The sequence below is a fragment of the Apium graveolens genome, chromosome 10 (genome assembly GCF_009905375.1).
Source record: "Apium graveolens cultivar Ventura chromosome 10, ASM990537v1, whole genome shotgun sequence".
In the NCBI taxonomy this organism is placed as follows: domain Eukaryota; kingdom Viridiplantae; phylum Streptophyta; class Magnoliopsida; order Apiales; family Apiaceae; genus Apium; species Apium graveolens.
The window spans coordinates 202,903,687-202,975,775 of record NC_133656.1 but is presented as its reverse complement, the minus strand read 5'-3'; the positions used below and the strand labels follow the sequence as shown (position 1 = coordinate 202,975,775).

Sequence of the window (72,089 nt, the reverse complement as noted above, 5' to 3'; positions counted from 1 at the left end):
AGTTATTTTATCTTGTGTTGTTAAATCCTGCTTGATATTCTGATGACCATTTAAATTTTGTCTTTATTTAAGTTCTGATTCTCTGTTAGCACTTATTCATCGAAATTATCTCGGTCATTTTTAACATGATTCATTTCAGAATATTAATGTTGCAGTGAAAAATAATTCAATCAGTGCTAACGGTTTAAATTTTGAATTAAAACTGTGTCTCTTGATAAATGGAACGGTTTTTTCTTGAAACAAGGCAACTGGGTAAGTAATCATTCCTGTTTTCTCGAGCCCAGTAACTATCCGTTATTACTGCATGTCTGACAGGTGTCCAACGGTAACATTTTTTTTCAGAGTATAAGAACAACAGAGAGAAGATTTCTTTAATCTTTTATTTTCTTTATACTTTATCTCTCTTCTTACTCTTACTCTATTTCTCATTCTTTCTCACGTTGGTTTTTCATACAGACATTATCTCAAACACCTCACAGGCATACTTGAATCTCAATATTTTTTCACATGGCACCAAAGGATTTAATCATTGATGGAGCAAAGTTTGTTCCAAACAACTATGCTGCAATTCTTGATCATGCTGAAGCTCCATCTGAATTACACTTTGTGCAAGATCTTCTTGCACATAGTGAGGTTGGGTACGCCTTAACTCAGCCTGAATTATTTTCAAGTCAACAAGTTCTGCGGTTCTGGAGGACTGGAGTTTTTGATGATGGTGGTAAACGAGGAACTCCCAGTATTATCTTCCAAGTGGGTGATTCATCCTATGTAGTCACTCCTGGTACAGTACGAAGAGCATTACATCTTCCAGAAGATTGTACCTTCTCTATACCGGAGGAATCAGAACTTCGGGGGTTAATGACTGATTTGGGATATGAAAAGAGTCTGACGAAACTTGGACAGTTGAAACGGGCTAATATCAGAAGAGAATGGAGTTTCTTCTTCGATTGCATCACCAAGGCTTTTGGCAACAAGTGTTCAAATTTTGATGCCATCCCAATTCTGAGTCAGCACATCGGGTATGCTATTATCCATCAAACTCATTTTGATTTTGCAACTGGAATAATTGGTTTTATTGGGGATAGGATGACAGAGGATCGAGATGTTGTTTATTTTGCTAGATTCTGTCAACTTATTTATACGTATTGTACTGCTGAACCCCAGTTAGTCAGCACTCAAACCCCACCTTTTAAGGTTGCAAAAAGGTACTTTAACGACCTGATAAATGCTGACACAAAGAAATCAATGGTGAGACAATTACAGATTCCTCAGTCTGTGAAACAGATTCTGGTAAATGCTGATCCTGCTACTTACAAATCTGTTTACTCAAATGTTCAACCAACTCACCATAACCAAAATCCATCAACCTCAGTACCTACCTCTCATTCTACTCAACCTACCCTCAAAACTTATCTCAAATCCTATCTCTCCACTTCACAGACTGCTCAACCTTCTTCTTCAGCACCTACTGTGAAGCCTACATCCTCTAAGCCAAAGAGAACAAAGACTGTTCCTCAAACACCTCAAAAGAGGAGAAGCATTACTTTGAGAGATGAATCAGATTCTGAGGATCAGATTCCCTCTTCAGAACCTGTGGTAAATGAAGCTGAGAAGGCAACTTCTCAGAAGGATTCTGCAATTGGGGGTTCTAGGCTTCTCAAGAGGCTTAGACGTATGACGGTTCCTGAAACTCCCAAGGAATCCAAATCAACAAGGAAGTACAAGAAACAGAGGGCACAAAGGCCAGTTTCAGATGATGAGGAGGAAGCAGCTAAGGAAGGGGATCAGGAATCTCTGATCTCACAAGACAAGGAATTTGCTCCAGTCACTTCTTCTCCATCAACTCCATCTCAGGAACCTGTATCTGACTAGGCTAATTCACCTTCTGTGTCTCTTGTTGATCCAGGCACAAGTGCTGAAATTGCTATTCAGAACCTGGTTGTGCCTGAAATACTTTTTTTAGAAGCTCCAACAGCAAATAATCCTTCCACAACACCTGTTACTGATGCTGTTCAAACTCCTGAGTTATCACTAACACCTTCTCTGCATCAAGATGCTGATGATCAGATTTTAGGTGAGCATCAGGATATGGCTGTTGATCAGAGCTTAGTATCAGATCAGCAATTAGAGGATGCTGAAGCCTCCATTACTACTCACACTGTTGTCTTATCAGAAGATACTGATTCTCTAAGTTCTGATGCTGCAAATGTTGGAGATACTGGTGAGGCTGCTACAACTGTAGATGCTGATGAAGCAGGTCCTTCAGGACATACTCCTCCACTGACTCTTCCTAAGTCTGAACTGGTAAAGGAGTTTGTTATCAGGGATGCACCAGTACCTTGGAGTGAAACTCCTGCAGGTCAGGAGTGGACTAAGGAATGGAACTCAGTTTCATGTGTTCCAAATGCTTTACATCTTGCTGAGCACTTGACTAAAGCTGATGAAATGTTACATTCTGATGATTTTAAAACCCAGCTTAGAGTCACTGCATTGAGTACTAAACATCTACAAGGTCTTCATTCCAACACTCATGCAGAGCTACACAAGATTCAGGAGAACTTTATCAAACAGGAACAAGTTTGGAAAATTGATAAGAAAAAGTTCTTCCAACCTACCATTGACATGGTTGCTTATATTGAGAAAACTCAAGAGAAGCAACAAGCTCAGATTGATCAAATTCTGACAAATCAAGCTTCTCAGCAATCGCAACTTACTGAAATCCAGACCTCAGTGGAACTACTTATCTCTCTTTTATTACCTGCTGATGCCAAAAAGGGGGAGAAGGTAATTAAGTCCAAATGCAAAACCAACAAGACACTGCAAGGAAAGGATGATGGAAAAGATGACCAAGGAAACTCTGGAATGGGTAGTGGTCATAGTCAAGGTAGAAGGTTTACATCAAGACAAGCTAGTCACAGAACAAGTTCTGATACTGGGAAAAGAATAAGTTCTGCTGCTGGTAAAAGGATAAGTTCTGATGAACTTCTAGATCTTGATGAGGAAATGTCAAGACAGTTATTTCTTCAAGAAAATCCAGGGATGGACTTGGAAAGTTTAAAGGAAGAAGAAGCCAGACTTAAATCAGAGAAAGTCACATCTAAATCTGAAGCTTCTGGTAAAAAGTTACTTCCAAAACCTAAAGGCATTGTGATCAAAGAAAGGATACATACTGAAGAAACTTTGGCTAGATCACAACCACAGATAGATCCAAGATCCAAGGGTAAAGAAAAGGTTGGTGAACCTATCAAGCCTTATGTACATCCTGAGGAAGAAGAAATTACTGATGGAAAAGATGATCTTGCTCTGACTTCAAGAAAAGTTCTTAAAACAACCTCTGACATGGCTCTAGTTGTTCAGAGTCAAGAAATTGTAGGTTCTGATATTCAGAAGAAGCAAGTAACCTCTGACAGTGCTCAAGTTAACTTGATATCAGAAAATAGATCTAAAACACTCCTACCAGGATTCATTAAAGCAAAACAGACTCAATCTTTGAAGACTACTCCAAGTGGTTTTGAAGCAAGAGTAGTTACTGGAAAGGAAGCTAGAGATAAAACTGGATTGGGAAGTGCTGATGAAAGAAGAGTACACAACACTACCGATGATCCAACTTCCTTGAGTAAACCAGGTATTGGAGCAACTCCTGAGAGATTGAATCAACTAGAATCTGTACAGATGGTTTACCATACCTACTTGAAAGAATACATCATGTTGTATTTCATGACAGATGGTAGGGTTTATCATATAAGACAAAATGCCATTCCTTTGAAGTATTTTGAAGAATTGGAGCATGTACTTTTCTTACTTCAAGTGGATGACAAAATAACAGAGATTCAGAGACAGAAAAGGCTTTATTCTGTTAAGTCTGACAGCAGATATGTTCCAAAGTACAGAGATCATAATGGGGATATTGTTGATATGAAGCCTAATACTGCACAGATCAGAACGTATCTTGGTATTAAGGGACTTGAATTCAATCTTGAATCTGACAAAGCTTATGTCATAAGACTAGACCAGGAGTTAAGGAAAGCAAAGATTAATGATCTCAGAGTTGCAATCTTTCAAACTGGTGAAGATACTGCAGAGCTTAAAGGTGTTAAAAGGAGAATGATTGATGAACTAAGATATGCTGAGAAATGTTTGTTGAAGAACTATCTCAGAACAACTCCTGACATCAGAGAGATCAGAAGATGATGAAGCCAAGTCGAAGATCTACAACTGCTTAAATTCTGATATTTATGCAGATTGAAGTTGTTATCAGAAGTTGAAATTGGTAAAACTTTAAGGAATGTAAGTTGTAGTTATCTAGTCTATTTCTCATGCATTTGTACTTAATGTTTTTGACATCATCAAATATCTGTTAAACTTGTATATTTTGTTAATTTACAAGTTGGGGGAGATTGTTAGATATATTTGATAATGTCATGGCTAATATGTTTTATGTTTAGCTTTCAGATCTTGTGTGAACAGGATAGATCAGTACTTAATTGTTGATCAGTACTTATACTGGAAGTCAGGACTTAAGGATATCAGTACTTATATTATCAGGAGATAATCATCAGAAGATAGATATCAGAACTTAAGTGCTGAAGGACAATCAGATAAGGACAGTAGCTGATTAAAGGAAAGAAGATAGAGATAAAACATAAGAAGAGATATGCATGAAGAAGGAATTCCGTGAAGAATGGAATACTTGGAATAGAAGATATCTGATTGATATATTTTAGGAAGTAGAATTATATTCCATATCAATTAGCGATTATCTTGTAACTGTGTAGTATATAAACACAGACATAGGGTTTACACTAGAAGGGTTATCATTATCGAAGTTATTATTCTTTATAACCCTAGCAGCTCTCGTGATATTTGTTCATCACTGAGAGGTAACAGTTCTATATTGTAACATAGTTTATTGTTTCAATAAAGTTTGTTTTCTGTTACTCAAGTTCTTTAAGTTCGATTTGAGTGTACTATACACTGTATTCACCCCCTCTACAGTGTGTGTGTGACCTAACAATAATATATTGCTGCAGGAAGTTGTTGTGCACAGATTCTTTGGATGAAGAATCGGTTACTGGAATGTGGGTTAGAATTTTCTAAAATACCTATTTACTGTGATAATCAAAGTGCTATTGCTATGACAGGTAATCCAGTTCAACACTCAATGACAAAGCACATCAGTATTAGGTACCATTTCATAAGGGAACATGTGATGGAAGGTACAGTGGAATTGCATTTTGTTCCAACAGATCAACAACTAACAGATATCTTCACAAATCCACTATGTGAAGCTACTTTTACAAACTGGTAAATGAACTTGGAATGGTTTCAGGTTCTTTCTCAAAATCTGCTTAGTTTTTGTTCTCATGCATCAGAATTTATGATCAGTGTTTACAGATTGTCTTATCTCTATGTAATATGTGCTTAAATTGTAATATATTAAATGCTGATTGTTATCAAATGTGATTCTACATACTCTGATAGTGTTTTGAATATTCTGTGACTATTCAATCCAATGAGGAATAGTGTGCTATATGCTGACCTAGTAGTCTTTAACATACTAAAAATCCCATGTTTGAATTAGTTGTTTATGTGGAAATTTATTAACACAAGCAAATTATGATGTTGAGCTTAGTCAAATTTACTTTGTGTATCTTATTACTAAATCACAAACTAGATTCTTGCTTCTTATCTGTCAAATTATGATGTCAGTAAATCTTAAGGATGAACCACATGCTTGATAAACCTCACTTATCCGAAGAAAAGAAAAGAAAAGAAAATTGAAGTCAGGTACTCCTTTGAGATATAGAGTAAATATGTGGAAGGGAAGACCCAAGCGCATTGATGGTATTAAGTTATATGCATTAGAAAAGCAAATAAATTTTTCTTGGTGACTTTTCACATTCTCTGATTACTGGAGAAATACTCTGACAATAGCATAAATTCTGATAGTAGTTGTGACTCACTTACACTGAGAAACCACTGTAAATAGAATGTTAAAAGATGCATAAAATGAGCACAAACAGTTGAGGTGGACTCTTGCATAAATTTGTTCTATAGTAGACTTCATAATTAAAGACATATTTTAAGCACTTTTCTCAGTTATGACTTATTTCTAAGATATACTGAAGTTTATCAGACTTTAATCATTATCTGATCATTTGCAAATGCACACACTCTCACTCCATGTAAATGATGAAAATTACTGTGGTGATTAAGTTATTTTTGACAAACAGTTTAGTATTATTTACATAAATTCTGAGGACAAGTTCTGATGGAAGTTCTGATGATTAAACTCTGAAGAAACCAGTCAGTATTTGTATGAAGAATCACAGAAACATACATTCACTTTTTGAGTACAGAAGCCATATTCTGATGACTGTTAAGTTCTAATAATAGTCAAGTTCTGATGTACATCCTGATGCTTACGTGGCATTATCTAATTACATGACTTATTTGTGGTCTTACTGTAACGGTCATATTTATCAGAATATATTTAAGTGAGATAAAAACAGTCATAATCATTTGTTTAGTGGGAAACATGTTTGTCTTGAAAAACTGCATGTGCACAATAATTACTGCTTATTTCTCGTACCCACTAACTACTGCTTTAACTATTTACTGACTATTCACATGTTGCCAGATGTAAATTGTCTGCCATGCTTCACAAGTATAGTTGTTGTCACGTGGGCTGTATAAATAAGAAAGTTAAAAGATTTTACAATCTTTTACCTACTTTTCTCATTCTATCATCTCTCTTATTTTCTCTCACCCACTAATATTCTCCGAAGCTCTATTTTCTGACAGGCATTTTATCAAACACTTTGTGTACACACTATTCTCGCTTGATTTTTCACAGAAATGACACTAAAAGACATCATTTTCAATGGAGCTAAGTTTGTTCCTAACAACTACTTAGCTATTCTTAGCAAGGACGAAGCCCCATCAGATCTTCACTTCGTTCAGGACTTCCTTGCTAACAGTGAGATTGGGTATGCATTGACCCAACCTCAATCAATCTTAGGAACTCAAGTGCTGAAGTTCTGGAGGAGTGGTATGTATGATGATGGTGGTGCAAATGGGTCCCCTAGTATTATTTTCACAACAGGGGAGGATGAACATGCGGTGACTGTGTTTATAGTTCGCCAAGCTCTACATCTGCCAGAAGACTGCACTTTTTCAACAGCTGAAGAGCCAGCTCTTCAACAGATGATGGCTAATATGGGTTATGAAAAATCATTGTCCAAGCTGGGACAATTAAAGAGACCCCACATCAAGAGGGAGTGGAGTTTCTTCTTTGACTGCATCACCAAGGCTTTTACAAATAAGTGATCCAATTTTGATGCAATCCCTATCTTAAGTCAGCAAATTGGGTATGCTCTAATTACTCAATCTCATTTTGATTATGCTAGTGCTGTACTAGGCTTCATAGGTGATAGAATGACAGAAGATAGAAATACAGTTTATTTTGCTAGCATCTGTCAGCTTTTATATAGTTTTTGTTGCTCTGATGCACCCCAACTAGCAAGTGAGTTGATTGAACCTTTTAACTTGCTAAAAGAGCTTTTACTGAATTATTATCTACTGATAATAAGAAGACTGTACTAAGACCCCTCCAAATTCCCATATTTGTCAAACAAGTCTTAGTAAATTCTGATCCAGCCACCTATGATGCTCAATATCCTGATGTACAACCAACTCAACCTCCATCAGCACCTACACAACCTACCACTTCTCAACCTCACCCAACTCTACCTACTATCAAAACATACTTCCAACCAGCACAATCCTCACAACAACAACCATCAACACCTACCATCAGACCTTCATCCTCTAGGCCTAAAAGAGCAAAGTATGTTCCTAAGTCTCCATCAAGGAGAAGAAGGATGATTCTAAGGGATGAATCAGATGATGAAGAAGCACAGGGTCATGCATCAGAACCTGTGCATGTTGAAGCTGAAAATATGATTTTTCAGAAGACAGTAGAAGCTGCAGGGTCAACCCATCAGAAAAATACTGAAGCTGAGGGTTCTGATAATTTCAAGAGGAAAAGAACTGTAAATCTGATGCTACTCAGGGAATTCCTAAACCATCTAGGAGATCTAAGAAACAGAGGGCATGAAAGCACATGGCTCAACCTCCATCAGAGGATACTGAAGAAGCTAAGGAAGGGGATCATGAATCTCTGATCTCAAAAGAACCAATTATCATTGAAGCCCTTCCAGAACCAAAAGACACTGTTACAGATACAGTGATCACACCTCCTGTCTCTCCACTTAAAGCTACTGATAATGCTGAAGGACAAGACACAATTTCTGAAATAGATATTCACAATCTGAATATTCCTACTATTCTTTATCTGGAAGCTCCAATAGCAGCTCAGCCATCTGCAGTTAATTCTTCAATCTTACAGGCTGAGATACCACCTACACCTATTCTGGAGATAAATTCTGATGATCAGAATTTAGATGAAGTTGTTCCAGAATCTCCTATAGCCTCACACACACTTATGTTATCAGAGGATAATGAGTCTTCTTCAAGTTCTGGAGACAATGTTTCGGTAGATGCTCCGGCTCCTACTCTTGGCAAGGAGGCACTTATTGAAAAGTTTGTTGAATAAGCTGCTCATGTTACTTGGGAAGAAACTCATAGAGGTGTTGAGTGGACCAAGAAGTGGAATAAAACTGATTTCATTCCAAGCTCTAAAGTTCTGACAGAGCATATTGCTAAAGCTGATTAGCTGATGACAAATTATGATTTCAAGACACAACTTAAAGTCACAGCTCTAAGTGTCAAGTCTCTTCAAGGTCAACACTCTACAACTCATGAAAAGGTTGACAAACTTCTGGAAAAAGCTGAGAAGCTGGATATGGAGACCAAGCTTGATAAAAAAAGGTTTATCAGACCTATTTCTGAGAAAGTTGAAGCAATTGAGAAAGTTCAAGAACAGCAACAGGCTTAAATTAATGAGGTCCTGTAGAATCAAGCTTCCCAAAAAGCTCAACTGGATGAAATTCAATCTTCAGTAGAACTTCTTCTATCTCTCCTACTACTTGATGATGCCAAAAAGGGGGAGAAGGTAGTTAAGTCCAAATGCTCACCTACTCAAATACTGAAGAAGAAGGATGATAAAGGTGATGACCAGGGAAACTCTGATAAGAGTAGAGGTCAAGGAAAAGTTCAAGGAAAATCTTCACAGAAAGTAATTTCTGATGTTAGCAAATCTTCTACACAGAACAAGTCAAGTTCTGATGTTGTAAATGCTCAAAATCTGATAGCAAGTTCTGATTTTGATGTTCTAATTCAAGCTGAAAGTCAAGACTCTCAGAAGTTTCTGCAAACTCTGAAGCTAAGGGGAAAGCAGACTATTGTCTACTACAAGGATCCCAAGATTCAGACACTTGATGAAGAGATTGCTAGAAGATTATTTTTCAAACATAATCCTGGAATGGATTTGGAAACTCTTAAGGAGGAGGAAGCTAAATTTGCAGCTGAGAAGATAAATCTAAAGTCTAAAGCTTCTGATGCTAAGAAACCTCCAAGGCCTAAGGTAAAAGGCATTGTGATCAAGGAAAAGTCAATTTCTGAGGCTTCAAAGCCCATGACAAGATCACAGATTGATCCCAAAGATAAAGGGAAAGGAAAAGTTGATGAACCAGGAAAGCCACAAAAGATGAAAATTTATCAAATCCTGATGAAACCAGTGTGCAAAATGGTTCAAGTATTTGATGATAATGCTGTTGAAGATGAAGATGTTCAAACTCTGAAAAGAAGGAAGATAACTGAAGAATCCAAGACAACCTCTGACAAAGCTCAAGTTGTTCAGAGTGAGAAACATCAAGCTATAGAAGAAACAACAAATCCTGATCAAGTCATTAAGAAATCAACCTCTGACAGTGCTCAAGTTGATTTAGACAAGATGAAAGTTGCTGATAAAAAGAAACTCCTATGGAAGAATGTCAAACCATCAGATCCAAAGAAAAGCCAATTGTTATCTGATTTCATGATTGTTGGATTGAAAGCCAGAGAAGCAAGAGACAGGGACTAGGTTCTGATGAAGATAAGATCAAGACAGTAGTTAAAGTGCTTACAAGAGATCCATTTTTGTTGACTGACAAACCTCTTGAAGATGTTACACAGAAACACCTTAATAAGGTTATCTTTGTTCAAGTGGTATTGGATGCTCATGATAAGCATAATGTCAAAGAAAATCTGATTCTATTTCTTGAAGATGGAAGGACATATCAAATGTCATAATCAGATGTGCTGAACAAATCTCTGAAAGAACTTCAATTCTTTCATTATCTTTTGGAGATAAAGTCTGAGATAAAGTCTGATATTACCAGGAGATGGTCAAATTTCATTATGAAGACCATAAGAGATAAAGCAAGAATTTTTGGTTCAAGGGTTACAGAGTTCATTCCAAATATAGTTGAAGATGATGGAAGTGAAATTCCAATGAAGAAGGATTCTGCTAAACTTGAAGTCATTCTGAAAGATAAATGTCTATGCAACAATAAAGATTCTTCTCATTCAAGGGTGATCAGACTTGTTGATGGTTTGGAAAGAAACCATATCTCAGCATTAAGGACTGCAATCTACCAGATTGGAAGTCAGAATGAAGAATTGAAGCAAGTCAAAGCTACAATATCTCAAATCCTGGGGAATAAAGAAGAAAAGCTGATATCAAACTTTGTCAAGAATCATTTTGGATTCAGATTGACTTAGTGAGATTGGTAAAAGCTATAAGGACTGTAAGTTGTAGTTAACTGTCTATTTAAACTCTCATTGTATTTGTACTTAAAATGTTTTTGACATCATCAAATCTATTAACTTGTATATTTTTCATAATTTACAAGTTGGGGGAGATTGTTAGATATATTTGAGATTTCATGTTTAATATGATTTGTGTTTAGTTTTCAGAACTTAACAACAGGACATATCAGGACTTACTGAAATCAGGACTTACTGAAGTCAGAACTTAAGGTGTCAGAAGATACATATCAGTACTTAAGTACGGGAAGACTTTCAGATATGGAATGCGGCTGATTTACAGGAGAAGATCTGAACTAAATCAAAGAAGATATGCATGAAGAGTTAGAGGACTAGAAGACTTGTAGAAGATATCTGATTGATATATTTTAGGAGACATAATTATATTCCATATCAATTAGAAGATATCTTGTAAATGTGTAATATATAAACACAGACTTAGGGTTTACACTATATGTGTTATCATTATCGAGAAACATTATTCATTGTAACCTAGCAGCTCTTAGTGATATTTGTTCATCACTGAGAGAGAACAACAGTTCATATTGTAACAGAGTTTATTGAATATAATTGATCTTTGTTACATACTTGTGTTCAAATCGATTTGATTGTATAAACACTGTATTCAACCCCCTTCTACAGTGTTGTGTGACCTAACATTATAAGGATCTTTAACATGGTTATAGAAGAACGATAATAGAGATACAACGTGATTGGTGAGGTATGCTTCTGTGAAATACTATCGGGATAAGAACTAATGAATTGGGGAAGGACCAATCATGTACGAATTCGAGGAATAAGATTTTCAAAAAGTGAAGGTAAGATTAGTAATAACCTCTTGTTAGAAATACTCGGCGATAAAAATAAGATTTTGTATGAAATGTAATGATACATCTACGCAGCTTAAGGACCGTGACATAAGGCGTCCTAATAATGATCTAGAATAATTGCGATAAGGTTCGCACTGAAAGGGACAAGGAGTTTACTTATGAGGAAATTTTGGATTTTTTTTCTTACATTGAACACGAGATAGAGGCTATAGTCAAATTGATCAAGGGCTATGATTGAGAAATCTATTATCATCAAGGAAAGGCCAATGTGGTGGAAAAAATATATTGAGGATGACAACTCTCAGAATATCTGATGAGAAGGATCGCATGAAGAGAACCCTTTATTACTTAACAAGAAGACTTAAAGATGCCTAAAAATGTAAAAACATATTAGTCATGACCGAATATGAAATGGATGTCATTGATTAGGCACGTAAGTACTCGACATGGTTGAAAGTGAAAACGGAAAGGCGAGGATTAAAATTTTGACAATTACGGCTTGTAAATGACCCAAATGGGAGTAAGAGTTTATTATAAATTGTGGAGGAGGATTATCAAGAACCAAGTAAGCCGTCGTGCTATTTTAGGATTTTTAGTAATAGGTTAAATAAGACCGCTTATTTTATTATGAAAATAATAGATCTTCGCTCTATAAAATTGTTATGAACACGGAAGAGATAATTGGTGATAGAGAGACCCCGTGATATCGCGCCATGCAAGGACCCAAGATATTTCGCGAGAAGGGACGAATAGAGGCACGACTTAGAGTTCTCAAATCGATAAGTAGAATGGGAGCTTTATCCAGACCATTGAAGATACGTCTATCAGCTTGCCTTTTATTTGGAAGGGTTAGGAGAATCGCCCATCATTGATAGAAAATTCGTATAGATATATTTACCACGCGAGCATACGGAAAATAGACGCCGATATCCCTCATGAAGGACAATGTGGAAGAATGAAGAATATTATGGTTAGAGCTGACTGAAGGCAAGAAAGATCGTACACGCCCTATAAAGGCCACTGGTAGCAGGTACCAATAAACGTGAATACGTCTAAGGCCGAGAATAACAAGTACGACCTAGAAGGTATCGTAGTACTATAGATATTATACGAGAAACGATTAAAGAAGTCCGACCGATGACGGAAGCTGAACGTTCCACGATCCTAAAACGTGTCAATCAATTGCGTATGAAATGGTGCTTCCTTCAAGATGGCAACAGGATGATGATGTGCCTTACATTACTACATTGTTAGGTCCCAATATGTTTGTAGAAGGGGGGTTGAATACAAACTATACCGTATAATCGAATTTAGTGCGAAATAAAAAATTGAAACAATATTCAAGTTAAATAAAAATATTATTAAACTTGAAAGGTGTTACAACAACGGTATCGATTACAAGGGATTAATCTCAAATTAATTATCACAGATCTAGAATAAATTTGACATGAACTTTTTCTATATTTGCAATAAAAAAGAATCAAATGTTAAATGCAATTTGAGATTAAGTTCTAGGGATTTTTGATCCGCTAGATAGTTACACAAGAACAAGAGAATGATTTCTGGTGGTTTGGATTTAACTTTAATTACTAAAAATTGTTGATCTTGAATTCAGCAGAGAAATGTAATATTTTGGGCGGCTGCTTTTCTTTCTGTGTTCTTGGTTGGTTTGTTGTATTCTATTCTATGTCTTCTGCTGCTTCTGTCTTTTAAATAAATCAATCAACAGAATCCACTTGAACTGGAAAGACAATCGGCAAGACAATTGAATAAACTGGCAAGACTATCGGTAAGACAATTGATTGAATTGGCAAGACTATCGGCAAGACAATTGATTGAACTAGCAAGACAATCTGTTGAACTAGTAGAACTTTCGGTATGACAATCAGATTGAGCTAGTATGACTTTCGGTATGACAATCAGATTGTCATACCAGTTCAATTGATTGTCATGCTGAATTAATATTGAATATATAAATTCAATATCAATTCTGAAAATTCCTAATATTAATTTAGAATTAATTAATCAATTAATTCAATTAATAAATAAATTAATCTTTGTAGATATAATTTATTTTCTTAATTAAACTATATGACTTAATTAATTAATAGAGAATTAATACTACTCTTGAACTGCAACCATTCTTCTGAAAATCTTCTGGAAATTATGAATCAATTCCACCACTTCAATGTTGACACTCGATATACTGTCTGGTTCATGAGTGACTAACTTCCGTGACGTTACTTCATATCTTGACTTTGATACTTGATTTTCTTCAGATTAAATCCCTGTAATTATCTGATACCCTGACAAGATCTCTGTCACTTGATTAAATCCACAATCTTGATTTATATCACCGAGGCTTGATCAATTTCTTGAACTTCTTCCAGTGAATTAATTCCTCAAGTCTGTAGATGAACCTTGTTTCTGAATCCTTTGACAAATGTTACTTTGTGAGATCTCTTTGACGGTAGATCCACTATTTACTTGTTATATTCTTATTTGAGTTAAGTTAAATCCTCGAATAAATAAATAGGGTATGACATATGCCTTTCTATCTCCCCCTATTTGTTTGTTAGACAATAACAACAAATACCTAGATGATAACTCAACTAACAAATAAGAAAAAGATATAACAGTAATGCAAAATAAATAGCAGAAAAGTTCTGGATAACATTTAATATTTTCCAGATTCCAAATAGATGTTCCTCTAGACTGAACATATCTTCAAGTAGTTTCATCTTCTTTTGTACAACCACATTTCCTGTTGAGAAGCGCATATCTCTCTTGCTTCTCCCCCTATGAGAATCAACTCCTTTAAAGAAGATCACCTTCATTTACCACATCTCCCGTACAATAGGATCCGCAGATAAAAACCAATGGTACTCCCCGTTTGGAAAACAGCTTCTCCCCTTACTAGAAAATCACCTTGTGTTTACCACCTCTCCCGTATAATAGGATCCGTAGTTACAAACAACAATGGTGTGGTGTAGTGTACATATGTAGGATTTTTTCATCCTCCCTGCTATTTCTCCCCCTTAGTTGAGGAATCCTCCAAACTATTACTTAAGCTTTTATCTCCCCCTAGGAGAAGGAATGTATGCCATTGTCTGAAGGAGTTCTCATATTCCACTTGGTTGGAAAAGAAATAACAAGTAGTTTCTCTTTCTTCCTCACTGTGAGTGTATGATTCTGTTTAGTGTACCTCATATGTGTTTCACTCTTCTCTCCACTCGTGTTTACACTCATTCTCACAAGTGTATCACTCTTCTCATAGCTCCAAAATTCAGCTGTACCTGCAAGGAAAATCACCTTAGCCATCCTTAAGGAGGTCACAGGTGGTGCAATGGGAGTTCGCAAATCCCCATCCTTGTTAAACTCGTCAGATGAATCTGAGTCATAATCTACAAGTTGCTAGTTTCCCTTTTAGGGTTCCAGATTTGAATTCTGGGAAGGTAAAAAATGATCCAACGAATTTAGCATAAAGATCAAAGTTCCCTTCTAATGTCTGTGAAGACATTTCCTTGTGACTCATCAGGTAATATTTGAATCATTGTCAACAAGTTGCCGATCTGCACCTATGTCAGATCCACTATCCGCAGATGCATCCAGGGGATTTAAGCCTGGGGAGGTAGACACTGACCACTGACATATGGCTTTTGGATCAATATCCTCTCTTAACACCTGTAAAGGCAATTGGTCCATTAAAGAACCTTGAACAATCGAATATGACCTTAAAATGGTCGAAACTCTTGTTTCTGTCAACTCCTCCTTTGTGTGTGTAACCTTTCCTTGTGCATCAAAAATTTTATGTTTGAGGTGGTGACACTATATCAGATACCCTGGCCGACAGGCAAATTACAATAGACGCACCCAGTTGAGAGAATGAATCTAGTAACTGTTTTTGTGCCTTTTCAGCCATTACATCTTTTTGAGAAGATGTATGGGGGCTAGAAGTTGTCTCGGTTTAAATACTACTCATCTTTGTAGGAGACAGAGCTGCTGGGTTGACTTCAGAACCTTCCTTATGTGGTGCACTAAGGCACTATCTCCCTCACGCTCATTCATACTTCATTTTAGTGGTAAGAGAGTGCTGGTTGGTTCTGTTTCTGTGTTTGTCTTTACAGTCTGGGATAGATGTTGTGGGTTTTCAACCTCATGACTGTCAATGAAAGAAAGCCATTGGAGACTGAACATGTATCACAGAACATATGGCACTATAGAGATAAAATGTACTTAAGATCTATAATGAATGAAAATTATACATTTAATCTTTTGAGAGAGATGATGTACAATAGTGACTTCAAAATATTTTAAATGAAATAAGAAATCACTAATGTTGAAAGAAGTTTGAGTTCAATGATAATATTACCAGCTTGCAACCAGCCATATCCCTCAGTTAAACCTTTGATGTTATCTCCAAAGGTAACCAGTGGGCCAGCTTTCTCAACCACATTTGATAGCAGGGCTCTGACTCCGGTCATATGTCTTGACGATCCACTGTCAAGAATCCACACTGCTGGTTCCACCTATTTAATGCCCTGCAACACAAATGGATTAAACCTTCTTCGGAACCCAAACTTGGTTAGGCCCGACATACTTGTAGAATTGACCTTTGTCAGGCAAAACAACATTCTTAACTTTAATGTTATCAACTTTCTCAATGACTGGACATTTGACCTTGTAAACAGCCTTAACAAATTTATGTTTAGGCTTAGGCACAAATGTCTCCTTTCTAGCCTTAGAAGGACTAGCAGTCTTAGATCTATCATGCTTCCTATTATTCACATACTGACGAGGAGTAGTCTTATCACTAGAAATATGCTTACCATTAAAATAAGCATACATCAAATTAAAAGCACAAGACATACAATTAGGAACACCACATACTTTATGAGAGGGATTAACGATAGGCAAAATATGCATGGTAAACATGGCATTTTGTTATCCAACTCATGTGTGTCTGAGTTAGTCTCAGTTGCTTTCACAACTTTGACTGGAACTTTCGACACGCTTGATTTGGAAACAACCTTCTCATTAGCACGATCTTCAGCACGTATTTCTTCTTCAATAATAAAGGAGGTCTCATCAAATGGTTCAGCGATTGATCCTTTATAGAGGGGTTTATCAACACCCTTAAGCACATGTGGTACTTCCCTACCTTTAGCACAGACATGAGGAGGGGAGTTTATGCCTAATTCTCCAATAGAAGCATTGTAACCAAAACTTATTCCAGATGTTTGATTAACAGCTTGCTTACTGTAGAACTCTTTAGCCTTCGAACAAGAATTAAAGTAAGCTTTAACCTTAGTCTCAAGGCCGGTGATCTTGTCTTTGAGAATAGTTTCGAGTTTTCTATAACAGTTAGCTCTATTCTCTAGAAAAGATACTTGTTCTTTTAATTTGTCTTGATTAATGTGCACAAGTCTTAATTCATTGACCTCTTTCTCAAGGTCTTTGATCTGCTGACTTAACAGTTCATTATCACGATGAGCACAATCTAAGGAACCTCTTAGATGATAAACTAATTCAGTATCTGTAAATTTTACCTCTTTTCTTGACGATGAAGTGTTTCCATCAATAGCCATAAGAGCAAGATTCCCTTCTTCTTCATCTTCACTATCAGTATCATCCCAGCTTCTTCCCTTTGCCAGATAAGCCCTTTTAGAGTTACTCTTCTGATTTGAATCATAAGAGTTCTTCGTTACTTGCTTTGGCTTCCTTCATTCTGTGGCAAAGTGTCCCAACTCATTGCAGTTATAGCATCTAATGGTGCTCCGATCAACCATCCCTGTTTTGTATCCACCACTACTGGTGTTAGAGGATGAAGATCCACCTGTCTGGAATCTGTTGTAGTTGGACTTGTACTTGAACTTAGGATTTCTCTTGAATCTGACATTGGAGAATCTCTTGACAATTGGGCCATTGACTCATCTTCCAATTGCTCCAGCTCTTCCAAGGAGTAAAAATCATCACTGGATTGATTTGTAGTAGGAGGATCATATTCTGCTACTAATACATTTTCCTCAGCCTTGGAAGACTGTACCATTCTCTCTGACTATTAAGATTGTTGTTGACCTTCAGCTACTAGAGCAGTAGATATGCTGACCGCTCTATCTTTCCCGTAGACTTCCTTCTGCTGAATCTGCTCCAACTCATAGGTTTTTAACACACCATAGAGTCTATTCAAAGAAATCTCACTCAGATCTCTATCTTCTCTTATGGCAGTGATTCTATGTTCAAGATGAGTTGGCAGTATTAAAAGGAACTTTTTGTTGACCTCCCTGATTGAATAATATTTTCCATTTATGTTCAGGTTGTTGATCAATGCATTGTACCTCTCAAACACTTCAGTAGGGGTATACAGATGAACCGCTCAACCGCATCCAACCGCTCAACCGCTCGCAACCGAACCGCAAATGCGGATAATCACGAAACGCGGGTTGGTTGTGGATTTAAATTTTAAAAACCGCACATTCGCGGTTTGGATGCGGTTTTAAATTTTTGAAAATCGCAAAATTGCAACCGCAACCGCAACTCGCAACATATATTTATAATAAAATATATTTCCAAAAATGTAGTTGATATCATATAAATTAATAAGTATACACATATTTTAACTAATCTTAGGTTAATGTTAAGACTTCGTTCATAAGATTCACAATCATTATAAGATATATATATATATAACCAAACAAATGGAAAATGTAATCAACATGTAATTTTTTTATCCTTTTCTTTTTTCTTTTCTCTCGCCTCCGTATTTTTGTATGTTTTTAATATTCTTGCTTCACACGGAGCATTAGTTTGTATTTTATTTTTGAATGTAAATTTATCACGTAACTTAAACTTGAATTTATTAATATTCCGAATTCATTTTTTGTAAATTATTAATTATTTTAAAATAAGTGGTTGAACCGCAAACCGATCCACAATAACCGCAAATTCGCAACCGCAATTGACGCGGTTAACCGCAACCGCAAATGCGGTCACGGATGATAATTTTCTAAAACCGCTCTTCGCAGTTTGGTTCGACTTTTACCCCAAAACCGATCCGATCCGAACCGCGTACACCCCTACACTTCAGTAATTCCTTCTCCTGGATTGGATTTAAAATGTTCATACTCAAAGGTTAGGATCTCTAACTTGTTCTCCCTAACTTCCTCTGTGCCTTCATTAATCAACTCAATAGTTTCCCACATGTGTTTGGAATTTTTACAGTTCATCACATGTTTGTTCATCAAGGGATCAAGGGAATCATTTAAAATTAATTGAAGGCTGGCATCCAAGGAGGCTTCTTCCTTTTCAGCAGGAGTAAAATCTTCAGGCTCTTTTGCATAGGTTCTAGCTTTGGTAATCACAACATCATCTACTATAACCTCTGGTTCAATAACCATCGGAATTTTTGGACCCTTCTTTAACAAGTTCAGATATTTGGGATTTGCCACTTGTAAAGACAAGAGCATCTTCTTTTTCCACGTAATATAATTTTCCTTATCAAATAGTGTAATTTTAACGGTTCCAACTTTTTGTGAAGTCATTATGAATTTTTGAATAAATAAAAATTCAAGGAGTTGAAAAAACACAAAAGTCTAGAATCTTGACTTGTTCGTTTATCAGAAGGCTCTTATACCAATTGTTAGGTCCCAATATGTTTGTAGAAGGGGGGTTGAATACAAACTATACCGTATAATCGAATTTAGTGCGGAATAAAAAATTGAAACAAAATTCAAGTTAAATAAAAATATTATTAAACTTGAAAGGTGTTACAACAACGATATCGATTACAAGGGATTAATCTCAAATTAATTATCACAAATCTAGAATAAATTCGACATGAACTTTTTCTATTTTTGCAATAAAAAGAATCAAATGCTAAATGCAATTTGAGATTAAGTTCTGGGGATTTTGATCCGCTAGATAGTTACACAAGAACAAGAGAATGATTTCTAGTGGTTTGGATTTAACTTTAATTACTAGAAATTGTTGATCTTAAATTCAGCAGAGAGATGTAATATTTTGGGCGGCTGCTTTTCTTTCTGTGTTCTTGGTTGGTTTGTTGTATTCCATTCTATGTCTTCTTCTACTGCTATCTTTTAAATAAATCAATCAACAGAATCCACTTGAACTGGCAAGACAATCGGCAAGACAATTGAATGAACTGGCAAGACTATCGGCAAGACAATTGATTGAACTGGCAAGACTATCGGCAAGACAATTGATTGAACTAGCAAGACAATCTGTTGAACTAGTAGAACTTTCGGTATGACAATCAGATTGAGCTGGTATGACTTTCGGTATGACAACCAGATTGTCATACCAGTTCAATTGTTTGTCATGCTGAATTAATATTGAATATATAAATTCAAAATCAATTCTGAAAATTCCTAATATTAATCTAGAATTAATTAATCAATTAATTTAATTAATAAATAAATTAATCTTTGCAGATATAATTTATTTTCTTAGTAAACTATATGACTTAATTAATTAATAGAGAATTAATACTACTCTTGAACTGCAACCATTCTTCTGAAAATCTTCTGAAAATTATGAATCAATTCCACCACTTCAATGTTGACACTCGATGTACTGTCTGGTTCATGAGTGACTAACTTCCGTGACGTTTCTTCATATCTTGACTTTGATACTTGATTTTCTTCAGATTAAATCCCTGTAATTATCTGATACTCTGATAAGATCTATGTCACTTGATTAAATCCACAATCTTGATTTATATCACTGAGGCTTGATCAATTTCTTGAACTTCTTCCAGTGAATTAATTCCTCAAGTCTGTAGATGAACCTTGTTTCTGAATCCTTTGACAGATGTTACTTTGTGAGATCTCTTTGACGGTAGATCCACTATTTACTTGTTACATTCTTATTTGAGTTGAGTTAAATCCTCGAATAAACAAATAGGCTATGACATATGCCTTTCATACATGAAGATATGTTAAATCTGACGCTAAGCGTGTAACAGGAGACGAGCGTGTAGAAATGCGATGAGAACTTCTTACATAAAATAATCGATAGAGATGATGCGCCAAAATAGGAAAAGGTTAAGGAACGAAACTCTAGCACTAGTAGGAGCGATGGAGGGGGAAACAAATAAGTTGAAGGATGATTTTAAATACTAGAAGATGCACTAATCGTCCATATTATAGATTTTTAAGGGGAGTGAAATGACCAGTTGACGTTAATCGAATTACCGACAATAACGAGTTATCATGTAGGTATTGGAACGACTACAAAGCTTTGTACGGAAGAAAGAATCATTCTCTCTTAGGTTGGGAAGAAATTGGTAAGCGGAGGATACTGGACCATAGTTGAGTCAACAGACCAAAGGAATTCCTAGAACTTATCAAAACCCGGCTAGTGGCAGCCCAGGATGAACAATAGAGATATGCGGACCAGAACTATAAAGACAGAAAGTACGAAATAACAGAACAAGTATTGTTGAAAGTACCTCTCAGGAAGGGAGTGATGAGATTCGAAAGGGAAAGAAATGTTAAACCCAAGATTTATTGGACCGGTTGAAGAATTAAAGGACTAAGAAAGTTGACTTATAAATTAGCACCATCGTTGAATGGTCGCCAAGTTTATAACTAATACCACGAATCGAGGTTAGGAAATTTAACCGTCAACGCCAAACATATGATTGAAAATGAGCTAATAAACTTGCAGCCAGACTTAGAATTTGTGGAGTAATATGTAGAGGTCATAGGTCTACAAGGACGAGTATCCGGAAATATATTGGACGGACGGGTGGAAATTTTATGAAGAGATCTAATACTGTGAAGTCAACGTGAGAACTCGAGGTGGTCATGTGAGAAGTGTATCCCTGCCTATTTCTAAACTGATTCCGGGACGGAATCCTTTTAAGGGGGAAGACTGTAAGAACCCAAATTTTTGACATCGGTAAAAGACCTTTATGAATAGTAACCTTGCGGTTTATTAAAAACTTTTACGACCACGCCATATACGAGTTTTAAATTTAAGATTCCGAGTTGATATTGTGATTATACATACCAAATGAGTGTATATAAACACTATTAATTTTTGAAGAAAACGAACTTTGAAAAATGACCGTACCTACGAACCATCAAGAATTACGGGAATCACAATATAATTACAAATTTAAATCTCAAGGATTTATATCCAAGAACGATACTTTAAAACATAAAGAATGTATACGAAAAGATTTACACCGCGAACCATTTACGAGAAATTATTACGAAAACGAATAAGCGACCAAGCAAACGCGTAAACGAATAAATAAACGTATCGAACCAAGCTAACCAAACTAACTAACCATGGTTAAATTATTAATTATTAACCTAAACTAGATAGCATGATGACCTAAAGGCTAGAATAGTAAACCTAATATCTAAACTAGATATATTAGCTTGTAAACCTAGTAATCTAGCTAAGATATGCAAAGATATACTAGTACTAGCTTATATACTAAATCATATCTTCAAAATCTTCCAAGAGAAGCATTCAAGAAAGCACAAAACTCTCTCCTTCTCTCTTCAAAACATAATGTTGATTTCAAGAACACCATGAAAAGAAAAATTCATATCTCATGTTCTACTCATTCACAAATCACCAAATTTTTACCAAACCTCTTACATATCATGGGTAAGTCACGAAGCGAATTTCAAGCCCATCCATGAAGTTTTCAATTTTATAAAAATGTTTAAAGTTGAGGGTGAATAGTAACTCTGAAAATCAGTAACTTGTTTTCTTGATTTTTCATGGAAGTTTAAGGCTCCTAAAGCTAGACCAAGGATTCATCAAGGATATTAGGACTTTATTAAGTATTAAAAAGCTTTAATGAAGGTATAAACATTCATCTAAACTTTGTTTAAGTCTTAAGTTTCAAGAAAAGTAAGGATCTTGGATATAAGTATGGTTTTGATGATTGATTTGATATTATCTTGATGTTTAGTTAATTAGTTTTAAGGCTGATAATTTTTGCCTCAAGAACATGATGTTCTTGATAGGATTTAGTGTTGAAATGATAATTTGATGATTGTTAATGGTGGTATAATGATTTAAGACGTAAACGAAACTCGAATCGTAATCTTAACCTCGTTAAAATGAACAAAACTCAACTTAAGTTTCTGCAGAAGTTCCCGAATGTATAAACTATAGTTTCTTAAAAAGTAACAATTTATTATGATAGACAATGTTATAAGGATCGTTTAGGCGCTTGAATCGCTCGATTCTGATTTACGGATCAAAAGTTATGACCGTTTTAGTAAAAGGGATTTACATGAGAAAACTGCTACAAATTACAAAATTTGTAAATATAAATGATTGACTTAAAAATATTTGAAAATCATGAAATTTTTACATAAAGTAATAAATAGAGTTTATTAACTTCCATAAAAATTTCAAGTAAAAATGTTGATTTTTAATTTTATAAAAATATCGGAGCTGAGGTCGCGCGGAGTACGAAAGTCAAAAACAACCCCCTGTTAGGAAACTGCCACTTCGGGATTTTCACCCCTGTTATCATAAAACAATTTTCAAATTATGTGTTCTAAATTTTGTCTAAATCCCGCACGCGAAAACGGTGTATCAATTGAGTTAACGATTTGAGAGATATCAACGTTTTAGTGAAAGCGATTTGAATAGTAAAACTCCGTATTTGAACGAACTTTTGAAATGCTTTTCACCTAATTAAATTCATTTTATCAAAATGAAAATTTTAGGATAAATATTAAAAGCACTGAAGAAGCTCCTCGGGATAGTTTCGTATTAAAATATTAATTTTACGATTTATTAAGAATGATAGAGTACGAGCCACGTAATAGTAATATTCGGTAAAGACAAATCTAGAAGACCACTTTGACCGTCCGTTTCGACCAAGGAGTGATACTTATTTCGAGTCCATCGATTAATGAAAATTATGAAGTATTGAACTTATTAGAAATATAATTTGGTGATGAGAGTAGGAATAGTGATTAAGATTATGATGTTTGTTGATTAGAAAACCCGGAACGAGAGGAAGTCGGGAAACGTATCTTGGACTCCAGGCAAGTTTTTAAACCTTACCTTTTTGAAACTGTTGTGTTGTGTTTGTTTTCAAATAATGTCGATATATACATGATGCTATATTTACTATGTCTTATGGACCTTGATATATAATAGCATACGATATGTTAATGATTTCAGTATAATAATATTATCGGATTTTAATCGATAACATTAGAGAGTAGCGTTGTACATAAGAGGTGTATATTTTAGACCGAGGGTCGGTTAGTATAATTTGATGAAAATCCGGAAGTATTCTAGAGGGGTTTTATTTAAAACAATAACGCTATAGTACTGCGTGATGTATAAGTTGTAAGACCGGGAGTCGGTCAGTTTTTATAAAGTATAAACCCGGGAATCATCCTGGAGATGTTTTGGACGATCAAAAGTCCGTATTTATTTTAATCCCAGGGACTCGATGTCCACTTGCGAATGAATGAACATCTTGAATTTATTTAAACGATTTCCAAAGATCGTATTCCCTCAACTATATTTAATCCCTCGAACAATGAATATCATTTCGGATATTCATTTAAATAGGAGAATTATTCTCCAATAATTATTTATTTCAAATTCGATTAATTATATTATTAAAGATTACTTTAATTATTTAAACGTAAAATAGTTGAGGAATATTATTTCAAATGTTTCTTTAAAACATAATCATTCGAGGTCTAATTGTTTAATAATTATTATTTAATTATTCAATATTTATTAAATGATTTAATATGATTTAAAAATCATAAAACCTGATTTAAAATACTTTTTGATTTTCGAAAAATCATTCGAATAATTTTAGATCGTCGGAGAGTATTATCTCGACTTTTTTAAATATTTTGAATTTAGTTTCAAAGGAAACTCTCCCCATTATTTATTTATCTGATGACAACGGTCAACTCACATCCTTAGTACTTCCTCCGAAAACTTTCGGAAGTACATATATATATATAAGATGAGTTGTGCCTATCAACAAGCAAAACGCTTGGGGAACTTCGATATAGTTCGATGATTCCAAGTATATGATAGGATTCTTAAAAGGACAAAGGAGGGGTAGAGATCTAGTACTTCGTGGACTGGGGAGGCTGCCATATTAATTTTCTGTATGAGAAGGTACCATGTGTACTGGGGGACATATGAAGTATGCAAAATATACCCGGGTGGAATGGGGAAGCATATAAAGCCCGAATGCGGCTAGGGTGACAACTTGGAGTAAGGAAGTCGCCCATCTACATGTAGAAAAGGTTACTATTTCCGCAGTACGACTGATCATCGTATGCGGTGGCTCCAGTGAATGTCCTATTCTTTCAATTGGAATTGTGATGCAATACCGTAACCCAAGCCTAGGTGTTGGGTTTACCATTAAGGTATTCGCAGGATAACAAGTCCACAAAAGAATTATTTCCGAAAGAAGGTGTGTATGACCAAGGAAAACTATTTTTGAATAAACATATTTATCATATATGAAATTATACTTAAATTTCTCATACAGTCTTTTCATACTGTACATTATTATGGCTGAGCATTATTGCTCACTCTTGCTTTCTTTTAAATGTCAGAACACAACAAATAACCAGTATGCCCGTGTGGGACTTAGTCGCTTGCAGTCATGGGAAGAATCCCTGGCAGCTTTATCTCAGGTGGGCCAGAGTATCAGATAGGTATAAGATATCAGTCATAATTATTGTAACTTCATGTAGAGGTTATGAATAATTGTTTGAGATCCTGTAAAGTACATTTGAGTTTTAATAACAAATGATACTTGTTGTACGTTGTTTCTAAGGCTATAACTTGTGAGTGTGTGAGATTGGGGATCTGTGATATGGGATTATTGGATTATTGAGTTAATGCAGGTTACACATGATTGAAGGATTGCGTGACGACCCAGATTTCTGACCCCGGATTTGGGGGTGTTACAAAAAGTATATAGAGAACTGAGTTCTCGATAAGTATAGATGACTTCTCGACAAGTCATTTTCTGACTTCTCGAATAAGTTCTCGATAAGTCAATTTTGGACTTCTCGAATGGACTTCTCGAATAGTTGTTCTGACTTCTCGAATGAGTTCTCGATAAGTCTTTGGTAGACTTCTCGTGGACTTCTCGATAAGTTATTATGACTTCTCGAATGAGTTTTCGAATGAGTCATTAATATAATTCTCGAATGAACATCTCGATAAGTCACTTTATGACTTCTCTATAAGACATTCAAGAAATCTCGAATGAGTAATTTTAAGATCTTTACGAGTTTATTTAAGCTTATCTTTGACTCGGAATGAAATAATTTAACTAATAAATTATTCTCAGAATATTACTTTTGAAATAAATTCATTCTAAATGTATACTGAATTAATCAATAAAATTTTAGAATATTTCAGTCCAATTTGGACAAACTGAGTATTTATTTGACATCTCGATAAGTCAATTTTAGTTATCTAAAAGAGTAAATTAAAAATAACTTATCAATATGTAATTCACTTCTATAAATGACTTCTCGATAAGTAAATTCTAAACGTCTATTTTTGAGTTCTCGACAAGTCATTTACTTTTACTATAAATACTCAGACATCTATACATACAGTTCTTTACGCTTTCGAGAACTCTAACTGACCTAGAACTCTCAAATCCAAACCAATTTCTCTCTTGTTTAGAACTCTTTCTCTCTAATTTCTTTTACCTATTAAACTTCATACTCTTATCAATGGCCTCGAACACTGTTGTACCCTTTATCCCAAAAGAAACCAACTTTCTTGCATTTCTAGATGCAAATCAAGCTCCTGAAGCTTTCAAAAGCTTTGTGATGTTTCTTTATGAACCTTACTTTGTAGGGGCTCTTACTGCAAATCATGTGCTATACTTGGATGTTTTAAGGGATTTCTGGAATACATCTGTGACAAGGACAATTGTGAAACATGGCTTTGGGCATTCCTACTAACAAGCTGGTGAAGATTCCAACTCAGGAGGAGCTTTATGAATTCATGAACTTCATCAATTATTCTGAAAGGATTAATCTTGCAAGCCATAATAAAAAGAACCTAATGAGGGGATGGTCCTTTCTATTTGACTCAATAGTGAGGGCATTCACATGCAGGAAGTCTGGATTTGACAACATTTCAAGTGTTGTCCAGAAGCTGGTCTACTCAATGGCTCAAAACAAACAGATCAATGAAGGACACTACATCTTGGAGGGATTGAGCACCAGGCTAACAATTCCATTGACATCTAGAGGTAAAGAAATTTTTCTTTCTAGATTTATTATGTCTGCTTTAAACTATAAAGTAAATGACATACATATGCTAGATGGTGTAGATAAGTCACTAATAGGGAACTGTAAATAAGTATCCAAAATTCTATTTGGATCACTCATTACTAAGAATAAGGTACATGTAGGCCTTAAATTAACTTCATTCATGTTGGAGAGATTTAAGACTTATCCTTACCCCATGCCTGATATGAGGACAAATATTGAACAACCTAGTACAACAATGGTCCCTGGACATGTGGAAGTACACACACAGAAACACCAACATGAGCCTTCCAATGCTGAGACCACTTCTTCCTTACCACTAGAAGATAGGAAGCCAACCACTTCATCCTCTCAAAAGGGTGAAGTGAGTAAAAAGAAGAGAAAGCAGACAAACCTGACAATCATAAATGAGAGTGGTGAGGAACAACCAGAAACTGAGTCACCCTTGGTCAAAAAGAACCAAATAAGGCTAAAAACTTAGAGTTGACCACTCAAGCCACCTCTGCATCCTCCCAATAGGATGTAGTTGTAAAACAGGGATATGAACAGATTCTAGGGACATCCTCTCAACATGGTGTCTCTATTGAAAAGAGTACTCTCCCTAGTGCATCCTGTAATGAGTCTGCACAAGCACTTGAAGTAATCTAAGTGTATGGAAGAAGAAATAAGGATGACACACACAAAGAAAACATATCTTTTGAAGCTCCCTCATTTACTCAGGGGGAGCTACCAACACTCACTTCTGATCAAAAAATTCTTATCTCTAAAATTTTTTCTTACTACATAGCACTTGAATCTAATTCTCAAATGCAATCCCACTCAAGTGACTTGGTTCAAGAAACCTTGCTCACCACACAGACACCTAATTTAGATGGTGAGAGGCTACTAGCTAGGGTAGACCTTGATGACACCATCACAAACATGGGGGATTCATCATTTTTCACTGAAGACCTCATGATGGTTACTTAAGCACCTTCATGTGCAAATCAGTCTTCACAGGTTGTTAGGTTTGAGGGTAGTACTCCTGAGGGGGAGCTATCTAAATCCTCTCTAATTCCATTGGAGGTTTTTTGTTACGAGAACAAGTCTCCTCATAACCCTAGCTGAAATTGCACTAATAATTGAAGCTAGGAGTTCAATTGCCAATGACCCTGCTATGGGAGAGGCAAGTACATCACATTTATGTGACAGTGCTCTGCAAGAAGCACAAGGGTTTGAGGCTGGTGCACATAACAATAAGTCAGTAACCCAACCAAATCCCCTCCAATTCAATTGGAGTTTCCCACCACAAGTGGAGAATAACACCTTGTCATAACCACAATAACACCTTCCACCTATCAAGCACAAGAATCTCATCTCATTTCCAATGGTTACAAGAAACAACAGCTCAACCCTCCACTATTGATGATCTAGTGGTTGATCAACTTGATGGCCTTGCACAAATATCACAACAGCTTCTCACATCCAACATGTCAAACCAAGACTAATAGGCCATCATGCTTTCCTATCAGATAGATGTTGAAGCTCAACAAGCCAAGATTGTTAATGAAGCTGGCCAAGATGTAAATTGTGATACTTGGCTGAACAAAGACTACAGTCTTAAAATGGATGTTGTCTTAGCCAAATTCAGGGAAGCAATGTAAAGGCTTTAACTCCTGAGAAAGTCTATGAAGCAGTTAATGAAATTCACAAGTCTCAACTCAAAACTTTTCACCTATTTGGTAAATCTCTAGAATTATCATTGATTGATCATCAAGATAAATTCAGAAAAATGGTGAGAGAGAAGATGGATGAGACTATCACTTCCAGATTTCAACATTTTGATGACTAAATGACAAGATTTGATCTGACTGTTGTAGACAAAGATGTCAAAAATCTCAGACAGTCCTTCATAGCTTTGCATGAGGTGGTTCAACAGCACATAATCAATTCCAATGACACAAAGGCCAATTTGAACAAGCGTCATCAGAGTAGGTATGAGCCTTCTGCCTTACTTATGGAAGGAATCAAGCAAGTTTTCCAAGACACCTTTAGTGCCTCTCTTCCCTTAAGTTCTCAACAAGCTGCTTCCACATCTACAAATTTGCAAATTCAAGCTCTTCAAGAACAAGTTTCAATTTCACAATCCTCCAATGACTCACTCACAACTCAAGTGCAAGCTCTCACTACTCTAGTGTAGAGTCAACAGGAAGACATACAGACCCTGGTGAACTCCCACAAGCATTTACAAATGCAAAATTATGTGGTTTTGGGAGCTATCATGGGTAAACTTATCATTCCATTGCCTGCACTACCTGAGATTGTGAGGCCAAAAATACCAACTCCCCTACTCATGCCTGTTACCAAGACTAAGGGGGAGATGGAAGCTAGGATTCAACAATCCAGGGATGCTGGGAAGTTAACGGAGCCTACATCAACTACTCAGACTGGTCAAAGCTCTTCAAAAGCTCAAATCACTAAAGATTTTGGAAAGGAAAGACTTCTAAAAGTTGCAGAAAGACCCTGCCAATATCAAGAATTCAATGAACTTCTAGCAGGCTTGAGGGTGTCTCTCCACAACAACTACATCACATACAAGAGAGCTTTGACTAGCAACATCAACTTTGTTAGAGTGGTGATTGTCAAAGTTGATAACTTTTTGGAAAAGAGGATTGTATCTAATGTGAATGACAGTGGACTAGACAGATCTCTACATGCGTCTCTCTCCAACATTCAGAAATTTAGAGCATCTGAGCTGGATGTAGTGATTGACAAGGTACATGTAGTCATCACAAAGGACACCCAATTGCTTCATGAACTCAAAAGGGCTCAGATGGATGCTTTTCCTGAAGCTTATCTATTTCCAAACAAGGAGGTGGCATACATCTGCTCTCAGTCCAAGAAATGCAAGATCTTCAATGTTCCCAAGAATTGTGTAAGAGAAAAAATGAGGTTGATTATGACTCTTCAATCTGATCTGAAATACATAAAGCACAAGAAAACTGAAGATTAAGAAATGATCAGAATCTTGTAAAGGTACCTTGTGAATGCTGATACTATGTTGCCAAATCTACAATTCAACTTAAAGGATGACAAGGATGATGATGAGCAGAAGCAAGATGATAAACCACCTTCTGGCTCAAATCCAAGTAAATCCTCTAAAGCAACTGGTAGCAAAGAAAAGAAGCAGGATGATAAGAGGAAGGAAGATGAGAAGAATAAAGGGGATGAAAGAAGAAAGAAGAAAAAGGAAGATGACTCAGGACCACAACAATAAACCCTAAAAATCCAAATCAACCAAGCTCAACCTTCTAAGCTAACAAACTCAAATACCAAACCACCTCAACCCTTAAATCCTAAATTCTTGTACAAACAAACTGCTAACACCTTTCTGAAAATACCAATCACCTCAAACCAAACATCTCTAAAGAAAATCTCAAACCTACCTTCTGTTAAGCCACCAACCAAACTTCATTACAAATCCGTTGGGAGAAAACCAAAAAAAATGCAAGTTACTGAGAGGGCCATCTAAAATTGTTTTAATCAAGTGATTTTCTACCTCTAAACTGGTGCATCTCAGATGAAGACTACTTTCAACAATTAGCTGAAAAAATGATCAGAGTTTGTGTTGTATCATTAAGGGAAGTAAGAATTTACTATCAGGATGGAACCTTCACATTTCTTGGCAAAGGCTTAATGGACACATTTTTACCCACTGAGATTAAAAGAGTGATAAGCTTACTGAAGGATAAGGATTATGCAACAACGGCATGGAGATCTGTTTTGGCTGAATGGTTGGTAGAAAGGGAAGAAAGAAGAGTAAGAAACAAGGCTGAAAGTGAGGAGAGGAAAAGAAAGTACATTGAGGAGATAGACATGCATATTCAAAAATCTGAAGATCTCAAGGCAAAAGGGATGAGCAGAATCACCAATGATGGACTCTCAACATCAAGGTTGACAGATTCTCAATAATTAGGGTTGATTTCTTGAATGGTTATTCATTAGCAGATAAACTCAAACTTGTAGAAGCTCTAACAGGAACACCAATCATAGAAGAAGTGGAAGTACTTGTAAAGTTAAAGGACCTCATTAGAGAATAAACAAGAGATGAGAAATTTGATTAATGATTGTATATGTCAAACTCAAGAAATTCTTCATGTATAAATGTTATACTTCTGTCAATTTGTATGTAAACCTTAATTGTTCATTTTAGCTTGGGGTTAGTCTTGTTAGCAGGCATGAATTTGTGATAGGCAATCTTCTCACAAATTGGGGAAGATTGTTGTATAAGACATGCATGTATTATAACAAGACTAAGTCAAATTGACAGCCCTAAGTAAGTTGTATGATAATCTAAGCTTGCACTTTATATTGTATTACTCGAGTCTGTAAAATTATTAATAGTTTAGACTGAAGTATTTTTCTGTAAACAGTCTCAAGCCTAAGAATAAGCTCTGGAAGAAGATCACGAAGATCATGCCTCATAGTAAGTGTAAAGAAGCTTGGAGTTGAATAAATCTGTTTTGAGAAAAACATTCTAAGTCAAGAAATCTACAAGTCACAGATCAAGTCATATAGTCATTTGAGAACTCCAGAATGACTTATCGATAAGTCAAAAATAGCTTATAGAGAAGTCTCAGAGATATCGACAAGCCAAAATGAAGATATAAAAATTGGAGACATCGAAAAGTCATTTCTGCATTAGAGAACTCAGATATATCGATAAGCCAAAATAAAGAGATGAAGATTAGAGATATCGGCAAGTACATGCAAAGACTTGGAGACCTCGACAAGCCAAGCTCACCCGAGAACTCAGAAATCTCGACAAGTCAAGTTCATACTTGATTTTAATATAAAATTAAGTGAGTTTTGGAGATTTGTGTTCACTGTTTTTATTTCATTATTTTTGTGTTAACACAATTCACTACAAAGCAGATTACTTTGTTCACCAAACCAAACATAATTCAAGAAAAGCCTAAAATCAAGAAAAAATATTCACCCCCTCTGTCTTGTATTCATTACCTAACAGATGTCGCAGCGTTTTTCTTTTTATGGTTGGCGAATTTATCTTTTTCTTTATTTTTTTATTTTAGAGGTGGTGTATGTATTGTATTTTATATAACATTGATGACGTGACACCTGGTACACCCTTTCCAAAGACGTATCAAAAGAATAATTAGGACGCCATTTCTTTATCATGAATATTTTGGTGCGTGACAATTTAAAATGGAAGCTTCTCCGATAATGTAGTATGCTACTTCAAGGGTTTAAGAGAATTTTTAATTTCATATGCGTATTTGTGAAATGCAATTAAAAAAATAATAATTTACGTTAAAGATGCCTACTGATTGCTCGTAGATTTGGAAAAAGGTTTTTAGACTTCGGTTTGTGGCTTTGCAATTCATTACCTACAAGGTTGGTAATGGTGAAAAACATCTCCCTTTGATTTAATCCTTGGTGAAGGCGCACTTGTCTCGCTTAACATTTGCATTCCCATATTATAAGACAACATGGTATCGATGTGGATGCTAAAATTAGTAACCTCATTACCACTGGGATATGGTGCCTTGTAGACCCAATCAAAGACATTGCCATGTTGACACAACTCTTAATCACTGGTTGACAATGTTTAATTATCCTAATTTTGATCTTAATTCTAGGAATGATATTTTTTGGGATGGGCTAAAGCCGAGGAAAATTAAATCATGGCACATCTGGGAGAGTGTAAGGCATCAAGGGCATGAAATTTCTTGGTTTAAAGCAGCTTGGCAGAAATGTAAAATTGTTAGATATGCAAATCATAGTTGGCTGCTATGTCATGTAAGGTTGCTAACTTTGGTTTGTATGACACGGTTTGGTATGACTGTATCACAACATTGTTATTTGTGTATTGGCGATAGAGAAACTGATTCACATCTATTCATACAATGCACTTATAGTAGCTATATATTCTCCAAGATTAAATCAAGGTTGGGAATCTCTGCTGGCAACACTTGGCTTGAGTTCACTCGGACTTACGGAACATTACGGATGGTAAAAAACGAAGCATTGCTTTACTTGTTGTTCAGATTTTCACTTACTTTGTTTGGCGTAAGAATAAAGGCATGCATTTTCAGTCATTAAAGTATGCTCGATACAATCCTTGTAGATGTTAGCGCTAAGTACTGTTTGGATTTCTAGACAAAGTAATAGGCCTGGCTTATGTCTTAATTAGTGTCTTAATTAGTTAGGTTAGTGACATCGTTGATTGTCTGCAGGGGTCTCCCCTCCTTTTGCTTTCGATGCTTAATTAGCTTATACCTATTGTGTTTAGATAGGTGTTTCTATGTTATGTATAGAATAAGGTTTAACCCTTTGTATATTATCATCTTTCTTATATATGTACAATTTAGTAAAAAAACATATTAAATTTGAAATATTTGGTCAAAACTATTATTCAGATAACCGAATATTTGAAATACACTATTTTAGACAAGGTATTTGACATATTTATTTTTTAAGTTGAAATGCTTTTTTTTTTTAAACTAGATATATAAGATATGTTTTTTCTTATTGAACATACGCTTCATTCTTAGACCTTAGACCAGCATTTTAACCAATTTTTTTGTACAATATATATTTAGTATTTACATGAAAAAATAAGAAAATATTTTATTTTGAGATGCCCGAACTGAAAATGGGTCTGGCCGTCTGGTGTCCCGAAATTTTCGCACATTGTTTATACAGAACACTCTGTAGACTAGAGCCCAGAATATAGTAAAAACTCCATCTTGTCAAAATCCTCACTCATCTTGTTAAAAATCTCAACTTTCTTTTACCCATTATTCTATTTTCAGTGTATGTATATGTCAATCTATACATGCACTAATGCAACACTTACATTTTAAGCATTTGGTGGAAAAGGTGAGAACTTTATGGTTAAAGATTCATATGGGAGTGTCTGTATATATCATTCTATACTTACACGCATGAAAACATTTATATTTGAGTAATTTTGGGGTAAAGGTGAGAACTTTATGGTTAAAGATTCATTTGGGTTCATTATAATCTTGATTTTAGGATGTCTTTTGTTGTGGGTTTAATTTTTTAAGTTGTTTTGTTTTTGAATTTGCTATTTTTTATCATTGTTGTGTTGATTGTAGCCTCATGTTATATGTATTATTTGTTTATTAGTGTTAAATAGTATGGGATTCAATTGTGATTTCCTCTTAATTTTTTTGTAAATGCTGATGATGATTGATGAAGTGGTAATTGTAGATCAATAAAATCGATTATTTTTTAATTGGGGGCTTTTCATTGATTCATTGTCTTTATCTCAATTTTTAAGTATGTTCTTTAGTGTAGAAGTATCTTTAAATCGGGAGAAAGTTTGGATGAGTTTTAGAATACTGTACTGAATATGAGATGCTACCAACCTTTCTGTATGTCCAGGTTATGTTTAATTAGTGTGTTTCTGATTGGTATGCATATACGCGTTGATTATATTTGTAGACTGATGACAACGTGCCGTCTATAAAGATGTAACTTTTCTTGCTTGCAGAATGGAGCTTGGCGGATTTCTGGAAATCTGAGCTTTCTGAGTACAGCTAAGCTAAGGATGTAGTGGTGGGGGCCCGCGAGCATCATGCTTGTAAGTAAGTGTGCTTCTACTTATTGTTTACTGAACAAATATTATTTTCGCATCTAAGTTCTAAAATGATGTGGCTGTATGATGGCCTGATTTTCAGTATTGTCATGTTTTTTTGGTAGCATGCTGTTATTATTGTTTTAAGACGTCCTCTCTCTATACGGTTTGTCCCCTGGATGTTCTTTCTACTAAGTGTTACTATTTGCTTAAGAAAACAAGAGAGGGAGGGGTAGAGCACATCTCAGATTATATAAAATATGTCTTTTCTTTTTTTGTTGTTAGATAGCTAGAAGTATATTTAGTTAGTAATCTATTCTCGTGTGTTGCCAGCAGAATCGTCTGAAGTACCATTGAATTTAAAAAAGAAGTGTCAGAAGTGGGATTCGAACCCAGGCCCCGAAGGAACTGGACCTAAGCCAGACGCCTTGGACCACTCGGCCATTCCGACTGTTGTTAATAAACTTTATAAGAAGAAATAAGTCTTTAATTTTTTTTTGAAATAACTGGTGTCTGGTAGTACTTGTGGTATTAACTTTGGTCAAGTCAATATGAATTTATAATAAGTTGGACAATATGTGGAGTCTCCGTACTATATATATGTTCACACATATGTACGTAAGTTATATCCTTCTTCTGTATCGTGTGTGTGTGTAGCTATATCCTTCTGATATACATAAGTCAGTGCTCTTCATCCTTTTTAACACTCCCATATATTTGTCCACCTTAGTTCACTCTCGATAGAGTACCAAAGCTTCAATCAGGCGCCTTGCCCCACTCAGTCATCCTGACTATTGCTAATTGTTACTTATTAATGGACTGTAAGTATTATTTTGAAGTCATAAGAATAGCAGGTGACAAAGAGGAAATTTTGAAACTACCTGCGGTGAGAGTAATATTAAGTTTTGTCAAGTTAATAGCAAACTCAATTAAGTTATTGAAATAAATGCCTCCTTCCTTTTTAAATTCAGCTAAAAGCCTACGTGAATAAATTGACTTAAATACATACATTGCATTTACAAGTCTTCTTATCATATGCGTGTGCTGTTTGATTTGTGTCAGCACCAATACCCTTTTTGACAATTCCCCTTGACCTTTTTGCACAACAGAATATAATTGTTATATTAAAAATTTAAAATAATGTATATATGACAATTCCCCTTGACCTTTTTTACACACCAGAATATAATTGTTATATTAAAAATTTAAAATAATTTATATATGTCCATGTATTGCATGGTTATAAATTTCTATCAATAAAACCGTTGGTAATATGTTTTTATGTTTGAATCGGTTATAATTTTGTCAATAAAACTATGGTAGTATAAAAGAGAAAAAGAAGTTGTCAGGAGTGGGATTCGAACCATCAATTCTTCCATGTCGTATGTGTGTTTTCTTGTGATGTACATCACCAAACAGTGCTTTTCTTCCCCTCTTCTTCTCTGCCTCATTTGGTGTAGGTCCGACTGAATATGCATTAGAAAGGTTCTTTACCTTGGGTGCCAACATAGGATCTTCTCCACTTTCTCCTGTATAAACATATATGCGATTCCATTTTGATGAGTCTTTCAAACCAATTGTGGAGATTTTTGGTATGAACGAGGCTTTTGATTGCAATACCTCTGGCAATGACTCGTTGGAAAGCAATTGAAAAGTAATCTAGAAACCAGTGATTGATTTATGAGAAATGATAGAGGTCCCAAAAATCTGTCCCAAAATAGGTACCAAATGACAAATGGCAAGATTTGCTTGGTAATAATTTTTACAAAATGATGGGTTCATCATGCATTAATATGCGCCTACAAATCATAATTAGCCATGTGTCATTTTGGGAGTTATTTTGGGACCAATTTTGGTACCCCTAGCATTATTCTTGATTTATTAAAGACTGAATTATTAAAGAAGAAGTTAAGAATGAAGAATCCTATTTTTTTGTTATATATATTGAAGATTATTATTATCATGCACGTGAACAATCCTTAGTGAAGTATTACTTTTCCTAATTTATTAAAATAGAAAGTTCTGCACGAGTTATAATTTTGCTAAGAAATTTTTTGATTGCAATACCTCTGGCAATGACTCGTTGGAAAGCAATTGAAAAGTAATCTAGAAACCAGTGATTGATTTATGAGAAATGATAGAGGTCCCAAAAATCTGTCCCAAAATAGGTACCAAATGACAAGTGGCAAGATTTGCTTGGTAATAATTTTTATAAAATGATGGGTTCATCATGCATTAATATGCGCCTACAAATCATAATTAGCCATGTGTCATTTTGGGAGTTATTTTGGGACCAATTTTGGTACCCCTAGCATTATTCTTGATTTATTAAAGACTGAATTATTAAAGAAGAAGTTAAGAATGAAGAATCCTATTTTTTTGTTATATATATTGAAGATTATTATTATCATGCACGTGAACAATCCTTAGTGAAGTATTACTTTTCCTAATTTATTAAAATAAAAAGTTCTGCACGAGTTATAATTTTGCTATGAAATTTTGTGGTGGTACCTGTAAGTAATATTTTGGTGAGTAACTGTATCCTCTGATATATATAAGTTAGTGTTTTTCTTCCTTGGGGTTGTAATTTTGCCAATGTAATCAATTGTAGTACCTGTAAAAAGAACAAAAAGAAGTGTCAGAAGTGGGATTCGAACCCACGCCCCGTAGGAACCGGACTTAAGCCGGACGACTTAGACCGCTCGGCCATTCTGACTGTTGTTAACAAAGTAGTTTTTACTATAATTTTTTACTTTTAGTTATAATAATAGAAGTCCATAAAAGATTTAAATAATATATGTATTGATACTGTGATAGTAGTAAAAACTTTGGTCATGGTGTGATACTGTGTATCGTTCTGATGTACATCACCAACCAGTGCTCTTTTTCCCTTTCGACACACTCCTTTTCTTCTCCACCCTGTTCACACTATGTTCACTAACATCGTTTTTTCTCACCTCATTCCTTTTGTATAGAAACATGTACACATATTTATATTATAATAAAAATTTGAAATACATGTATGAACTTTTTTCAAGTCAAATATGAACTTGGAATAACTTTATCAGGATTATGTATTGCACATAATAGTTTTGTCAATAAAAAAGTTTCTTGTACCAGTAAAGATAAAGAACTGTAAGAAGTGGGATTCAAACCCACGACCCGCAGGACCTGGTCCTACGCCAAGCGCCTTGGACCACTCTGCCTTTGACGGTTGTTAACAAAGTATAACTTTTAACTATAAAATATTTTCCTTTTAGTTATATATAAAAGAGTCAAAAATCTAGAAATTTTATGGGGTGTTAGTGGTAAAAACTTTGGTCAAGTCAATTATGAATTTAAAATAAGTTGGGCTCCCGAACCGATCTGTTTATCTGGATCTTATTCTAGGTTCTTCCATTTATGTTATTGCTTTTAGAGAGTTTCTACTTGCACAAAAATAAACTGTCAATATTAGATGTAATCTCAATCCGATACATATAATATTGTGTGATACCTTATAGATTCTCCTTGTTTCCTTTGATAGTACTTATATTTTTCCAGCTATTGTTTGATTTCTGCCTTGATACGTTTATAGGTCTGTATTATTAGTTGAACTATTATTGTGTTGCAGTACAGGTGAAAAATTGAAGAAGTTAGCTACTGTATGCAAGAAACTGTCAACTGTTCCTACACCTTGGGGCAAGTGGATAGCTAAACAAACTATGAAGAGAAGTAAGTCTATTGTTTCTTGCTACTCTAGGAAAAGAACTTTTCGTAGTGAGATTTGAAGCCACATCCTCGTTAGAGGACCAAAACTTAATCAGCCTTACCCTCGTTATAAAAAATAAGCCTTTTTCCGTTATAAAAAATGTATATTTTCATGTTTGCACGGGTTATTTTTTTGTCAGTAAAATCGTTGGTAGCATTAACCGGAAAAATATAAGTGTCAGGAGTGGGATTCAAACCCACGCCCCAGAGGACTTGGACCTTAACCAAGCGCCTTAGACCACTCGGCCATCCTGACTGTTGTTAACAAAGTATTAATTTTAGCTATAAAAAAATTAACAAATGATGGGCAGTAACTGCAGTGTTGACTTTTGTCGAGTCAAATATGAACTTATAATAATTCGGACAATATGTGGAGTCTTCTGTATCACATAACAGTATAGATGTTCAGACATTTGTACAGGAGACATAGCGTCATTAGTTCTTCTGTATCGTGCGTGTGTGTATCCTTCTGATATACATAATGCATCACCACTCCTCTTCCTTTTTGACACTCCACTCTCCTTCTCTACCCCATGCTTACCATCATCTTCTCCACTTTGTTCCTTTGGTATATACATGTATATATCTCATATACTGGACGGGTTATATTTTTGTGAGTAAAATCGTTTGCATTACCTGTGAAAAAACTTCATCGTCTTCTCCACTTTCTTCCTTTGGTATATACATGTATTTATTCTCCTCTATTGCACAGGCTGTAGTTTTGTCAATAAAATCAAATGTTATAGTCTGTTGTAGTACCCTGTAAAACATATAAGTGTCGGAAGTGGGAATGTAAGATGTGAACTCACGACACACAGGCCTGGTCACAAGCCTAGCGTGTTGGTCAGTCGGCCATTCTAATTGTTAACAAGTAACAACTTATAATTCTAACTATAAATAATTGTTTTCTTTTTAGTTACAAAATAATGTTATAACTTATATTCCTATCGGTAAAATTGTTGGTAATCAGTATTGTATAGTGATGGTCATCAATGTACTTTTAGGTGAGCAATATATGTGTTTAATATATATTTATATATAACCTTAATACGATAATAATTCATGGAATGTCATGATTTTTTCAAAATATTTTTTTAATATATTTTCATGTTTGCAGGGGTTATTAATCTGTCAAAAAATTATTGGTATTGTTAAAGAGATAAAGAAATTGTCAGGAGTGGGATTCGAACCCGGGGACCTGGACCTGAACCAGGCGCCTTAGACCACTCGGCCGTCCTGACCGTTGTTAACGTGTAATTTTAGCTATATTTTTTGTCTTAGTTATAATATTAAAAAAGGTCAAAAACTTAAAAATTATGCATGGTGAATAATACATGTGTTTAATATATATATATATATATACACTATTATATTTAGGACGTAACAATGAAAGTTTGGTTGATAGTCGGTTTGGTCATCGTAATTATATTAGGATTTAAAATAAAACACTCTTATAAATAGATGAATATTCACACTAGAATTATATAAATACAAATAGAATTATAATATGTCGAATGGTTTGATTTAAACAAAATAATATATAATATTATCCTGGGCCGGGTTAAACAAAATTATACTATTAATCCAATCTTAAATAAAAAACAAAAATAAACTACATACAGTTAGTTGAGATTGCAGCCTCAGACTAAAATAAAATAATAATGACTAATAAAAATTTGAAAAGAAATTCATTTGATTGATATAATGTCATCAGGCTAAAACAAAATAATAAACGGGCAAAAATAAAATAAAAAATTTGAAAAGAAATTCGTTTAGCTGATAAAATGTCATCAGGCTAAAACAAAATTATATTTACCCCGAACTAAAATAAAATGAAACAAAAAACTAATGTATAGCTGAATTTGGTTGATTTAACTGGCATGATGCTAAAACCAAGATTTGCTAGCTAATGCTAAAATAAAATTATAAATATCACCAATCTGGCTAAAAAATATTTTATGAACTGGGTTAAAACAAGAATAGAATTTGAAACGTAATACATTGATCGATATAATGTCATCACGCTAAAACAAAATATATTATCTATTCCATTTAAAACAAAATAAATTCACCCGGAGTTAAAATAAAATTAAAAACGAAGTAAATGTAATTAGCCGGTTGATATAACGGGGTTGATATAATAGACTTGGGGCTAAAACAAAATAATATGTATTATTGATCTACGCTAAAACTAAAATTAAATTCAAAATAAAGATAATTCTTACATTATTTCTTTGTGTTAAAATAAAATTGAAGTTTACCTAATTCGTTGGTAAATATAATGTAGACTTACAAGAGTGGGATATTATGATCTGACCTCAAAATATTAAAAGGTTGATAGTAGACCCGTGTGTACAATATTTGGGTTTATATAATTAAGGATATCCATACTATTTTAATAAATCGAAAATAGAGATGGTTCCTTTAGTCAGCAAAATTGCATCGGACTAAAATAAATGAATATATGTTATTCATCCGGACTAAAAAAATTATACAAATGATTAATGATAAATCAAAATTAAGATAAGAAATAATTAGACCAACTAAAATAATAACTAAAATAATATGTACTTTTATCCGGGTTAACATATTTTTTTTTACCATTTGTGCATAATTTATTTTACCATTAGTACATAATTTTTTTACAATTAATCCTGGCTTGAACAAATTAAACTAAAATAAATCTGAATAAAATTAGTTGGATTTTGTCATATACCAAATTAAAGATAATTCGTATAGATTTGAGCTACCTTTTAATTAAAACATAATTATCTTTTATTGACACACCCATAAATATCAATAAAACTATATTTTTTAGGTGTTGTTTTTTTAAAACTAAAATATCACTAACTTTTACACGTGTATATTTAAAATATCAAATCATGTCATTAAAAATTTCTGATAAATAAATTTCAGAGCTTAAAATTTTCACTTCAAATTAAATTTTAAAATCATATAATATTAAAAAAAATCCGTGCAACGGGTTTTAGGCTAGTATATATATATCGGAAGATTAATGATATATTTTAATGTTTACATGGGATATTATTTTGTCAGTAAAATCGTTGGTAGTCTAAAAGAAAAAAATATATAGAAGTGTCAGGAGTGGGATTCAAACCCATACCCCCGGGGACTTGGACCTTAACCAAGCGCCTTTGACCACTCGGCCATCCTGACTTTTGTAAAACGGAGAGAACAGCTCAGAGAGAGATGCTGAGGATGGCCGTGGATCGGAGAATTGAATTGGTGGCGGGTTGTCCTTTGGTTGTTCTTTCTAGTGCTTAAGATAAAACGGAGAGAACAGCTCAGATTCTAAAAACATGCCTGTTCTTTTTGTGTTGTTGGGGATGCTGAAGGCTGCTTTGTTCATGTTAGCATCACAAGATACATCATTCTAATTCAAGTCTTTTGGTTCTTGTGTTTAATATATACATAACCTTAATACAATTATAATCCCTGCAATGTTCATAATTTCTTTTTAAATAGATGTATACATTTTCGGGTTTCTTTTTAAATAGATGTATACATTTTCGGGTTTGAATGGGTTATAAATTTGACAATAAAATCTGTGGTAGTATAAAAGAGAATATACATATACTGGATTATATCACATATCATGCAAAGGTTTTTTTTTTTTTTAATTTTTGTTATGAATATTTTAATTATAATAAATTTCTAAATGAATTAAACCCTTAAAATAGGTTGAAATAGGTTTACTATGAAGTAGGTCTTAGAGACGTTTATAAAAAATAGTTAAATGTGGTCTACTTCAAGTTGGTTTATAAAATAGTTAGGTCCGTAGCCAGAGGCGGATTTAGGGGGGGGTCCAGAGGGGTCCTTGGCCCCCCTGAGTTCTCCAATATAAGCTGTGTAGTATGTTTAATGAATGGAAAATGTCTCTAGTGTAAATGGTTTTCAGTTATGGTTTGTTGCTGGAGATTAAGGTTCGACCCTCTGCTTGCTTCATTTGTTTTTTTTGTTGTGTAGGTTGGTGGCTGATGAGGGCCTCTTCGATTTTTATATTTGCTTTCGGTTTTCGCATTCTTTTTTCTTGTCTTTTTCTTTGTTTTTACTTTTTTCCCCGTCTTTTAATTGTGCAAATTGGTGTGTGTTTTATTCTGGTAGAATTGTATACAGTTGAAGTAGAGAACTATATGTTAATTTGGATGTACGCAAATTATCAATTTAACATCTGGAAATTTAAAAAAAATCCGCAATATTTTTTCAACTTTTCCCATAAATTAACTAAGATGAGACTTTAAACTCAAAAGTCGCAAAAACAATTTTTTTTCCAGACCCCCCTAAAATTATATTCTGCGTCCGCCACTGTCCGTAGCAATAAGTTATAAATAGTAACCCTTATATAAGATTTTTAAAAATAATTAGGGCCCTAAAAATGTGTTTATTATCTATTTTGGGCCCAATTGACACAAAACTATGTAATAAAGCCTGAGTACAAAAAGAAGGTACCGATTCCAAACTTTTAATGTTTGGGCTTTAATAATATAGTATAAATGTATGTATATATTGTAGTTAGTATATATATTCTCATGTGTTTCGAGCAAAATTGTTTGAAGTACCTTTAAAAAAAGAAAAAGTGTCAGAAGTGGGATTCGAACCCACGCCCCGAAGGAACTGGACCTAAACCAGACGCCTTGGACCACTCGGCCATTCTGACTGTTGTTAACAAGTATATTTTCTTAACTATTTTATAAGGAAAAAAATAAAAAAAGTCGAAATTACTGGTAGTACTTGTAGTATTAACTTTTGTCAAGTCAATATGAACTTATAATAAGTTGGACAGTATGTGGAGTCTTCGTACTATAAATATGTTCACACATATGTATGTACAGGTTCAGCGTAATCAATTCTTCTGTGTCGTGTGTGTAACTCAGTTAGTGCTCTTCTTCCTTTTGACACTCCCATCTACTTGGCCACCTTAGTTAACCCAGGCTTACTGTCATCATCTTCACCACTTTCTTCCTTTTGTATCTTCATGTGTATATATAAGATAGTTTATATTCTCAAGTATTGCATGAGTTAGAATTTTGTGAATAAAATCATTTGTAGTACGAGTACCTGTTAAAAAAACAAAAGTGTTAAAAGTGGGGTTCGAACCCACGTCCCGTATGAACTTGACTTAAGCAAGACGCCTTGGACCTCTCGGCCGTCCTGATTGTTGTTAACAAAGTATGATTTTCTACTTTAAGTTATTAAAATAGAAGGATTCCATAACAAATTTAGAAAATATGTGTAGTGATATTGTGATAGCAGTAAAAACTTTGATCAAGTTGAATATGAACCGACAAGTGGTGGCAGTAAGGTGGAGTCTTTTGTATTGAAGTATATGTTCACACATGCAAATCTAGCATCCTCAATCTTTATGTATCGTGTGTGTATCCTTCTGATGTACGTCACGAGCCAGTGCTCTTATTCCCTTTTGACACACTCCTCTCCATCGGAGTTCGAATTTTGTGAATCAAATCGTATGTAGTACCTGTAAAAAAACAAACAAAAGTGTCAGAAGTGAGATTTGAACCCACGCCCCATAAGAACTTGACTTAAGCAAGACGGCTTAGACCGCTCGGGCCATTCTGACTGTTTTTTGTTAACAAAGTAAGATTTTCTACTATTAAGTTTTTTCTTTTAGTTATAAATATAAAAGAATTCCATAACAAATTTAGAAAATATGTGTCGTGGTATTGTGATAGCAGTAAAAACTTTGATCAAGTCGAATATGAATTGGCAAGTGGTGGCAGTAAGGTGGAGTATTTTGTATTGAAGTATATGTTCACACATGCACATCTAGCTTCCTCAATTCTTCTGTATCGTGTGTGTATCCTCTGATGTACATCAAGAGCCGGTACTCTTATTCCCTTTCGACACACCCCTCTCCATCTCCGCCTGGCCACGCCAGGTTTACTATCATCGTCGTCACCACTTCCTTCTTTTGTATATAAACATGTATACAATTCTATGCTGAAGGCTGCTTTTATCATGTCAGCATCACAAGATACATCCATTCTAATTCAAGTCTTTTGGTTCTTGTGTTTAATATATATGTAACTTCAATACAATTATAATTCCTGTAATGTTAATAATTTTTTTTTAAATAGATGTATATGTTTTTGTTTCGCATTTGAATGGGTTTTGACAATAAAATCGCTGGTAGTATAAAAGAGAAAAAGAAGTTGTCAGGAGTGGGATTCGAACCCACGCCCCGGGGGAACTGGACTTGAGCCAGACGCCTTAGACCACTCGGCCATCCTGACTGTTGTTACCAAAGTTTAATTTTTAAGTATAAATTTTTTACTTTTTAACTCCTGAAGGAAAAAAAGTTTATAAAAGTATATAAATTATGTGTAGTGATATTATTATAGTTTATAAAAGTATATAAAATATGTGTAGTGATAGTATTATTAACTTTTTGCAAGTCAAATACGAACTTGGAATAGATTGGACAGTACATGGTGGTAGTAAGGTGGAGTCTTCGGTATCGTAGAAATGTAGAATATATGTTCACACATGTACATATAGGCATAGAATCGTTAAGTTTTCCATGTTGTGTGCTCTTCTTCCCCTCTCCTTCTCTACCTCAGTTGGCGTGTCTCCACCTTGGTTGTCCACGTTAGATTCTTCTCCACTTTCTCCTTTTGTATATAAACATGTATGCACTTCCATGTAAAGGAGTCCTGCAAAGCAATTGTGGAGATTGTTGGCATGGATGAAGCTTTTGATTGTGATACCTCTGGTGAAAGTAATTGAAAAATAATCTTGAAATCAGTGATTGATTTATTAAAGTAGAGGTTAAGAATGAAGAATCGTAGTATTTGGGGTTATATTATTGACAATTATTATCATGTACGTGAAAAATCCTTAATAAAGTATAACTTTTCTTAAATTATTAAATTATTTTGTTTGTAAGATGAATGTAATTTGCATGTATTGCACAGGTTATAATTTTGTCAATAAAATTGTTGGTGGTACCTGTAAATAAATAAAATAAGTAGATAAGTGTCTGTAAACAGATTAAAACTAGATTATATCCCGTGCATTCAGGAGTTACTATGACCACTCTTCTTCCTTAATGGCACTCTCCTCTCTTTCTCCACCCCAGGACACAGGTTTGCCATCCATCTTCTGCACTTTCTTCCTTGGGTATATGCATGTATACATTCTCATGTATTGCAAGGGTTATATTTTTTGTCACTGAAATCTTTTGTAGTACCTGTAAAAAAACTGTCAGGAGTGGGATTCGAACCCACGCCCCGGGGGACCTGGACCTGAACCAGGCGCCTTAGACCACTCGGCCATCCTGACTGTTGTTAACAAATTGTAATTTTAGGTATAAATATTTTCTATTAAGTTATAAAAGTAGAAAAAGTAAAAAAATTAGAAATAATGTGTGGTGAATATTAAATGTATTTAATGTATATATAATCTTAATACAATTATAGCTCATGGAAGATTTCTAATTTAGAAAATTGTTTATATTTCATGTTTGTGCTGGTTATTATTTTGTAAGTGAAATCATTGGTAGCATAAAAGGAAAAAAAAAGTGTCAGGAGTGGGATTCGAACCCACGCCCCAGGGGACTTGGACCTTAACCAAGCGCCTTAGACCACTCGGCCATCCTGACTGTTGTTAACAATGTTTAAATTTTAGCTATAAAAGAAAAGAACAGGTCTATAAAAATATTTAGTAATTATGGGCAGTGATTGTTGTAGCGACTTTTATCAAGTCAAATATGAATTTACAGAAGTTGGACAGTAGGTGGAGACTTCTGTATCACATCATAGTATATATGTCCAGACATATCACATATGTACATATAGCCAGGCATACACGCGTGTGTGTATCCTTCTGATATAAATAATGCTGACTGCTCCTTTTTGACAATCCACTCTCCTTCTCCACTTTCTTCCTTTGGTATGTACATAATACATATATATTCTCATGTATTGAACGGAATATATTTTTTTCACTAAAATCGTTTGTAGTACTTGTGAAAAAAGCTTCATCGTCTTCTCCACTTTCTTCAGTTGGTATATACATGTATATGTTCTCCTGTATTGCACTTGCTGTAATTTTGTCAAGAAAATCATCTGTTGTAGTACTTGTAATAAAAAAAATCAGATGTGTTAAAAGTAGGATTCAAACTCACGGGCCGCGGCACCTGGTCCTCCCATCTGACTGTTGTTAACAAAGGATAATATTAACTATAAATTTGTGCTTTTTTGTTTTAAAAAAATAGAAAACTTAAAAATTTAAATTAATGTATATGTCCATGTATTATAAACCTATCAGTAAAACCCATGGTAATCCATATTGTATAGTTATGGTCATCAATGTATTTTTAGGTGAGTAATACACAGTGTTAAACTCAGGAGGGGGCTTCAAACCCACGCCCCGGGGGACCTGGGGCGCCTGGCCCTAAACCAGGAGCCTTAGACCACTCGGCTATCCTGACTTTTGTTAGTAAAGTGTAATTTAAGTTGTAAATATTTGCCTCTTAGTTGTAAAATTAGGAGTCAAAAATTGAGAAGTTATGTGTGGTGAATAATACATGTGTTTAATATATATAATCTTAATACAATTATAACTCATGGAAGATTGATGATTTTTTTTGATAAAAATGTGACCATTTTCATATTTGCACGGGTTATTATTTTGTCAGTAAAATCGTTTGTAGCATAAAAGAAAAAAAAATGTCAGGAGTGGGATACGAACCCACGCCCCAGGGGACTTGGACCTTCACCAAGCGCCTTAGATCACTCGGCCATCCTGACTGTTTTTTAATGAGTCATAAATTTTATCTATAAAAAGAGAACAGGTCTATAAAAAAAATTAGATACAGCCAACTATAAAGGTAAGCTTCTGACTAATTGTTTGCTGTTCTAATTGAAACTAGGATTGATCAAAGTGAAATACCATCATGAAACGAAGCCCTTGTATGCCCCTTGCAGCTACTGGATTAGTTGCGGATCTCGTTGTCCATATCAAAAGGAGATCAGTGGATGATTGACGAGTTGAGTTGCTTGTAATTGTAGCCGAGGCTGAAAATAGGAGATTTGCATAAGCTGGACGAATGGTCCAATGTGCTTTCTGGTGCCGGAGCTGTAGAAAATAGGCTGTAGATGTTCATATATGTTTAGTTACTCGAGTGACTATATGCTGTGATACAGGGGGGGGGGGGGATTGTGCTCATATGGATGTCACCATGTAGAGTTAAATTTTCATAATTATATATATCCTGTGGTATCTCTGTTTATCAAATTTTAAACATCTTGGTTGAGAAAATCCTTGTGCAATATGTAAATATGCTGCTTTATCTTTTTCCCAGTTCCAGCATCCTGAGGGAAAAATTTGATCTGATTTATGTATATATATTTTTAATCGTTTTAATGATTTAACAAGTCCTGCTCCCAGAGTTCAAGACCGAAATTAATGTATATATATATATATTAATTTTAAAGGTTAGTAGTTAACTATTTATTAAATAAGCCGTGCTTTTCACAGGGTATAAGCTACAAGCTAGAATGGGGAAACAAGTAAAACGTGTTGGTTGGAAACGAGTGCCACAGCTCTTTGATTAATAGCATATCAGCTATTACGAAAAATCCAATGAGCATCTTAACTGCGGTGTGATGCAGACGGGTTAGCAGTCAGGAAGAAGTGACCATATGTGAACCAGCCTTGTTGCTGGAGCAGGGAACCAAGCAGCCGGAATATATCAATCACCACTCATGTGCCATGGTACGATAAAGCTGTAGTCATTATAAATTGAAAGAATTACATATTGTTGTTGTAGGACAACAACAAGAATGCAATAGAAATTGTGATTGATTTGATTCGATGCCTATCTGTATTACTCTCTGCTCATTGGTGAAAACTTTCAGATCCTACTTGGAATCTTACAATCTGCCCAGGTCTTGGACATTCTACTTGATAATGATAAATTCTATGTACGTATCACAATTTATTTCACCTGATGCATGATTGCATGGTGGAAGGTTGCTTGTTTATAGACCACTGACATGTCCTATGTACTGGTTAAAGAAAAAAACTTCAGATCATGCATGTCTAAAGCAAGCATGTGAACTTGGCACAGAAAGCATGCTTCATTGACACGTGCGCTCGTCCGTAAAATGCGATGGTTCGTAAATTATCAGTTCGCATAAATTTGTTGTAAATAGGTGAAATTTTAAGAATAAAAAGTATCGAGTAAAAAGTATTTTGTGTACTTACAATTTGACTGGTAGATAACTTGAAATACCAACATTTAATACTCCAAAAAAACAGTAAATATGAATAGAGTGAAGTAAATTTCCACGCTGACGTAAACGGTTTTAAACATAACGGATACATGCTTAAATACTCGTAATATGAATAGAGTGACATAAATTCCCACGCTGACGTAAACGGTTTTAAACATAACGGATACATGCTTAAATACTCGTATTACAGTATCCTAGTCACGCATAGGCACGCACTTGATCAATACTAGTGTGATACGCCTTTACCTAATTATTACTGAAATATCTAGGGGTTATTGTAATTTCCGATGGGCCAGCCCAGCCAGTTGTCAATGGACATATCATGGGCCACTGGACTTTGATTCTTATAAATTTGACATCCAAAAACATTTTCTAAATTAAAATCCTCTTCGGTAATTTGTATTCTTCTTAAAGTGGGATACGCACACACTATTATCAGAACAATGAGTGCTATATAATGTCACACTTGATCAGATCTGAAATTCAAAAGATTTTTAAGTGTATGATTGTTTGTAAAGTTATTAACTTTGGACTTAATATTATAGAGGTTTTACAAATGATTGTGATTAATTTATGAAAAATTGGCCTTTTTAGGTGCGTTATCCACTAACAAGTGTGTTGAATAAAATCAATATACAATTTGTACTTATTAATCGAAATTTTAAAAGATACTCTCTCCGTCTCGTAATAAGTTTCCTATTTTGACTTTCGACACTATTCATGTTAAGTGATTGACCATTAATTTACGTCTAATCTATAAAATCAAATATAGTCATGACTGATCTTGTTGAATTCATATTTATTAGTACTTTAATACAATCAAGTTTTTATATTTAATATTAATACAAAATTAAAGATATTAACAATAAAAAATGTGCATTGACAAACATGGACACAAATAGGAGATATATTTTTAGAGACAGAGGGACTACTAAATTGTTAATCGAAATGTATGGATGTATCCCAAAAGTCACTGTAGTTATTGTTTATAAATTAATTAATAATAGTAGAGCATCATGTATCAGGTGACATATTTAAATTTGTATCATATTATTTCATAAATTTGTAGTTTGTAATATAACTACTAGTGAAAGTAAAAGTTAGTAGTTGAGGGGGTCAATGGCTTAGATCACTACGACTCCGATTGAGAGTACCGTTGAAAACTGATGTACTGTGAGAAAAAATACCGGTGAAAAAATGTTGTCAGGAAAATTAGATGGTTGTTTGATAATTTTTTTAATTTATGCATATTTTGATATATAATATATAAAAATAATATTTTTGAGAAAATTTGATGATAAAACTAATAGCTACTTCTTGCAAAAACTTAAAACAACTTTTTCGAAAAGCATGAGGGGACATGGTTTTGATAATAACAGTTTTTAGACAAAAATCGCTTTTTCAGACATCAATTTTTATAATTTACCAAACATTTTTCTGACAATTTTAGCTTTTAGAATTTACCAAACACTTTTGTGACAATTTTTCTCTGTATGGAACAGTAATACCAAACGAGCCCTACGTTTGGTGTGGTTGAAGGATATCTTATCGATCCATTGTTTTTCAATAAAGGTGATATAGATAAAATCTTTCGATAAAAGTGATACAGATAAAATCTTTATCATCTTCTTAAAAAGTACTTCCTTCTTGTGTCTATATTGTTAGACAATAAATAACGTTTTACATAATGAATTGTATCTAAAATATAATAATTTGAAAGAGTATATTTTTCATGCACAAAATTTATCATCTAATAGAAGATCATGCAGAAATGATTGTGGAACTTAGGTAATAAAAACTTAATGTCTGAAAAATAATCCGCAAATAAGGACTTGTTAAAACCTCCTAATGGTAAAACCCAATAAAAAAAATTCAGTAAGAAAAAAGAGTACCCTACAAAAATTATATTATATATAAAACTAATAAAATCTATTGTCATCTGATAGTTATAAGAAGTGTCATTCAAATTTGTAGCTAAATTGTCATGTACTCCGAGATCTCTGATTATATAATTGTGGTTTAACGTCTACGAACTCTTCCAACAATCCTAAAAATAAGAAAATAAAACAAGAAAATATATTAAGAGTGGTAAAATAAAATGACATCCGATAATAGATCCGATAATAGTTTATCAGAATAAAACAGAACGTACATATAATAAGTAAAAAAAAATCTAACCAAATGAAATCTTTAGTTATACCCCAAAGAAGAAAATAATTTAATAAAATACCCAAAAAGGCCATAAGATGGCACATGATTGACTTTAAAAGTCCAAAATTTATATTATATAGAGGTCATGCATAAATAGTACAATAATATTGTGTCAAAATATATCTTCTATATATAATACACCAACATGCCTTTAAAATTAGTGAGACATTTTAATCTCGTGAAATGATAGATTTGCCCCTACATGAAATATTTATTTAAAAAATTTGTTGTTGGTTGGAATTGAACCTGAATCTTGCAAATACTTTACACAATATCATACCACCAAACTACTCAATCATATGTGTTGTTAATCATACATATATTAGGTGTTCTTGTGTGGCCCGAAAAGTAAATATTTGATATTATATATATTGAGACTAACTAATAACTTCTAATCATCTTTTTATTTTTACATTTGTAATTTGTATTATACAGTTATACAATATAAATTAGTATTGTATTGTATATAGTCAACTTACATATTTTTAAATCATTCGACTTAGTGATATGGTATTAGTAGTAAATATTTTTTATATATAGATAATTGTAATATATTGACCAAATATAATTATTTAATAAATTCAAATGTGATAATCATAAATTTATATGAAAAAATAATTAAGTGAATATATATAATAAAAAACAATTACTAAAATTATATTATTAGATAATAAAGGTAATTTAATTCTTAGTGAGTAAAATGTTATATTTTAGTCATTTGATCAAATTAAGCGTAAAAAGTGAAAGAAGTCAACAATTATCAGATACAAGTGATATTAAGTGTATCGACAAGTATAACAATTTTTAATTTTTATTTAGATAATATATTTAAACTTATTTTGAATTTAGCATCAGAATGTCAATCAATTTTTATAAATACTCAAAATTTGACCATTTTTCACAAATGGTATCAGATACAAATTATGATTAATATCAACAATCTTTAACTCAAGATCACAAACAACCAAAAAAATTGCCAACATCGAAATCATCAAAGCCTATAAAAAGGAAACTGTAAATATTGCATTATATACTATCACTGAACTGGCTAGAAAGTGACTGAGAATAAGTTGTTTTCACTGACATATTTCTTATACTTTATTTAAATTATAAGAGACTATACACTATATTTTTTAACAACACTGCAAAAAAATGGCAATAGACAACTGCTCAAAATTGATGTCTAAAATGTTCAAAACTGATGTATTCGTGGTTGTACTAAAATTTTCCTATTTTTCACATCGATTTTGAACCGATGTGAAAGACAATGTAATACATCATTTCTAGATAAATAACCGATGTATTAGATATACTAAGAAATCATTAACTGATCGATGCGAAAAGTAAGAAAAGATGTCAATTGGCCTATACATCAACACTTTCGTAAATAGAAAAGATATGTTATACACACCAAGACATGAATTATGGTCTAATGTAAAAAACTCATACTATCAATAAAAAAAACTATATAATATCATTAAATATATGTGAGTGTGTTTGTGTTTTGAGAGAGTCGAGGAAAAGAAGGAAGATGATAAAATAGATTTGAGAGAGAGAGAGAGACACGGGTGGGAACTGGAAAATATCATCGAGAAGAATAAAACACGATGTCAGCAAAAGTGATGTCTAAGAAAAAAAATGAAAATCAGTTAAAAACCGATGTTTAAGAAAAACGAGGTCTATAAGTTCAATAGACATTATTACATGATGATGTATAAGATGGCCATAGACATAAATTAATTTGCTAAAAAATTGTTGTCTACGAGCTAAATAACAACAGTTGTAGGAAATTATTTGATGCCATACAGCATGTTATATATCACTTTCAAAGAAAGAAACGATGTGTATGTGAAAAATCACTTAGTGTGTTATATGTTTTATTGAATATATTGCAAGTAATTTGTTTATGAAATTAATTATATCGGACATATTTTATAAGAATTATAGCATAGATATCCTAATTTAAGTTATTATCGAAGTGTATTTAAATACAGACATCGGTTTCTGGCAAAGAAAAATTTATCATCATCGGAATCGTCAAAACCTACAAATAGAAATCTGTAACATGCATCATATATCATCACTCATCAGACTAAACAATGACTAAAAATAAATTGCTTTCATTAACACATCACGTATACTTTATTTAAATTATTAAAGATTATACACTTTATTTTTTAACAACACTACAAGTAAAAGGCCAATAGAAAACGACTCAGAACTGATGTCTAAAATGTTCAAAACCTATGTCTGCGTGGGTGTAATAAAAAGTCTCTATTTTTCACATCGGCCCTTCTTCGCTCACGCGATATTACTGGTTTTGGACCAATGCGAACATCAGTTTTGGACCAATGTTAAAGTCAATGTAATACATTATTTCTAGATATATAATTGATATATTAGACATACTAAAACATCATTTTAAAAACTGATGTGAAAAATAAGAAACTATGTCAACTGGACTATACGCTTCTGTAATCATCAATTTTTGTCTGATGTAAGAAACTCAAATAACCAATAAAGAAAGCAATGTAATATCATAAAAATATATGTGAGTGGTTTGTTTGAGAGAATCGAGAGAAAGAAATAAGATGATAAAAAAGATTTGAGAGAGAGATACGGAAGAGAATTGTGAAAATATAGGGGAGGAGATTGAGAAATATCGGGGAAAATTGCTAGATAATGACCCGTGCCTCGCACGGGTTATTATGCTAGTTCTTTTATGTTCTTCAACTCCTCACCCCACCTCTCATCTGTATCCCAAGATGGTAGAAATAAATGAATATTAAGACACAAAAAATACTAGTATAATTTTAATAGAAATTAATATATGAAACACAAGCAATTAAAACTAAAACCAAATCAAAATTACTAAAAAAACACATTTCTCATGAGATTTAATTACAATAAATGACATTTAACTATTAGCATAATTATCGTATAAATCAAAATCATCATTTGCTCAAACTTTGAATTATAGGACTATCTATATTAAAAACCCACAAAGGTAATTCTTTAAAATAAACAAGGGTTAAATGCGGTTAAAAAGAGGAAAACTATCCTTTTGGTCACAGGTTCGAATCCCACGGGAGGAGAATTTATGATTATGCCTCCTGAGCCAGAGCATGTCGCTTAAATGCGGTATACCTTGGTTCACGTGATTTGCAGGCTATTACGTGAACCCGTAGGGTTTACCCGGTGCGCACCCGAATGGTAGCGGCTACGGGTTACCTACGATAAAAAAATAAAAATTAAAAAAATAAACAATCTAAATTTAGATTTTAATTAAACATGCATAAATCAAGGAATTCAACTAATAATGTTCAAAATTGTAATTAATCATATTATAAAATATATGAGTCACCTGCTATTAAAAAAAGGCTAAAATCATGCATAAATTCACGTTTTGTTGGAGTTACAAATCAAACATTAATAAATACTAATAAGAAAAGTTTCATGTCCTTGACAAAAAAAAAATATTAAAGCTAAATATTAATCCAACATCAATGACAATAAAACAATAAAATTTAAATTTTAAAACTATTCATATAACATTTAATGGGAATAATTAAAAGAATTACATAAAATTACTTGAAGCATTTTTGACTAATTTGGCTTATGTAACGTACAATTGAGGATATGTTCTCTAACAAATCTCGGGGGTGAGCGAGAATCGAACCTAGAACCTGGGACGACAAGAGATAAACCCTTAATCACTTGAATTATCTCATCGCACTCAATTACTTAAGCATTTAATTCTAAGTAAATTGCAAATAAACATTCGATCAATCATAAAAAGCTAGCATAATAACCCGTACGAGGCATAGGTCATTTTCTATAATTTTTTAATGCATCATGCAATTATAATGTTTGTAGAGCAACTTCAACAATATCCTTATATAGACCCTTATATAGACTCTTGAGTCAAATTTTGAAGAGATAAAGATAAAATTTCTCTCCAACAAGCTCATGTCCCCCTCTATAACATTAGGAGTTTCGAATGCTTCCTCACTTTTAGGAGTGAATATCCCCTCAACTATTGTTATATTATATTTTTCTTACCCTTATTTTATATTTAATGAATGAATATAAACAATGTATTAAGTGTACGTTTAAAACGAAACGATTAATCTTAATCTGTAGAATGCTGTTAGTATGTTTACAAAGAAAAATCTACAAATTAACATATATGTTGAATACAGAGTTGATCAAAATCTTGAATTTTATTTAAATAAACTATATGTACTACTCTATATTATTACAGAGTTCACTACTAGCTTACAATTAACCTACTCAATTTAAAAAGATAAAAAATGCATAACTGGAGTCAGAATGACTTGCAATCATAATATACAATAATGTAAAATTTACATTATTGTTAATATTAAAGTTGATTTTAATAAAAATATTAGTTTTGAAATTCAACGTATGTATGTATGAGAAAATGTTAGTTTTTTTTATTTACACTGTTGTTAACAAAGTATGATTAAGTTATATGTATGTGTGTGTGTTAGCATGTAAATTATTTTATGTTACATCTCTTAGTAAATTATGATGGTTTCAATTATTTATATGTTAAATAAATAATTTATGTACATGTATAATCATTATTAACATGTAGTGAGATAATTGATTACTTAAATAACATGCATTTATAATTATTCAAAAATTAAAATTATGTAATAATTAAATTGCTATAATTTATATATGGTATTCACATTATCACTGACAAACAATTCATATTTATTTTTTACGCAACCGGGTATCAATCATGGTTGTAGCATAAAAATGAATTATATATTTTTAAGACTTATTATTGATATTCGTGATTTTTTTCAAGAATTCGAAAGAAAAATTGTATTAATATCGTTATTTAAACCGTTTTTAAGTTTCTTTCATTACGACTCTAATATATCTTCATATAATAATTTGATAACATTTTATACTATTCTTCTAAAATTAAAAAATTTCAGTTCGATAAAGTTTTATAAATATCAGTTGAACTGGTTAATTCCTTCAAGTTATTGAACAATATATGTTTTTTCCTTAAATAATATAAAATGCATTGAATTAAATGGTACAATATAGTATATATATAACTTTTATTTGAATAATTCAAAATATTAAAATAATTCAAAATATTTGTACAATATTATCTTGATCAATGAATATTGTTGATCTAAAAGAATTCTTTTTAAAAAGATAATTTTTTTAAAGTGAAAAATAAAAAATAAATCGATTTAATATATCATTGTAGTTTTAACAATTCTAGTGGGATCTCATTTTAAATTTCAAATATTTTTAAAATTGGGACAAATCCCAAAAATAATAATGCGTTACCAATTAAGTTAGTAATTTTAATATAAATAATCAATTGACTTGATCCTATAAATACCTCAAACACATTAATTTATATTAACATAAGATATTAAAAAAGTTCACATTATTGGTAAAATATTCTCGCCGAACTTTTAATTTAAATTTACTAAACGTAGAATGTGACGATATTTTTCGGCCGGGTCATGTAGTCAAATGTCAAGTATTTTTTGAACAATGGGCCAAATTCTAAAATGCATTGACTCATTATAATTTGAACTTATCTAAATATGGAATACCAATATATATTATTTATATATAAGCGATTCTATTTTTAATATTTTTTTAAAAATTATATATGTACATTTTAATTACTTTTTATAATAAAAAATATGTTAAAAATATATGAGATATATTTTCAAAGTAAAAAATGATTAATAAATAAGATAATAATCAATTTATTACTATACATAATTTTATATCCGGAATTCAATTCTTTAAAAATAACTGTACATATATTCAACTAGCTCTCCTTTTTTTGCGGAATTCAAGTAAGTATCTTTAAAGTTAAATAAAATATTTATAAAAATCATATGTGACAATATGGTGTAGTGGTAAGAGGTTGTATAGTTGAATGAAATAACTTGAGTTCGATTCCCACAAACAGGGGTAATTTAGTCTAGATGTTATGCTAATTTTTAGAACATAATAACTCTAATTTATATGCAATAAATAAAAACAAATTAATGACAATCTACGAACTTAGATTAGAACCTATGAAAATAACATTGTTAAGATTAACGATCAATAAATCATTGTAATATCCCGTAATTTTTAGAATTCGATTTATAATAGAATAATAGAATAAAAAAAAATATTAAAATTAGATAAGGACTAGGATTTAAGATTGATTTAGACTAATGGGCCTAAAATTTGGATCAGATTCTAATATGGATAACTTGCGGTTAAGACATAGGGTTTTGTATCGTTATAAATATACCTTATTCGTATTCATTGTTTTTATCATTAAAATTCGTAGGGCTCTTCTCAGCAAAAATTAGAATTCTTGTAAAATTCGTAGAAAATTCATCGTAAGTCAGAATTTAGTGATCCTGGACTTTTCGGAAAGGTCTTTTCGTTCTCTACAACTTTCTTCTTTCGTGTTTTCCAAGATAACATCATTTAGAGGGTCAAAAAGGCTATATTTAGATCTGACCAGTATTTGAGATAAGTTTTCGATCGATATTGCTAGTGTTTTCAAAATTATGTGTTACACCTGTATCTTTGATTATCAAAATTTGGGCTAAGTGATGATATATTTTAAGTTATATGTGTTGCTGTATATGTGTCCATGTGTGGTATCAAAATGATAATTTTGGATCTCTGATTTATGCCATGGTTTGTGAAAATATCGAATAAGAACTTAGGACCGTAGTCACCGGATTGTAGTGACAATTTTCTGAAAATTTAGGACCGTTATCATCGGGTTGTAGACTTGTAGTGGTCGTGGCATGGATTATGGATTTTGAATTATTGTTGTTTATGTGTTATGTGTATCGTGTGTATCGAATAAGAATATGAAAGTGTATCGAAAGTGTTTGTTTCGTATATCGTATCGTATAGATTATCGTATTTTGTTATATGTGTATGTGTTACTTGGCCAACTAGTTGGATCAATTGTTTTCTTGCTGGGCTGTATAGCTCATTACTTATAATTTCAGGTTTCGTCTAAGATTCGTGTCGGTTAGCATTGGAGTTCGAGGACTTATAATTGAAGTATATTGACTGTTGGACTTCCGCTTTTAGCTGCGCTTTTGTAATAGTCACCTTTGTAATAGACTTTTTGATCAAGAAATTGTATTTGATTTTAGTTTTGATTTAGAATTAATAGTCCGGAAGTGCGGGCTGTTACAGTTGGTATCAGAGCAGGCTGTCTTTCAGAGTGTATTAGGTATGAGACTAGTACATTCCCTAGGATGCGTTCTTGTGGACCATAGTTTAAGTTTGACTTGTAGAAGATTAGTAACACTAGACGTATAGGATTGTTGTGAATTTGGGGACCAAATTCTTTTTAAGGAGGGTAGTATGTAATATCCCGTAATTTTAGAATTCAATTAATAATAGAATAAAAAAATCAAAAAAAAAAATCAGATAAGGACTAGGATTTAAGATTGATTTAGACTAATGGGCCTAAAATTTTGATCAGATTCTAATATGGATAACTTGCAGGTTAAGACATAGGGTTTTGTATCGTTATATATACACCCTATTCGTATTCCTTGTTTTTATCATTAAAATTCGTAGGGCTCTTCTCAGCAAAAATCAGCATTCTTGTAAAATTCATAGAAAATTCATCGTAAGTCAGAATTTAGTGATCCTGGACTTTTTCGGAAAGGCATTTTCGTTCTCTACAACTTTCATGTTTCGTGTTTTCCAAGATAACATCGTTTAGAGGGTCAAGAAGGCTATATTCAGATCTGACCAGTATTTGAGGTAAGTTTTCGATCGATCTTGCTAGTGTTTTCAAAATTATGTATTACACCTGTATCTTTGATTATCAAAATTTGGGCTAAGTGATGATATATTTTGAGTTATATATGTTGTTGTATATGTGTCCATGTGTGGTGTCAAAATGATAATTTTGGATCTCTGATTTATGCCATGGTTTGTGTAAATATCGAATAAGAACTTAGGACTATAGTCACCAGATTGTAGTGACAGTTTTCTGAAAATTTAGGACCGTTATCACCGGGTTGTAGTGGTCATGGCATGAATTATGGATTTTGAATTATTGTTGTTTATGTGTTATGTGTATCGTGTGTATCGAATAAGAATATGAAAGTGTATCGAAAGTGTTTGTTTCGTATATCGTATCGTATAGATTATCGTATTTTGTTATATGTGTATGTGTTACTTGGCCAACTAGTTGGATCGATTGTTTTCTTGCTGGGCTGTATAGCTCATTACTTATAATTTCAGGTTTTGTCTAAGATTCGTGTTGGATAGCATTGGAGTTCGAGGACTTAGAATTGAAGTATATTAACTTTTGGACTTCCGCTTTTAGCCGCGCTTTTGTAATAGTCACCTTTGTAATAGACTTTTTGATCAAGAAATTGTATTTGATTTTAGTTTTGATTTAGAATTAATAATCCGGAAGTGCGGGCTGTTACAATTATGCTAATTAATCTAAATAAAATATAAATTTATTAACAAGTGTTGAAATTTATAAAAAGTAAAAAAATAAGGAGTCTGTATTTGGTTAAATACTAGCACTCCGGTCTTAACAACTAAGCACATTGCGAAATACAAGCTAAAATTAAGTAAATTATTCAAAACATCTAACTCATAGAAGCTATCCATTCTTTTCTGCGGAGAGAAGTGCCATGTAATCCTAGTAATATCATAGCTAAAAGAATCACAGAATTAAACCAATTATCAAACAATTTATACAATTTCACAATAACTAAATCTTGTTAATTTGACAGTTATCAACCAATTTTTTTTACCACAAATTGAAATAACCAAATCATGTAATCACATGAAACTAGAGTTAAGAATTTCATACTATTATTACGGGGTCCTTCTCGCGGTACTTACCCGATCTTAATTGAAATAATCTCAAGTAGAAAATGATAAAATAGTCTCGAAAGATAAGTCTTATACCGTAACAACCTGATTGATTTTTCAAAATCGTCGAGGTTCTTCTACAACTGTCATGAAAGCGCCAAGTTTTCGTTCGTGTGATGTCACCATTGTCCACACCCATGGTGGTTCCATGACCCATCTTCTCACCTTCTCACCGGTGTATTATGATCTTACATACTCGAAATGTGTGTGTGTCTGTACAGTATTTTAATAATACCCATCTTCTCACCTTCTCACCGGTGTATTATGATCTTGCATACTTGAAATGTGTGTGTGTCTGTACAGTATTTTAATAATAAAGTAAAAGGATTCTTCTGGTATGTCATAATGAACGTACATTAATTAACAAATTTTATAAAATTTAGCTGACTTTAATTGATATTATTTTTATGTACATGAAAGTTTCATCACTATTAAAAATAGAACTTGAATAAAATAAGTCAAACATATAAAATTTGATTTCCAGACATTTAAAAAAATGAAGTAATGTGTCCATTAAAGCCACTGCACCAGTTGCCAATTGCCAACGTTTTCAAGCTTAAACATAGATTAATAGCTCCACTCTATGAGTTTTTCTCAAATGTTCATCTTAAAAAATTAAATATGTATTAATAAGGAGTTCGGTCGGAGTCAAAAAATTATATTTTCGTGTTTCAAAGAAAAAATAAAATCTTGTCAAGTAATTTTTCATTATTATTTGAAATATAATTCGAACTGCTTTCGGTATTCTTTTTTCTTTATAAATCAGATTTCGGTAAACCTACTTCTACATCAAATAATTCTTGAAATACATGAGGGGGTATTAGGTGGATGTCTTGGGACAAGATGTGTGATGCTAAAGAAGGGGGTTGATTGGGTTTTAAGAAGCTTCGGGATTTTAATATTGCCATGTTGGCAAAACAAGGCTGGCACCTTATGAATAATTCAAATTTGCCTGTGACTAAGTTGATGGCTGCAAAATATTTCCTAGACAATGATTTTTTTATTGAACGACTGGGAGCAAACCCGAGTTTTGTGGAGAAGCATACTCGAAGCTTATGATAGTGTTCAAAAAGGGTGCAAAAGGAGGATTGGGGATGGTAGCACTACAAAGGTTTGGAAAATTCCTTGATTACCATACCAAGAGAATGGTTTTGTAACTACTGAGATGCCACAGGAGCTAAGTAATATCAGTGTGCAAAATCTGATAATTGATGGTCAGAGATGTTGGGACATGAAAGTTATTCAAGATATCTTTAATGATCATGACAATGAGCTTATTCAACAGATTCCAGTGTCGTCCAAAATTATTGAAGATTCTTGGTTTTGGCCAAAAGAAAATAAAGGAGATTTCAGTGTTAAAAGCTGCTATAGAATTGTTCAGGGTGAAAGGGAGTATAATCAAAGTGGTTCCCAAAAAAAGTTGTGGAAGATAAAATTGCCTGCCAAGATTTTAAATCTTTTGTGGCAAGCGTGTCGTAATTGTTTACCAACAGCCTTGGGGTTAGCAAGAAAAAGTTTGAATATTAGTATGAGTTGTTCCTGGTGCTAATCGACTGTGGAAGATGGTGTTCATGTCTTGTTCATATATGGGTTTGCTAGAGATGTATGGGTGGAAACGGGACTGCAGGGACTGATTGAGGTTACACAAAATAGTACGGTTATTGAGATGCTGAATGGTGTTTTCTGCAGAGCAACGCTGAAATAATGTGTGATGGTGGGGATTATATGTTGGAGTCTATGATTTCGGAGGAACACGTGGGTGTAGGACAAAATAAATACGTAAGTGTTTGGAGTTAAAGCAATGACGATGAACATGCTAAATGACTGGAGACGAGCAACTGAACATGACAAGGTGAATTCTGGGCAACATACATGTGCTCATCATGGGTGGTGTAAACCTTCAGCTGGGTGGATAAAGGTTAATGTCGATGCAACATGTGATGGGAGAGGAAATATCGTGAAGGTTGTGTTGGACTATTCTTTTAGAATAAATTTGATTTGCCTTATTTTCTTTGATTTGTAACTCATGGATTTAATATTTATAACTCCCATAATAATAAGAGAATATTAATTTGATCATTATTACATAAGTTACAAAGTTAATATCATTTGGAGTTTACATATTTTCCCCTATAAAAAGAGGCTCTTGCCTCATTGTTGGTTATACCAAAAAATATATACAAGTATAATTTTTTCTTGATTTTATCTCCGAGTCCTTGATTCTGTTTTTTGTGAGATAGAAAGCTCTATTTGATCGGTTCGTAGAAGGCGGGTTTGTTAAGTGCTTGAAAACCACATTTGTTCGTTATATACTAGGAGACAGAAGCCAATCAAACTTCAAGCACCACATCGAAGGGGCTTATCTATTTTAAGGGGAGCATGATTTTCACGTGACTCGAACATTTATCGGTATATCTGATATTGATTTTCACGTGACTCGAACATTTATCGGTATATTTGATATTGGATTTATTCCTCCAGTTAAATTATTATTTCATGTTGATGTCGGTCTGCACTAGAAAAAGAGTTTATTAAAGTATGCTTAATAAAATAATATCAATGTCAATTTGTTAAATAGATATAATAATGCAAAACATGTTGTTAACCCTAACGTATCGGCTGACCAGAAGTGAATGTGGGTTATTGAAATCTTATTTTCTTTCTATGCATTTGAGATATGATGGAAGTTCGGAGCCAGTTTATCTAGTGATGGGCATGCGACTGCCGAGGCAGTGCCTAAATGCGGCAACCCTTGCAGTGCCTAATAAAGTTGCACCTATAACCGTTCAAGCGGAAAACTCGGAGAAATTCAGTTAGTTGAATTTAAGGAGATGGCAATAAAAATATTTTTTTGCTTAAACACTTTGAATCTTGTGAGGTTCTTGACTGAGGATACACTGTTAGGTCACACAACACTGTAGAAGGGGGTTGAATACAGTGTTTATACAATCAAATCGATTTCAACACAAGTATGTAACAAAGATCAAGTATATTCAATAAACTCTGTTACAATATGAACTGTTGTTCTCTCTCAGTGATGAACAAATATCACTAAGAGCTGTTAGGTTATAATATATAATATTCTCGATAATGATAACACATGTAGTGTAAACCTTAAGCCGTGTTTATATAGTACACAGTTACAAGATATATTTTAATTGATATGGAATATAATTTTGTCTCCTAAAATATATCAATCAGATATCTTCTACAAGTCTTCTAGTCTTTTAACTCTTTCCATGCATATATTCTATTATTTTAGTCCAGATCTTCTCTCCTGTAAATCAACCACATTCCTTATCTGAAAGTCTTCCCGCACTTAAGTACTGATATGTATCTTCTGACACCTTAAGTTCTGATATTAAGTTCTGACTTCAGTAAGTTCTGATTTCAGTAAGTCCTGATATGTCATGTTGTTAAGTTCTGAAAAGTAAACACAAATCATATTAGACATGACATCTCAAATATATCTAACAATCCCCCCCAACTTGTAAATTATGCAAAATATACAAGTTAATAGATTTGATGATGTCAAAAACATTTTAAGTACAAATGCAATGAGAGTTTAATAAGACAATTAACTACAACTTACAGTCCTTATAGCTTTTACCAATCTCACTGAGTCAATCTGAATCCAAAGTGATTCTTGACAAAGTTTGATATCAGCTTTTCTTCTTTATTCCTCAGGACTTGAGTTATTGTAGTCTTGACTTGCTTCATTTCTTCATTCTGACTTCCAATCTGGTAGATTGCAGTCCTTAGAGCAGAGATATGGTTTCTTTCTAAACCATCAACAAGTCTAATTACCCCTGGATGAGAAGAGTCTTCATTGTAGCACAGACATTTCTCTTTCAGAATCACTTCAAGTTTATCAGAATCCTTCTTCATTGGAATTTCACTTCCATCATTTTCAACTATGTTTGGAATGAATTCTGTAACCCTTGAACCAGAAATTCTTGCTTTATCTCTCATGGTCTTCAATATGAAATTTGACCATCTCCTGGTAATATCAGACTTTATCTCTAAAAGATAATGAAAGAATTGAAGTTCCTTTAGGGATTTGTTCAGCACATCTGATTCTGACATTTGATATGTCCTTCCATCTTCAAGAAATAGAATCAGATTTTCTTTAACATTATACTTGTCATGAGCATCCAGTACCACTTGAACATAGATAACCTTATCAAGGTATTTCTGCGTAACATCTTCAAGAGGTCTGTTAGTCAATAGAAATGGATCTCTAGTAGCAACTTCAACTCCTGTTTTGATCTTAGCTTCATCAGAACCTAGCCCTGCTCTGTCTCTTGGTTCCCTAGCATTTAACCCAATAGTCATGAAATCAGACAACAATTGGCTTTTCTTTGGATCTGATGGCCTGGCATTTTTCCATAGAAGTTTCTTTTTATCAGCTACCTTCATCTTGTTTAAATCAACTTGAGCTATGTCAGAGGTTGATGTCTTGATTACTTTATCAGAACTTGTTGTTTCTTCTGTAACTTACTGTTCTTTACTCTGAACAACTTGAGCTTTGTCAGAGATTGTCTTAGATTCTTCAGTAATCTTTCTTCTTTTTAGAGTTTGAATAGATTCATCTTCAGCAAGAGTATCATCATGAACTTGAACCATTTTGCACACAGGTTTCATCAGGATTTGAGGAATTTTCATCTCCCGTGGCTTTATTGGTTCATCAACTTTTCCTTTCCCTTTATCTTTGGGATCAATCTCAGTTTGTGATCTAGTCTTGGGCTTTGATGCTTCAGTATTTGATTTCTCCTTGATCACAATGCCTTTTTCCTTAGGCCTTGGAGGTTTCTTTGCAACAGAAGCTTTAGACTTTATATTTGTCTTCTCAGCTTTAAATCTAGCTTCTTCCTCCTTGAGATTTTCTAAATCCATTCCAGGATTATGTTTCAGAAATAATCTTCTAGAAATCTCTTCATCAAGTGTCTGAATCTCGGGATCCTTATAGTAGACAGTAGTCTCCTTTCCCTTGAGCTTCAGAGTTTGCAAAAACTTTTGAGAGTCTTTACTTCCTCCTTGAATCAGAAGATCAAAACTTGATATCAGATTTTGATTATCAGCACTTGCTATCAGATTTTGAGTTTGAGCAGCTTCAGAACTTGTCTTCTTTTGAGTAGAAGATTTGCTTGCATCAGAGATTAGGTTCCTAGAAGAAACCTTGCTGCTTTGTCCTTGACCTTGACCCTTGCTAGGGTTTCCGTGGTCATCTTCATTATTATCCCTTTTCTTCAGTATCTAACTGGTTGAGCATTTGGACTTAACTACCTTCTCCCCCTTTTTGGCATCATCTGGTAGTAGGAGAGAGATAAGAAGTTCTACTGAAGATTGAATATCATCTAATTGAGCTTTTTGAGAAGCTTGATTCTGCCGGACCTCAGTAATTTGGGCCTGTTGCTTCTCCTGAATCTTCTCAATTGCTTCAACTTTGTCAGAAATAGGTCTGATAAAACTCATTTTATCAAGCTTGGTCTCCATATCCAGCTTTTCAGCTTTTTCCAGAAGTTTATCAACCTTTTCATGAGTTGTAGAGTGTTGACCTTGAAGAGTCTTGACACTTAGAGCTGTGACTTTGAGTTTAGTCTTGAAATCAGAATTTGTCATCAGCTTTAGCAATATGCTCTGTCAGAACTTTAGAGCTTGGAATGAAATCAGATTCATTTCGCTTCTTGGTCCACTCAACACCTCTGTGAGTTTCTTCCCAAGGAACTAGAGCAGCTTGCTCAACAAACTTTTCAATTAGTGCCTCCTTGCCAAGAATGGGAGCTGGAGTATCTACTGAAACACTGTCTCCAGAGCTTGAAGAAGACTCATTATCCTCTGATAACACAAGAGTGTGTGAGGCTATAGGAGATTCTGGAACAACTTCATCTAAATTCTGATCATCAGAATTTATCTCCAGAATTGGTGTAGATGGCATCTCAGCCTGTAAGATTGGAGAATTTACTGTAGATGGCTGAGCTGTTGATGGAGCTTCCAGATAAAGAACAGTTGGAATGTGTAGCCTATGAATGTCAATTTTAGGACTTAATCCTGAATCTTCAACTTTTGTAGCTTTGACTGGAGAGACAGGAGGTGTGATCACTGTTTCCTAAACAGTGTCTTGAGCTTGAGTTGGGGATGACAAAGCTTCAATTATGATTGGCTTTGAGATCAGAGATTCCTGATCCCCTATCTCAGCTTCTTCAGTATCCTATGATGGAGGCTTAGCCATATACCTCTCCGCCCTCTGTTTCTTTGATCTCCTTGATAGGGAAGGATTTGCTTGAGCAGCATCAGAACTCACAGTTCTTTTCCTCTTCAAAGTATCAGAACCCTCAGCTTCAGTCTTTTTCTGATGGGTTGACCCTTCAGCTTCTTGTGTCACAGGTTCTGATGCATGAACCTGTGCTTCTTCATCATCTGATTCATCCCTTAGAATCATCCTTCTTCTCCTTGGTGGAGATTTAGGAATTTTTTTTGCTTTTTTAGGCCTTGAGGATGAAGGTCTGATGGTAGGTGCTGATGGTTGTTGTTGTGAGGATTGTGCTGGTTGGAAGTATGTTCTAATGGTAGGTTGAGTTGGTTGAGGTTGAGAAGTGGTAGGTCGTGTAGGTGCTGATGGAGGTTGGGATGGTTGTACATCAGGATATATGGTAGTATAGGTGTTTGGGTCAGAGTTTACTAAGACCTGTTTGACTGATTGTGGAATTTGAAGGGGTCTTAGAACAGTTTTCTTATTATCAGTAGACAATAAGTCAGTAAAAGCTCTTTTAGAAAGTTTGAATGGCTGAATCAACTCACTAGCTAATTGGGGCTTATCAGAGCTACAACAACTGTAAATAAGTTGACAGATTCTAGCAAAATATACAGTATTTCTATCTTCTGTCATCCTATCACCTATGAAACCTAGTACAACACTAGCATAATCAAAATGAGATTGAGTAATTAGAGCATACCCAATTTGTTGACTAAGGATTGAAATTGCATCAAAGTTTGAACATTTGTTTGCAAAAGTTCCGGTGATGCAGTCAAAGAAGAAACTTCATTCCTTCCTTATATATGGCCTCTTTAATTATCCCAGCTTGGACAATGATTTTTCATAACCCATATTAGCCATCATCTGTTGAAGAGCTGGCTCCTCAACTGTTGAAAAAATGCAGTCTTCTGGCAGATGTAGAGCTTGGCGCACTGTAGACACGGTCACCACATGTTCATCCCCCATGTTGTGAAAATAATACTAAGGGATCCATCTTTGCCACCATCATCATAAACCCCACTCCTCCAAAACTCCAGTATCTAAGTTCCTGAGAGTGATTGAGGTTGAGTCAATGCATACCCAATCTCGCTGTTAGCAAGGAAGTCCTGAACAAAGTAAAGATCTGATGGGGCTTCATCCTTGCTAAGAATAGCTAAGTAGTTGTTAGGAACAAACTTAGCTCCATTGAAAACGATGTCTTTTGGTGCCATTTCTGTGAAAAAATCAAGTGAGAATAGTGTGTACACAAAGTGTTTGATAAAATGCCTGTGAGAAAATAGAGTTTCAGAGAATATTAGTGGATGAGAGAAAATAAGAGAGATGAGAGAATGAGAAAAGTAGGTAAAAGATTAGAAAATCTTTTAACTTTATTATTTATACAGCCCACGTGACAACAACTATATTTGTGAAGCATGGCAGATAATTTACACCTGGCAACATTTGAACAGTCAGTAAATAGTTAAAGCAGTAGTTAGTGGGCACGAGAAATAAGCAGTAATTATTGTGCACATGTAGTTTTTCAAGACAAACACATTTTTCACTAAATAAATGATTATGACTGTTTTTATCTCACTTAAATATATTCTGATAAAATATGACCGTTCAGTATTACCACAAATAAGTCAAGTAAAGAAATAATGTCACGTAAGCATCAGAGTTTCCATCAGGAATTAATATCAGAACTTGACTATTATCAGATTTTAACAGTCATCAGAACATGGCTCCTGTTATCAGAAAGTGAATGTTTGTTTTTGTGATTCTTCATACAAAAACTGACTTGTTTCTCCAGAGTTTAATCATCAGAACTTTCATCAGAACTTGTCCTCAGAATTTATGCAAATGACACTTAACTGTTTGTCAAAAACAACTTAATCACCACAATAATTTTCATCACCACAGTAATTTTCATCATTCATGTGGGGTGAGAGTGTGTACATTAGCAAAATTTCAGATAAAGATTAAAGTCTAATAAACTTCAGTACATCTTAGAAATAAGACATAACTTAGAAAAGTGCTTAAAATCTGTCTTTAATTTTTAAGACTACTATAGAATAAATTTATGCAAGAGTCCACCTCAACTGTTTGTGCTCATTTTATCCATCTTTTGAAATTCCTTTTTACTGTGACTTCTCAGTGTAAGTGAGTCACAACTGCTATCAGAATTTATGCTATTATCAGAGTATTTCTCCAGTAATCAGAGAATGTGAAAAGTCACCACGAAAAAATTATTTGCTTTTCTAATACATATAACTTAATATCAGCAATGCACTTGGGTCTTCCCTTACACATATTTACTCTAGATCTCAAAAGAGTACCTGACTTTTATTCTTTTCCTTTCTTTTCTTTAGATAAGTGAGGCTTATCAAGCATGTGGTTCATCCTTAAGATTTACTGACATCGGAATTTGACAGATAAGAAGCAAGAATCTAGTTTGTGACTTAGTAATAAGATACACAAAGTAAACTTGACTAAGCTCAAAATCAGAATTTGCTTGTGTTAATGAATTTCCACATAAATAACTAATTCAAACATGGTATTTCTAGTATGTTAAAGACTACTAGGTCAACATCTAGCACAATAATCCTTATTGGATTGAATAGTCACAGAACATTCAAAACACTATCAGAGTATATAGAATCACATCAGATAACAATCAGTATTTAATATATTACAATTTAAGCACAGATTACATAGAGATAAGACAATCTGTAAACACTGATCATAAAGTCTGATGCATGAGAACAAAAACTAAGCAGATTTTGAGAAAGAACCTGAAATCATTCCAAGTTCATTTACCAGTCTTGTAAAAGTAGCTTCACATAGTGGTTTTGTGAAGATATCTGCTAGTTGTTGATCTGTTGGAACAAAATGCAATTCCACTGTACCTTCCATCACATGTTCCCTTATGAAATGGTACCTAATGCTGATGTGCTTTATCATTGAGTGTTGAACTGGATTACCTGTCATAGAAATAGCACTTTGATTATCACAGTAAATAGGTATTTTAGAAAATTCTAACCCATAGTCCAGTAACTGATTCTTCATCCAAAGAAACTGTGCACAACAACTTCCTGCAGCAATATATTCTGCTTCTGCAGTTGATGTGGAAATTAATTTCCGTTTCTTGCTAAATCAAGAAACCAATCTGCCTCCAAGAAATTGGAAGCTTCCACTAGTGCTTTTCCTGTCTATTTTGCATCCTGCAAAATCTGCATATGAGTAACCTATTAGCTTAAAATCTGATTCTCTAGGATACCACAATCCTAGATCAGTTGTACCCTTGAGGTATGTTAGTCCCTTAACAATATGACAAGAATTACAGAAGGGGGGTTGAATGGAATTCTTGAAACTTTTTCTTGAAATAAAATGTTCTAACTCAAATATAAATATAAGTGTATTGATTAGCACAATACGGAATAAAACTTAGGTGAATCAAAACACAAGTAATTAAAAAGGAGTCTTTAAAAACTTTCTGGTGGATTTGAATGATTCCACCAGAGATATATATTATATATCGAGAGAACCCTGTGTGCAAGAATGCTCACAGCTGCTTACAAATATTGAACTGCTGAGAATATAGAGAAATGCTAAGAATTCTGCTTACAAATGTTTCTATTGTTGTTTTTTGGATTCAGTTTCTATTTGCTACTTCTTGGTTTATATATCACCAAGATTACAAAGTAATAAGACAAGATAATAAAAATAAAAACTATCTAATCTATTACAATGCTACTTCATTACTCTATTCCAGCATCTTTAAATATCTTCATAATAGCATGGAAATGGCAATGCTTCTTTGTTCTCGAAAACCCGGTTGAATAGGCTACCACATTCCATTTGCAACCACTCGACGCATGTGACTGTGTTGTCACTGTCAACTGATGTTTGAATTCTTCATCTGTCGGGTTCATGATCATCCGTCGAGATATTGATCATCCGTCGACTTCATTGTAGGTTATCCGTCGGGTAGCAAACTGGCACTTGACTTCATTTCACTTATGCAGAATTACAAGACATCATCTATGTACAATTAATCAACATATTCTGCATATCTTGTTAAAGTCAACATGACATGAATACTACTTACAGAATCTACACAATTGTGAATGCAGAAATGTGCTACAGACTTATTGTTACATAAGCTACTCACTCGATGGATAATAAATCATCATCCGTCGGGACTATAATCAGTTATCCGTCAGGACTATAATTCTTATCCATCGAGTGCTACATTATTTCACTAAGTAAAATCTACTAAGGTATTTTGTTCATGAAATCATCAAGTACATAACATATGCACAACAATCTCCCCCAATTTATGTCTACTGGAATTGTTGTCATAAATTAAGAGTTACTTGATGATAACAAAACACCCTAAAAATATAACTTTAAAGAAAAGTAGATAATACTGAAAAGTGCTTCAAATAACAGAAATGTACAAAGTTTTGCTCACAGTCATTTTCAAGATGCTCCTCTAGCCTGAGCAGATTTATCTAGTTTCTTGAAGGTCTGGATCTTCTTCCAAGTTTTCTATTGTTTTCATCAATCTGATTTTGGAGCTGCCTGTGGAATTCTAGTTCATCAGATTCTGAGAGATTTAGCTTTCCTTGCATTTCCAAAAGAGTCTCATTGCTAGAGATGCTCATTTGGTCTTCTAATCTGAAGAATCTTGTTAGGTCCCAATATGTTTGTAGAAGGGTTGTGGAATACAAACTATACCGTTTAATCGAATAAAATTCGGAATAAAAAAGTGAAACAAAATTCAAGTTAAATAAAACTATTATTAAACTTGAAAGGTGTTACAACAACGGTATCGTTTACAAGGGATTAATCTCAAATAAATTATTCCAAATCTAGAATAAATTCGACATGAACTTTTTCTATTTTTGAAATAAAAAGGATCAAATGCTAAAAGCAATTTGAGATTAAGTTCTAGGGATTTTGATCCGCTAGATTCTTACACAAGAACAAGAAAAGGATTTCTAGTCGTTTAGATTTAACAATAAATACTAGAAATTAATGTCCTGAGAAATTGCAATAAGTTCTCTGCTGTTGTTCTGTGTTCTTCAGTTTGTTTGATATTCAATGCTCTTCTGTGTTCTTCAGTTCCTGTTCTTTTATATTCAATCAACCCTTGATTTAATTGGCAAGACAATCCTTTTAGCTCAGCAAGACAATCCTTTTAGCTGGTAGAACTTTCGGTAGGACTATTGATTGAACTAGCAAGACTATCGGCAAAACAATCTAAAAAGACTTGGAAAGACTTTCGGTATGACAATCCAATTGTCATACCAGTTCAAATATTTGTCTTGCTGATTTAATTTTGAATATTAATTCAAAATTATTTCTGAAAAATGCATAATAATAATTCAGAATTAATTAACCAATTAATTCAATTAATCAATAAATTAATCTTTGCAGATATAATTTATTTTCTTAATTAAATTATATGACTTAATTAATTAATAGAGAATTAATACTAATCTTGAACATCAACCACTCTTCTGACAATCTTCTGAAAATCACTGAAACTTATGAATCCATTTCACCACTTCAATGTTGACACTCGATGTATTGTCTGGTTCATGAATGACTAACATCTGTGATGTTTCTTCATGTCTTGATTTTCTTCAGATTAAATCCCTGTAATTAATTGATACCCTGACAAGATCTCTGTCACTTGATTAAATCCACAATCTTGGTTTATATCACTGAGGCTTGATCAATTTCTTGAGCTTCTTCCAGTGAATTAAGTCCTCAAGTCTGTAGAAGAACAATGTTACTTAATCCTTTGACATATGTTACTTTGAGAGATCTTTCGGACGATAGAACCACTATTTACTTGTTACATCTTTATTTGAGTTGAGTTAAATTCTCAAATAAACAAATAGGCTATGACATATGCCTTTCAAATCTTCTCACACCTTTGTCATCTATGAACTTCATTAGCCAGTAGGGCCTTAGATGCACTCTTCTCCCTGTGTATGAGATGATTAGAGTCTTTGGGAGTGCATCTTTAGCTCTAACACTCCTTAGTTCTTCAATCTTCTTCAATACTAGTCTTCTTGCAGTGACATTGAACCCAAAGTTCTTCTTGAAGGATGAGTAAACTTTAATCAGTACAGCTTGGCTCTCTTGAAGAATCCTGTGAAGTGGCCACTG

At 33.7% G+C, this 72,089-nt stretch overlaps 1 long non-coding RNA gene and 8 other non-coding genes across 9 annotated transcripts; 1 reads left to right on the top strand and 8 right to left on the bottom strand.

Moving 5' to 3' along the window:
* The first annotated feature begins 33,528 nt into the window (after nt 1-33,528).
* On the top strand, nt 33,529-47,695 carry LOC141690268 (uncharacterized). Its single transcript, XR_012562705.1, has 4 exons — nt 33,529-33,769; nt 34,407-34,500; nt 38,104-38,204; nt 47,152-47,695. It is a non-coding gene; the product is annotated as an uncharacterized LOC141690268 (long non-coding RNA).
* TRNAL-UAG (transfer RNA leucine (anticodon UAG)) lies at nt 34,862-34,941 on the bottom strand. Its single transcript has one exon. It is a non-coding gene; the product is annotated as a tRNA-Leu (tRNA).
* On the bottom strand, nt 37,127-37,206 carry TRNAL-UAA (transfer RNA leucine (anticodon UAA)). The gene has a single exon. It is a non-coding gene; the product is annotated as a tRNA-Leu (tRNA).
* TRNAL-AAG (transfer RNA leucine (anticodon AAG)) lies at nt 38,417-38,496 on the bottom strand. Its single transcript has one exon. It is a non-coding gene; the product is annotated as a tRNA-Leu (tRNA).
* On the bottom strand, nt 41,338-41,417 carry TRNAL-AAG (transfer RNA leucine (anticodon AAG)). The gene has a single exon. It is a non-coding gene; the product is annotated as a tRNA-Leu (tRNA).
* Nucleotides 42,839-42,918, bottom strand: TRNAL-UAG (transfer RNA leucine (anticodon UAG)). The gene has a single exon. It is a non-coding gene; the product is annotated as a tRNA-Leu (tRNA).
* Nucleotides 44,433-44,512, bottom strand: TRNAL-CAA (transfer RNA leucine (anticodon CAA)). The gene has a single exon. It is a non-coding gene; the product is annotated as a tRNA-Leu (tRNA).
* On the bottom strand, nt 45,481-45,560 carry TRNAL-CAG (transfer RNA leucine (anticodon CAG)). The gene has a single exon. It is a non-coding gene; the product is annotated as a tRNA-Leu (tRNA).
* TRNAL-AAG (transfer RNA leucine (anticodon AAG)) lies at nt 45,800-45,879 on the bottom strand. The gene has a single exon. It is a non-coding gene; the product is annotated as a tRNA-Leu (tRNA).
* Nucleotides 47,696-72,089: the final 24,394 nt, after the last annotated feature.